The 63,229-nt window shown below is 46.1% G+C and overlaps 5 protein-coding genes and 1 long non-coding RNA gene across 8 annotated transcripts in view; 2 read left to right on the forward strand and 4 right to left on the reverse strand.

Moving 5' to 3' along the window:
* The window catches only part of LOC112894493 (protein O-linked-mannose beta-1,4-N-acetylglucosaminyltransferase 2-like), a 10,149-nt gene extending 7,770 nt beyond the window's left edge, over nucleotides 1-2,379 (reverse strand). Inside the window, exons 1-4 of the mRNA XM_025962228.1 lie at nucleotides 1,923-2,379; nucleotides 1,747-1,800; nucleotides 1,584-1,658; nucleotides 1,388-1,486 (exon numbers count right to left, since the gene is read on the reverse strand). Coding sequence (XP_025818013.1) covers nucleotides 1,388-1,486; nucleotides 1,584-1,658; nucleotides 1,747-1,800; nucleotides 1,923-2,064 — 370 coding nt within the window. The 5' untranslated portion in view covers nucleotides 2,065-2,379. The remainder of the gene's footprint in view (nucleotides 1-1,387; nucleotides 1,487-1,583; nucleotides 1,659-1,746; nucleotides 1,801-1,922) is intronic.
* A 5,529-nt stretch (nucleotides 2,380-7,908) lies between these two features.
* On the forward strand, nucleotides 7,909-9,593 carry LOC112894509 (probable BOI-related E3 ubiquitin-protein ligase 2). Of its 2 annotated transcripts, XM_025962261.1 has the most exons (3): nucleotides 7,909-8,112; nucleotides 8,267-8,705; nucleotides 8,829-9,593. In XM_025962261.1, the coding sequence occupies exons 1-3, from the start codon at nucleotides 8,054-8,056 to the stop codon at nucleotides 9,351-9,353; spliced, it is 1,023 nt and encodes a 340-aa protein (XP_025818046.1). In that variant the 5' UTR covers nucleotides 7,909-8,053; the 3' UTR covers nucleotides 9,354-9,593. The 2 variants fall into 2 exon arrangements, with proteins under 2 accessions (XP_025818046.1, XP_025818039.1); XM_025962254.1 differs by having other exon boundaries at nucleotides 7,948-8,705.
* Nucleotides 9,594-11,684: 2,091 nt separating this feature from the next.
* Nucleotides 11,685-19,886, forward strand: LOC112897332 (glutathione S-transferase T3-like). The gene is made up of 4 exons (XM_025965611.1): nucleotides 11,685-11,879; nucleotides 18,823-19,141; nucleotides 19,216-19,412; nucleotides 19,482-19,886. Exons 1-4 carry the CDS (start codon nucleotides 11,685-11,687, stop codon nucleotides 19,884-19,886), a joined length of 1,116 nt encoding a protein of 371 aa, XP_025821396.1.
* A 765-nt stretch (nucleotides 19,887-20,651) lies between these two features.
* Nucleotides 20,652-21,807, reverse strand: LOC112897342. The gene is made up of 4 exons (XM_025965622.1): nucleotides 21,575-21,807; nucleotides 21,201-21,482; nucleotides 21,027-21,081; nucleotides 20,652-20,903 (listed from the first exon to the last, which is right to left on the reverse strand). Exons 1-4 carry the CDS (start codon nucleotides 21,805-21,807, stop codon nucleotides 20,652-20,654), a joined length of 822 nt encoding a protein of 273 aa, XP_025821407.1.
* A 3,567-nt stretch (nucleotides 21,808-25,374) lies between these two features.
* On the reverse strand, nucleotides 25,375-28,417 carry LOC112894532. Of its 2 annotated transcripts, none has more exons than XR_003228994.1 (4): nucleotides 27,914-28,417; nucleotides 27,285-27,380; nucleotides 27,135-27,193; nucleotides 25,375-27,059 (listed from the first exon to the last, which is right to left on the reverse strand). It is a non-coding gene; the product is annotated as an uncharacterized LOC112894532 (long non-coding RNA). The 2 variants fall into 2 exon arrangements; XR_003228993.1 differs by having other exon boundaries at nucleotides 27,135-27,208.
* A 2,332-nt stretch (nucleotides 28,418-30,749) lies between these two features.
* On the reverse strand, nucleotides 30,750-32,484 carry LOC112894501 (WD repeat-containing protein LWD1). Its single transcript, XM_025962240.1, has one exon. The coding sequence runs from the start codon at nucleotides 32,376-32,378 to the stop codon at nucleotides 31,128-31,130; it is 1,251 nt and encodes a 416-aa protein (XP_025818025.1). The 5' UTR covers nucleotides 32,379-32,484; the 3' UTR covers nucleotides 30,750-31,127.
* Nucleotides 32,485-63,229: the final 30,745 nt, after the last annotated feature.

Raw genomic sequence — 63,229 nt, forward strand, 5'->3', positions numbered from 1 at the left:
ACGGCCGGAGTCGGTTCATACAGCGACCGATGGCGGAGCATCTGCAAGCCGTCAGGAGGATCATCCGCTACGTCGCGGGCACCCTCGACTACAGCCTGCACTACCCGAAGTGTCCCGACGCGGCACACTTCATCGGCTATAGCGACAGCGACCACGCCGGCGACATCGACACTAGCAAGAGCACAAGCGGGACGATGTTCTTCCTCGGCAAGTGTCTGGTCAAGCAACAGGTGGTGGCTCTGTCCAGCTGTGAGACAGAGTACATCACCGCTACTTCCGCTTCAACGCAGGCGATCTGGCTGGCTCGACTGCTTGGTGATCTCCTTGGTAGAGATGCCGAAGCAGTGGAGCTCCGGGTGGACAGCAAGTCCGCCCTAGCCCTGGCGAAGAACCCAGTCTTCCATGAGCGCAGCAAGCACATCAGGGTGAAGTATCACTTCATAAGGGGCTGCTTGGAGGATGGGAGCGTCAAGACCAACTACATCAGCACGCAGGACCAGCTCGCTGACTTCCTCACCAAATCTCTTGGGAGAGTCAAGTTTCAGGAGTTGCGGTCCAGGATTGGGATTATCAAGATCCCTTAGAAGACTTCACAAGACTTGGGCGTCGCACAAGACTTAGGGGGAGAATTGATAGAAGAAGGTTGGTGCCCATGTTAGAGCACCACTTTTCTATTTAAGTCTTTGCGTCATGCTATAGCATATTCACTATAATATCCTTGTATCGGCGTCTTAAAGTGTCTTAAGAGTCTAGTAGCATTTTCCCTAAAATATGTTGTTTGGAGTCTATATATGTATCAAGACTGCCCTTTGGGCTTCTTTGAGTGAAATGAAAAATCCATTTGGACCAACAAATGTAGCCAGAATAATGAAACCTATTTAGTTTTCACAAGTATTTTCCTCCTGCCTAAACGTAGCCCACCGGTACAAATAATGAGCTGCTAAATGTAAAAAACATCTACACCAAATGCTAATGCCCCTGTGGTCCATCTAAAGCATATCAATAGACTTTATCTTTATCTTTACCCCAGTGCAAGGAAGAGTTTTACCCCCCTTCAAGAGACCTCTTTACTATCTCTTGGTGTCGGATAGCACGGGTGAAGTTGGAACACTCTGTCTGTGATGTACTAGTTCCAAACTTATGGTACACACATCTACACAGCAGTATATCCACAGGCATAGAAACAAATAATGCAAAGAGAGATGTATCTACACTGTACTTGACTTAGCAGGTGACCCTGAGGGGAAGATTGATTTTCTCCACAGGTTCTACAGGTGAACCCAAACTCCAAACGACAACAACAAAAAAGAAGTATAGACAGTGTGACCTGCACTAGTAGCATCTCCAAACTACTTCATGATCAGATCAGGGATTCAGGGAGACATACCAGATCCTCCTGTGCTTTTCCCTCCTTGGTCCGGCACCGACGTTGATGTCCCTCCTTCGCTAACTGCAGGCGTGGTTTCCTGGAAAGCTTGATTGGGCTCTACATTTCGCCAACCCACAAGAATCAGAACTTCAAATTAGCTAATCCCCTCAGGTTGGGACATGGAGCAGTAGTGTGAGAAGTAACAATGCCACACCAGAAATTCCAGCATCGAGTTCTTGATCAGATATCGATGTTGCAAGGTCCTCCTTGTTGGGAGATCCTCCGGTGTCTGCATCTTGCAAACCAAATTATCAAATCCGACCAATCCGGTCTAGATTCCAAGACCCCCCACATAAATTCGATTTTTTTTCATTTACCTGTAGGTTCCGACGCATCGCGCACAGGCCGGAGGGTCTTGAACTGCGAGGAGGCTACGAGTCCCAATAAACATCTAGTAAGAACGCACATACACATTCGTTGATAGGGGAAGAAGAAAGCAACAGAAGAAAGATGCGCTAGCTGTCATTTAGCTCAGTAACCATGGAGAGCTCACCGTTTGGATCGTGCGCGAACAGGTTGGAGAAGACGACGACAGCGAGGACGGCCGCGACGAGGGCGGTAGCGAGCAGCGCGCCGAACCGGCGACGGCAGATGCGCTGCTTCACCATGCTCTTGGCGGCCTTGGGCAACCCCATGCCGCCAGTATTTTTCCTTCCTGGCCTCCTCGCTATGCTAGTCAACTTCTCGAGCTCTGTTCTGTTTCTGATTTTACTTCGAGATGCAACATACAGGAGCTGGCTGTGGGAACGAGATCCTCTGCTTTAAATTGCGTTAAGGCCCTCCCGCAGCCGTCCGAACGGAAACCAGCGCTCCAGATCGGCTGCTACAGTAAAGCAGGGGCGGAGGCAACCAGGGGACCAGGCACATCTGGTGGTCTTCTTTTCCCCCCTTCCCTCTTGCCCCTTTCTTCTACGATTGTTCCCCAAGACCAGCCAATGCTCCATGAGAAGTTAGAAAGGTCAAAAGTCAAAACAACATGCAAGTTGCAGCAATTCGAGTTTGGACCAGTTTGTTATCTTTTGGCATAGCATTATGTGATATCGATGCGTGAAAGTCTCTGAATCGACATCATCTTGATGATTCAGATTAAGAACACAGGCATCGGAGCAACTATCATGAAACAATATGATAGACCCCAATCGCAGGCTTGCTTTGATCACCATATAAGTTCATCGAGTTTATCTGCCAAGGTGACAAGAGTTGAGCTTTCGGTTGGGGTCCTGACTGCTGAAGTGTTGATAGTAGGTTGCTTAACAGATGCTGAGTTGGACTTTGGCTACATAACAAAATCCTGAAAAAAGTTCCGTTGCAGTTAGCATTAGATATGTGGAAAAAAAAGGAGCTGCTAAACACGACAGGAAATCATGCTATAGAAGAAGCGTACTACCTTGGACAAGGCCAGCACTGGAGGTTACTTGATGAAGATCGTTTGGACATGATTTTTCAAGTAAGCTTTCAGATAGAGACATTTAATCGAACAGGTTGTGTGCGTGAATATGTCGCATAGCATTGGGGCATTCAGTCGAACAGGATTCGTGCGTGCCAGCGTGCATATGACAGTACTGAGTTTCAGAGGTCAAAGGTTACGATGTGACATGCGCTTACCTTGCCATGGTTGCACATTTAGGTACCGCTGCTTGGTGCTACGTCGGCCTTGTCCTGGCCACCGGATGCCGCCGCTTCACCTTGTCCTGGCGCTGCCATTGCTCTCCGTTCCGCCCATTACCGGTTATGAGCGCTACCAGGAACGAGGAGAAGGCAGGGATGGACGAGGGGAGTGGCCGGTGTAGAGGAGAGCGCGCCATGGGGTCGAGGTCGACCACGTTCGCCGCGCGGAAGCTGGAAGTTGTGTGGAGGTGTAGCCATGCGCCGGCCATTGATCGTGGCGAGTCGCTCTCCCTCTCCTTGTTGGGCATCGTCGTGGCGAATTTAAAAAAAAAAAGGTTAAAAAAATAAATTTGAAAAAGGTGCCGAATTGGAAAATTTTCAAAAATAGATACCTTCCGTCTGATCAACGGGCGGGAGGCGTGGGGCCGAACACCTCCCGCCCATTCAACGGGCGGGAGGTGCCAAATCTTTTTCCAGGCCCCTCTCGAGGACCTCTTCGCGAATGCGAAAAGTTTTTTATTCGCGAAGAAGTCCCTGACGCGGCCGCGGGGGCATTCCGCCCGCCCAACGGGCGGGAGATGCGGGCCCCTGCAGTGCGGAGGGGCATCCCGCCTTCCCCTCCCCCTGTATAAGCCCCCACCTGCCCCCTAAATTCCTATTTTATTCAGCAAAAACTAGGAAAAAAAGAAAGGAAGGAGAGGAAGAGAGGAGAGGAAGCGGCGAAGATCTGTTCACGCGTCGGTTTGGAGGTATATTCTCGTTCTAGTCGTATAATTACTTGAAAATAACTATAATCTAGGAAATATTTTTTAGGGTAGTTATATTTTGAATAGTTTTTAGTATTTTTAATTATTTTTAGTATAATTTATATTCTGAATAGTTTAGAATCTGGAAAATATAATCTGAAAATCGCTGAAACTTAGGATCGTTGTGTATTAATATGTAGTATAACTAGTTTATTAATAATTGACAGATATATCTTCCGAGAAGGGTACTTTTAATATATATATTACGGAGAAGGAAATGTGATTTATGGGCCGAATGGGGTAGTACCTGGCAGCGGTGGTGGGGCAGCAGCTCACGATTTGCGCCCTCGTGTAGCAAAGGAGTTGTTGCACTTGGACGACCGCTGGCTTGACAGGTGATACTTTGTATTTTTTTACGGAATGAATGTATTGGTTGTATGACAATTGTAACCATAATGCAAAATATACAGGTTACGTGAGGCTGGTTTGCTGCCACTCGCACGTATGCTTCAGGCCGGCGACAGGATGTCATCTGGATCCCGTACACCGCTGCGGCTATCCAGACACGTGCGCCGTACCGGTTGTCCTCCCTGTGCACGCGTGACGAGGCGTACTGAATCACAAAGACGAACCTAATATTCGATATTGTCGTGGAGCCATACTGCGTCGAGCGAGTGATGAGGCACGATAGCACTTCCCTCTCCTCCCACGAGCATTCCAGGCCGTGCCGCGCAGCGTACACGAGTAAGTTTGTGATAACTCATTTTCTATTAATTATATAATCGTTATCATGAAATAATATTGTCTTCCAAATGTTTGCAACAGATATTCGCGCAGGGGATATCATGGCAACGAAGTAAACTGAGTTGTCAAGCTGCAGGAGTACGTAGGAGGGTGGCTAGACGCACCTGGCGATGTGTGGGACGAGCCGCAGCCACACACAGAGGCGTCTTACGGCGCATACCTCCGCTGGTACCTCACTCGCACGCGTCCGTACGTCACTCTTTCACGTCTTGATGATGCGAAGCATCAGCACGCGCCGACCATCTCGGACACGTATCCCTTGTACCGTGATCAGGCGCAGCATGGCGCGGTACGTCTTTCGCAACTTCAATTATTAAATCTTTATTAAAAAAATCGATAACAATATTACTCTGCTTCCCATTACTCATGCATATCGATCGGATCCACAGCGTGGAGATCGAAGCTACATCTCAGATCACGTTGTTTGACCGTGGAGTATGTGTAGCGGAGGCACAGTACAAAGAGAGCTTTCGTCGGATTCATGACAACTTGACGCGAGCGTTACATGCACTGACTTGTTGCAGCAGAGACGACGTGGGGGCCTCCAGTTCATCTCATGCGTCCGCCCACGTGTACACAGCTGGCCCATCGACCTCTGCAGCACCGCACGCAGCGTCCAGCGGTACTGCCGCCAGTTCGAGCTGTAAGTCCTTTATAATTGCAATTTCGATCAACTTTGATTTACACGACTAATTTTGTTTGTTTTTATAGTTATGCACTCGACTCAATGGGGCCTCCTCCTGCAAGAATGGAGCCTCAGACGTTTGGCGCCTGTGCTCCAGGAACGTCTCTCCCGTCAGGTTCGACGCCAGCTGCTCCGTATTCTCAGGGCTTTACTCAGCATGCGTGGTCGATGGGGGCTCCTGCACACGGGGGTATGTCCGGTGTGCCAGACTGGGACGGCGGCTCCATCAGTTTGTCGGAGTTGGAGGGCAGCGGCGCCGGACCAGACATCATTGGCCCCTCCCAGACATATGACGCTCCACCTCCACAGTCCCAGGATGACCCGTTCACGCCGGCGCCTCCTCCGCCTCGTCCTCACCGTGCTCCAGATGCACTCACGTACTCGGAGAGGCACATACGCCGACGGCCTAGGACTAGGGGGGAGGAACAAGAGAGCGCGAGGACCGGGACAGGCGGAGTAGATACTCCTAATTCAGTGGACTCTGTATATTTAAACTATTTTTTATATCATACTATTTTATTTTTAGTGGCTTGATGTATCGTACTATCGTAATATTTGGATTCTACATTGCAAAACGTTATCGCTTAACCATCTTCATACGAGTTTTAGATACCGTAATCTTCTTCATAAAATTGAACTAAAATTTTATATGTATATAAAAGAGTATGGCGAATAAATCTTGTATTTAAAAAAGTATGAATTTTAAATAGTTTGTAAAATATAAATTCGAATAAAAAATAAGAAATCCGCACTGTTGGGCACCTCCCGCATGTTGGGCGGGCGGGATGCCTTTGCCGCCGCGGGAGGGGCCTCTTCGCGAATAAAAAAAGTTTCTTATTCACGAAGAGGCCCTCGAGAGGGGCCTGGAAAAAGATTTGGCACCTCCCGTCCGTTGGATGGGCGGGATGTGTCCGGCCCCACGCCTCCCGACCGTTGATCGGGCGGGAGGTACCTATTTTTTTTGGAAATTTTCCAAATCGGCATCCCTTTTTTGAATTTAACTTTTTAACCCCTTTTTTAAAAAAATTCTCGTCATGGCCGTCTTGGGCAACGCCACTGCCATGGTGGTGCTCGGAGATGGGCCGTCTCGGAGGCCAGGCGTCGGAGGTACGCGGAAGGGCGAACCGCCGCTGGTGGGCTTGCGAATGCGCCATCACCGTTGGGGGCTCGGCAATGCGCCGCCGCCGCCACCGATGCCTGTAGAAACTGGTCGAGAAATTCGACCATGGATGGGCTTTTGTCTACTCGTTCTAACATTTCAGATGACACGTTAGTTTGAAAACCATATGTGATTTACTTAATGCGGATATTGACTTCGCATTAGCAATATGGGATCATATCACTGGTGCTCCTCGACCGAATGAAAAACCGATGATCATGCAATTTTTCATTATTTTCCAATGAACTTTTTTTGGGGTTGAGGCTACTACTAAGGAAATAGAATAGTATGGGAATATTTTTAGTTGAATATCTATATCTTTTATTGGATACAATAAGAATTCAAATGTTCTTAAATATGTATTCAAAATGGATAGTCAATTTGCAGTCATAATCTTCTAAACTTAATTGATAGTGGTTATCTATTTGCTTTATTGATGGTTTTAAAATAACAAAATCTGTATGTACGTAGGAATTAAAGTATGGGTATATAACAATATAACACCTGTCAACAAAGATAGTTCGTTGAAAATAAAATAATTTTGAATAAACATTTCAATAATTATATATAGCAACGTATAAATAAAAATATATATTTTTTAAAAAAGTAAATATTTCAATAGATATATCGACAAGTAAGTAAAGAAGGTTATATAAAAATAATTTTATATCAACACATAAATAAAATAAGAATTTACATCAATAAATATATTAGTTTCAAACTAACAAGAATAATATATCTATGGTATGGTTTGGGTAGGTGCTCTATTATGTATTATTGCAGATACAATCGGATATCCACACTTATTCTGGATACGTATCGAAATTTAGATAGAGAAAAATTATGAAAAATGAATTTGGATACATCTATTTTAGTATCCATTCTAAAACTGAATATGGATACGAATATCCCTACTCATTTTTTATGCATTTACAGATTCAGATCATTTAGATTTGTTTTATAACTTTCCACCGCGAAATGTTATTTCCCTCGAAAAGGAAGATGCAATGGTACAACCTGAGATTCACGCGGACGCCTAGTCCTGTGGTCCTGAATCCACGTCACTTCAGCATTACTGCACCCGAAACCGAAAGCACCAGGACCAAAGTCCCCGAGGTGCTGATAAAATTATTAAAGCTGGGAAAGAGAAACAAAGAGCGCGCCGCGGGGGGGGGGGGGGGGGGGGGGGGGGGGGCGCAAAGGCAAGGCATCGATCGGGCATCCGCATCCTGCCATGATCACCCAACCCATCCGTTGCCTGCTGCTTGCCTCTCCGTCGTCCACCGCCGCCGCCTCGCCGGAATGCGATGCCATTGGTCAAAGTAGGCAGCATTTGTCGCCTCTTGATCCGACGACGGAGTTACGAGTAGGCCCCACAGGACCACAGCTCACGCCGACGTGTCTCCTCTACTCTTCTTCCCCCGCCGTATAAAACCTCGCGGTGCCCCCGTGCTGGCGTGCTCCTCCCACCCCTCGCGTCGCGTACGTGATCCCGCCACGGCCGTGCCGTCGTCGTCGCCCTACAGCGACACCGCCCAACGGCATCCCTGCCCCACGCATCCTCCTCGTCGTGCCGTCCTCTATCTCGCGTAAGGCGTCTGGGGGTCTGGGCGGATCCGCGGATGGCCGTGCAGGCGCAGCACCTCGCCCACGCCTTCCACCATGACTCCCGTGCCATCAGGTTCGTCACCACCGCACACGCTCCTTGCCTTGCCTCCCCTCGCTCATGCGTCCTGCGCTCCCCGCCTTCCCCCACACGCTCCGGCTATTTATCCGTGTCTGATCTCCCGGCCGGTCAGCCGATCGATTCATCGCTCGCGCGTCGTGTCTCGCAGCAGGCCAGCGCTGAACGACGACACGACGGCCGCGGCGGCGTTCCTCCGCGAACCCGCCGCCGGCCACCTGTTACTACTACCCTCCGCGGCGCAGCGGCAGCAGGTCGGCGGCAACACTGTGTTCAGCGACCCGCGCAGCGAGCTCACCTGCAACAACAACCACCTTCCCGACAGCGTCTGCTTCGCGCCGAGGAAGCGCGCGCGGACCGGCGACGTGGTGGGCGACGGCCTGACCATGGAAGGCCACCGCGCGCTGCTGCCCGTGCCAGTGCCGCAGCTGCAGGAGTTCGCGCCCGCGGAGGACGTGCGGGGCAGGGTCCTCTGCTGCGCCGACGCGTCCACCAGCGGGCGCCTTCCCGGCTCCGCGCCGATCTCGCACAGCGTCCTGTCGTATCTCTACCGCCACAGCGTCGAGATCGACGCGTTCGTTCGCCTAGAGGTGCGTTGCGTTGCCTTGGTGGTTATCTCAGCGAGAATTCCGTTTGGTCGTGCCGTGAATTGCGCTCGACGATCGCGTCGTCTAATCCCGTTCTGACCAAGCTGGACTTCTGCGAGCGTGCAGAACGAGAGGCTGCGCTCGGGTCTGGAGGAGGCGCGGCGCCGGCACGCGCGCGCCGTGGTGTCGGCCTTGGAGCGCGCGGCGGCGCGGCGCCTGCGGGCGGCGGAGGCCGACCTGGAGCGCGCCCTGGCGCGCGGCGCGGAGCTCGGCGAGCGGCTCCGGCAGGTGGGCGCCGAGGGCCAGGCGTGGCGGGGCATCGCCAGCGGGCACGAGGCCGCCGCCGCGGGCCTGCGCGCCACGCTCGACCAGCTCCTCCTCCAGGCGCCGCGCCCGGGGGCCGAGGGCGAGGCCGAGGCCGAGGACGCGCGGTCGTGCTGCTTCGGGCCGGCGCAGGAGGGCGCCCAGGCCTCCGCAGGCGCCGGCGCCGGGAGCAGGGCGTCGTGCCGGTCGTGCGGCGCGGCGGACGCGTGCGTGCTGCTGCTGCCGTGCCGGCACCTGTGCCTGTGCGGCGGGTGCGAGGCGGCCGCGGAGGCGTGCCCCGTCTGCGCGGCCACCAAGAACGCCTCGCTCCACGTCCTCTTGTCGTGACCTCGTCGGCCCCCGCGGCAGCCCAACGTATAGATTCATCGGATCGATCGTTCATTCCAAGGTCGCGTCCTCGTGTTTTTTTCCTCCCTTTTTCTCTGTCTGTTTCGAGACTAGAACCTGATGATCAACCAGTGTTTTTTTATGGGTTGCCTGCCTCAGTTTGATGTTTTTTCGGTGTTGATGTTTGTATGGTATCAGTGGAGTTGTTGAAATGGTGAACAGATTCTATCGATTTGTATTTGCTCCGCCCGAGGCAATCCAATGCGATCGCCTGGTGCCCCCTGGCCTTTTGCGTTTGCATAACGTACGTACGGGCGTGCAGGTCACCCAACATCTTGTACACTATACTAATATACTATACATAGCGCAAGGGAGGAATGGAGGAATGCTGTCGACTCCGAAGATGGCCGGCAGTTAAACCTACTCTATCACGCGTTGTGATCAGATGTAGCTTAACACATAATCACTCAAAATTTATACTGGTTCAGGCAAGATGCCCTACGTCTAGGCAGGGTCAGTCGGTTGTACTGCCTGAGCCCACATGCTTGAGAGAGTTTGGGAAGTTACAAGCTTTCAAATGGAGAATGTGGTGAGTTCTGAGAAGTCTAGGGTCCCTGGTGTCCTAGACGGAAGGCTCTCCCTTTTATAGTCCAGAGGGATATTTTTTACAGGGGAACTAAGGGTGTAAGGATAAAAAGAGAGAACTCCCGACCCCGCCGGTCGAAATCGGCAGCTTTGTCATTCGGGTTTGGCCATCCCGTCAGTCGGAGTCTTCCGGTGACCACCGTTCAACTCCTGCGTCGTGGGGCAAGCGTCTTGTCCCTACGCGTCATGCTCCATCGGTCGGTGGTTGTGGGGCGTCGATAGGTACGGTAAGCCTGTCACGCCTCGTCCCTAGCGTCATGCCCGGTCACTCCGTCGTGACAGGGGCGTGCCGGCCGTATCATAATGATATTACCCCCCCCCCTCCCCCCGTTCCTTCGTGAGGACGGGACAGGTAGAATAGTGGTGGCCTGCTGCCACGGCAGAGGGGACTGTGACCCCGTGGAGGGAGTGGTTGGCCGTGTACTTTAAGTTGATCCCAGAGCTTATTCTTATCCTCTGCACCTACTCCCGGGACTCTCTGATAAACCGGACCTGGCCTCCCAGCCAGCCTGCTGATTGGGGAGGCAGGCACGTATAAGGCGGAGCCCGGTCGGAACCATGTTATGGATCTGATCTCTTATCGCCTCGTAGGTCGGGAACATGGATCAGGCTTGCCCCGACCGACTTATCGGTCGGGATAATGGGCCTGGGCCGTTCGGACGGAGCTGTCGTCTCTAAGGAAGAGCGCTCGTCCAGGCACGGCCTCAGTCTGGTCAGCGAGAAATGGATCCATTGGGGACCTCGAGTTTGTGGACCCGTCAAATGCACTTTTAGTCTCGCTACCTTAACAGCATCATCACTGGTAGTAAGTGACAAAGTACCGCAAACTGCTTGACAAGCTTTCGCAGTTTCGCTGGTATGATACCAGGTAGCACAACTAACCTACTTTCAGATAAGCCGCCTTTTTCCTTAGGAGGAGTGCCATTTGCAAAACACTCCAAACAGGGACCTGCTAGCCAAGCCAGAGAGCAATACCAGCAAATTGGCCCAATTGCCAGCGTCATAAAATTCACGCCACACGTACGTCAATTGCAGTTTCGCATAGAGAAAGGTATTTGGCCAGCATCTTTCTCCAGCTGCGGGCGCTGTCCTGCGGAATCGACGCGAGCCGTTTCAGTGATCTTGCAACCGGCAGATACCAGCAGTAAGTGTTTGGATCCAGAGACTAATATTTAATACGGGTTATATTGAATATTTGATATCATATAGATAGAGGTTACATATGAGTTAATAAAACTAATTGCATAAGCTGGTGCTAATTCACGAGACAAATCTATTAAGTCTAATTAATCTATTATTAGTAAATATTTATTGTAGCACAATATGATCAAATCATGAACTAATTAGATCTAATAGATTGACCTCGAGAATTATTCTCTATTTATACAATTGATTCTATAATTAGACTATATTTAATAATTTTAGTTGTAATTAGACTATATTAAACAATTTTAGTTAGTTTTAATATATTTAATGTGATGGATCTAAAATTTAGCCCATAAAACTAGACATGCAGTCCGTATAGGATCGTCGCTGCGAGAGCAGAGGAGAGGTAGACCCTGGAGCGAGACAAGAGGCAACAACTACGTGCATCGACAGGAAAACGTGCGTGTAACTCGTAGCAGCTGCCACTGCCAGAACGGACGGGCAAAATCCGCACTGGGCCGCAGCAGGTGGCAGGTGCCCATGCCGGGTGGTGACCGATGGACCAGGGTAGTAATGAGCTGCCGGACTGGGACGGACACGGACGCCTGCGAGATCCGCCGCTGCGTGCTGTTGGAGATCACGCAAATAAATGGCTCCGGGCAGGACGCCGGTGCAGATGCTGTGCTGTCCCCCACCTATGCATCTGACGACGGCGACCTCCGTTCCTTCTCTTCAGTTTACTCGTCTCGAGTGTCTCCGCTTCATGCATGCCAATGCCACGCCCGTTTTACTTTTACCCTTATGGACGTATGGTAAAGTTACTCCGTTACTGTCACTGTGACACGGGCTGAAAGCAATGAACAGACAGAAACACTCATCGTGCAGTAAATCCGAGGAGGGACCGAGTGGCCTACTCGATCTGCTCTAGCCTAGTCAGTGAGACTGAGACGGACAGCGTCCTTTCCTTCTCTCGACGTCGCGCTGCGTGTTTTCAGTAACAGCGCTGCCGATATCTCCGCTGCCTGCCTGCGCCCATCCCTGCCTGCACCGATCCAATGCAATGATGCCGCGAGCCCTAGGCGCAGTGGCGGTGCCGGCGGAGACGGGCATACGACGGAGGATATCGAAGGTGCGCGCGCAAACGTCTCGCCGCGGGCCATGCTCTATCGGCCAGGCGGGCAGCTCGCCGTCCGGCGTTCGCCGTTAGTTGCTGCAAGCCTGCGACGCGTGCTCTCCCGGCCTCCACTTTTGCTTGCCTTTTCCGATCGCTGGCAGGCGGTGCGCCATCTCCCGTCGTAGCTTAGCGGGACGACTGAGATCGGAGAACATAATTGCCGGGGTTAGTGCTCGGTGTCAGCCTTCTTTCATTCTGATTAGAAACACCACCACCAAGCTCTACTCCAACTCAAGTTGCTTTGGCAAAAGCTATGCCATGCTGATGGAACTGTATGTCCTTTGATCAGCACTGGCGAGTAGTGGATCTCGATCATCGACCTTTCACGCGGAACTCAAGTACTGAAATTCATCCTTTTCTTCTTCTCGAGACATCCAACTGTACTCTAAGATGTTTCCGGTGGTGTAGAAGCCTTGCAGCAGACATGCGTGAGCATGTCACTGCCCACTGCCTCTGGATGTGAAGGATGGCCCTGGTCCCTTCCCTGGCGCTACAGATGGCCAAACGGGTTGGGTCTAATGGACCTTACAGGACACCACGCTAAAAATACTACACAAATATGATCCAACACGTGCACATAGTGCCAGTGTCAGCACGACACGTCTCTAGTGTCGTATGTGGGCTGAAAACCTAGCATGAAGTGTCGGCACGACACGACACGACTAATAGGCTGGCACGGTTTAGCACGGACCCGGTCCACAACCACTCATATATATACTTCCCACCTCTCTCAAACCCTAATCTCTCTCCTTCCTTTTCCACCGGCTTAGCTGCCACCCTTCTCCTCCCTCGATCCCTCCCGTGCGGCCTCTCCTCTCTCTCTCTAACTCTCTCGCTCCTGTTAGTCTCGTGCGTCCGGCCTCCCCTCCCCATTGTCCATGCGACGCGCGCCGCCGCCCCCTCCCCTCGCCGAGCGCCGCCGCCGCCCCTCCTCTCAGCGCTCGCCGCGTCGCACGCCGTCGTTCTCCCTGCATCACGCGCCGTCGCCCCCGCACTGGCTTCCCTGCTCGCTTGTCGCGCACCGTCTCCGCCACCCTCCATGTGTCTACATCGCCGCCGCCGCCTGACGTCAAGCTCGGGCCAGCACGGAGCCGCCGGGCCAACCATGCCGTTGTGCCTGGCCCGGCGAGATGACATGCAGTGCCGGCACGACACGAATGAGTACGCCACCGTGCCTAGTCGTACGGTGCCGGATCGTGCCGTGCCAATAGCATGCTAGTGCCGTGCCGTGTCTTATGGCCATTTGGCCATCTATAACTGGCGCTAGAAGCAGGATTATACCGGCACAGAATCTCACGAGAAAAGTTTCCCACGCGACCACGCCCTGACTACCGTTTTACTCCAGTTAGTGTGTACGTGGGCCTCACCAGTTGGTCCATTGATCCATCCAGCGGGCAAGGATGTCTCCGTATGTCTGTGTGGGTCAGTTCCTAGTGTCACCTCAGCAGCTAGTAGCAGTCTAAAATTGTGCAATTGTGCGTGTGGTCGGTTCATGAAAAAACTTCAAGGCTCTTTGGATAGCGTTTCACTGAATTTTCATTAAACCTTGGATTGATACATGTTAGACAAATTTTTAGCAAATTAAAATACACATAACCAAAATAGTTCTACTTCTACACTCATATTTTTTTTTTCATAATTGCATCCCTGCGTGATACTTCCATGCAATGTGACAATTCAAGTGGACAGAAGAAGTAAATAAATAAGGAAAACATGTATTTTTCATCCCTCAAGTATTATAAAAATATGACATACATCTCTCATGTTTCTTTTGGTGCAAATCAACCACTCAACTAACAAAATCGGTGTATTTATCATCCCTACCTTTGTTTAAAATGATTTAGTGTCATATAATATTAGTTTAGGTTATGTAATTATCTTACTAATCATTACTTAACCATATCTAATGTTGAATCAATCACTATAATATTTCGGTGTGAATCGATTCCGTTATCTTTTTACCGATAAAATTTTTATAGGGTACCCAATTTAGAGGATTTACAGAAATTTTTTTATTTTATATCTTCAACTCAGCATATTACATCGCTAAGCAGGGATTAATTAGATGATAGCGTGATATAAACCACCATTAGATGGCACTAAACCATTGTTACTAAGATGGGGATGATAAATATACCTTTTTAGTTAGTTAATGGTTTGATCTGCACGAAATGAAACATGAGGGATGAATGTCACACTTTTGTAATACTTGAGGGATGAAAAATAACTTTTTCCAGTAAATAAATTATCCATGATACAATTCTTTACACAAAGGTAATTGTATGTCAAGGGGAAAGCGGAAAGTGTCATATTGCTCGTTGAAGCACGCCTCCAGTGAATCAAATAGACCGAATAATTGCAGGAATCAAATGGAATAGAAAGGAGGGAGCCTACAGGTCATTCTTGTTGCACCATGATCACTCTAAAGAAGAGAAAGAAGAAATATCTCCCATGGTGGGGGGTGGAGACAGTATAGCAGAGGGAACCAAAAAAAGAGAGGAGAAAACAAGGTGGTGTCCAACATGACAAGGCAATGCAACGTGCCTCATCAAATTGCAGAAGTATCTTTTTCTCTCCCATGACCCATCTCTTTCCAAGCTCTAACCTAGATCTCTTCATCCACTGGCGTGCAAGCCAAGATGTCATCTATATGCAAACGCATGATGCATGTACATGTGTGCCTGCCGAGGGATGCATGCAATGGGAGCCGCTGATGAAGTTGCAACAAAGCAACGCAACCGCTTTGGATGCATGGATGCAACAAGAAAAGGAGGAGAGGCAGCCCAGTTGTGCCCCCACATGAGGTGGCATATTCCCCGTCTGAAAGCACGGGTGTTTGTTCGTGGCCTTTATTTAGGTCATGCTGTTCTCTGACCAATGCAGGGCCTGGAGGCAAAGGAAAAGGGCGCTTTTGTAGTACCCCCATGCATGCATGATGGGCGGTGACTCTCCAACCAAAACAAACAAACAAATCCTGATCTGGTGCGTGCAGCGCAGGCCATGGGCGAGGAAAGAGAGCGCGAAAGGTGAGCCGAGGAGATCTCATCTTTTCCAAGGTTGTTCATGCCCCACTTGAACGTGTCCTGGGCCTGATCATGAGGGCAAAGAGACGATGCCCGTGTTGTCAGTTGTCAGCTTGGCACCCCCATCGATAATCATCGATCCACACACAAGGACACGCACACCTCCATCTTTATTTGCACGTCGCTCTAGTTAGTAGTAGCTATTTTAGCTGTGGCCTGGGAATCTATGCGTCCATCTGCCAATAATCCTTGGAGAGAGACCACCCATCTCATGATGAAGGATCACACTCAGGGTGACACCTTTGCTTGGCATTGTGGTGGTGGACTGGTGGTGGTGCCTGGATCCGCTTGGAACTGAATTCCTTGCCTCTTTCTTGCAGCTGAATACTGTCTCCAGCAAGGAAGTTGCAGTACATAGCGTGGTTGTGGTGGTGTTGTCCATTCCAACCGCCCAGAGAGCCCCAGACCACCTCAAAGGTAGTCGTCAGTGCATGTGCATGCACCTAGGATGTAGTGTATCAAAAGCAAGCTACGGAATGGAAGAATGGAATGGACTGGATTGGGTTTGGGTTTGGGTTCGGGTTCGGGTGCCTAGCTTGTCCTAGGAGGGCTCAGCTCATCACAGCAGGCCACTACGGCAGGCTGGCCTAACTTGTTCCTGCTCGCTGGTGGGGTGGTGTTGGTAGCAATCTACACTAGCATCAACGGGGTGGAGTGGAGTGGTGTGGCTGCCATTGCTGCTGCTGGCCACCTTCCAAAAGGTGATGGCCTGGTGGCCAAAGGGAAAGGAAAAGATGTGCTAGCTCCTAGCGGCGAGCAGCATGTGTCCACTGGTGGAACGTGGATCGATGACCTTGTGTGTGTAGACCGAGTCCCACACCGAAGACCGCAGCATCGATGCTAGTGCCGCTACTTTCCGTGCTGTTACTCGATACTGTGGCCACATTTGCCACGATCGATGATACTGTTCCTGACACATCCTGTTTGTTGCGTCCTACGACAAGCTTGGCACTGATGAGCTACGACGATCTCGGTCCACGGTTGGTAGTCGTAAGTAGTGTAGTTGTATGGGACGTAGCTGTAGCTAGTGTTGTTTTTAGTAGATAGTGTCGTTAAGATTTTCTTGACCGGTTTTCCCAATAAGTCGGCTGAGTTTTCTTCTTAGTATTAGTATATGCCGGACCCAATAATGTCGTTAAGATACTCTGGTTTTTTTATACTCTAGTAACACTACTACAGAAACAGGATTCAATCCTAATTTAGACCGGTTATTAACACCAAACGAGATTAAAGGGTAATTTTTAGTTCCGGTTGGTGTTAATAATTAGGACTAAAAGAGATCTGGCGTCTAAAAAAGAATAGATCCAAGACTAATAGAAATATTAGGTCTGGGTCTAAACTCTACCAATACAAATGCGGAGGATGGATGTGTTTCTATAGCAGTATAACTCTCGTGTTAACATTTGTACCCGGCGCAGCTATAGAATACGGTGAAACTGAAACGTGCGAGATGGAGGCAACAAATGCGCATTCATCCGCTGCCGGCAGATGTTGTCCCTCTGCATCTATCATTATTCATTCGACCATCAGATGATCTCCATGCACCTCATTAACTGCACCACCAAGCGACCTGTGCTGGAGTGGAGCATATGCAGGTACTACTGTGCCGTGCAACCGCCGCATATACGTACATGTACATACAGGTACGCGCACGCGTACGTCTTACTAGCAATTAGACTAGAGTATGCACAGGATGTGTTCTAAAACTTTGGGCAAAAAAATTATGTACTCAGTATATAACATGTATATATATCAAAAAATAAAATATAAGAACATCTTTAAAAGAATTCTTAAATCCCAGTCTCTAACTCTCTATATCCTTATGCAGAGGGTCATCCTAAATATTACTTCTCCCTATATTCTTGTAGAGACAGTTCCATATACCGGATATCCTATTGTTTGAACCTTGGCATATTAGAAAACATGATCCATGAATTTAAAGGATGAAGGTCTAAGATCCGGTTCTAAAATGGTAAGTATTTGGCATAGGGTGTGGATTTTGTTCTCGGATCTGAGAAGGGAGAGAGATGATTTAGGATGTTGCTACCTTGAGGGATTAGTTTTAGAGAACTGTTGGAGGGAGGTTTTCCACTAGAAATTCTAAATTCGTAATTATAGCCTTTAGCGTGTCTCTTAGAGAGATGATCTAATATCACAAAACATGCTCCCGATCTTATATTGCCTATTGGGCTCAAATAGCCCACTTCTCCTCCTGTAGGCCCAGCCGCGACGGTCCAGTCGCGATCCTCAACCGGCATCAATCCTAGGTTCCCAGCTTCATCCATCCCGATTCCACTTTTCCCTTCCCGCGTGGCCACGTCCTTCCCGCTGCCGGCCGGCGGCAGCGAACACTATTAGCGCGGCAGACGACGGCTGTCTGCGACGAGATGCGAGCGGCCTGCGGCTCTGAGGACTGTGCAGCGCACAGCGGCCGTTAAAAAGATTTTTTTTGTTCTTTGAAAATGTTGAATACCCAAATCCTAGCCCGCCCCGGAGTACGCAGCCACGTCTCCTGCCGTCGGAGCCGGCCGGGCCGGTGGCGAAGGCCTGACCGCCGATCGATTGGTGGTAGCGGCCCAGGCGCAAGAGAGGAGAAAACGGCCTAGTGCTACTTTGGGCTGTCTCAGGCTCCCACGAGAGACGGGCCTGATCTAACAGAAACTGAGCAGCAGAATTTTTTGTGGCAACTTTTGCGTGGGCCATGAGGAACGTACCCGCGGCCCGTTCGTTTGGCTGCTAGTCGGGCCACACCAGTTTTCCATTTCTGCTTTGCACATTCTTCATGCTCTTGCTCGTTGGACGCGTCCAGGGTTTTCAGCAAGGTCGGCTAAGACTAACTCCAATCCAGGAGCCAAAAGGCGAGGCAAATGCATATTGCCTTCCATCGCGCACTGTAGCAGCAGGCATCCAACTCCAACCGAGCATGCATACGGGTCATGCAAAATGACTCCGAGGAGAGAGATAGTGCAAAATGCAGGCTCCCTACGGCGATGCAAATTACTCCTGTACAACGGTCAGTGCACCGGAGAGTTTTCCCGGGAGAGAGAAGAGAGTCCTCCGCCGTCGCGTTTTGGATCTAGGACTCCTCTCGCGGCGGAAGAGCAGGCAGGCGACGAAGGCTGCGGCAGAGGCATCCACCCGGTGTGCAAGGTGAACTCGTCGACCGTCCCCAACCTCGATTTGTTGTACTGTTGTTGTTCGGCCGCATAGATCGATTCGATTCTGACACATCCCAGCGGGATTCGGTATGGTTCGAGGTTAATCGGGTGGGAATTGGTGTTTTCTGATGCCGGCGGTCGTCCATGGCAGCAGTGCCGTAGATCTACCGCACCGCTGGTTGGGAATGGCCGGATCCGTGTAGCGAAGAAGGGGATGAGCAGTTCATCTAGCTTAACTTGTTTCCCTCCCCTTGCGGTTGCAGATGAGCCGCCCCGAGCAGACCCTTGAGTTCGCCATTGATTGCATGCTTCCGGCCAGCACGGATCTGAGGAGCCTTGCTGAGGGCCTCCCAGTGGACGTGGGCAACGAACCGGTGTGTGGCCAGAACTTTATGACGAGTTCATCTGTGATGCCACCTCCAGAGGGAAATGATGAGGACGTCAAGGAGATAGATGGTGAGCAGTTTGCTGATGGCACTGCCAACAAGAAAGGAAATTCACATCATGGAAAGTCATTCTTACCACAAGAGGATAGGGTTATAGTGTCCGGGTGGCTGAACATTTCTAAAGATGCAAGCACAGGTTTGATTTACATGTCTTTGCACTCATGATCCTAGATGGTTGCTAAGGTGAAAAAAAATTGTTTTTCATTGCAGGTGCATCCCAGACCGCAAATGCCTTCTATGCTCGGTTGCATCGCTATTTCCTTGAGAATTGGGACATGCAAAGCCAGAGGAGCCAGGTCTCCATTCAAAATCGATGGACTGCCATTCGAAAGGCAGTTAGCAAGTTCCAAGGGATCATGTCTGCTATTCAGAGAAGGAATGAGAGTGGCAAGACCGATCAGGATAAGGTAATTTCTGATTGATTTACATGTTCATTATCAGAACTGTGAACCAACCCTTTGTTTTCCTGGGTTCAGATTAATAATGATGCTATCAGAGCTTATGAGGAGAAAAAGTCATGGCAGTTCGCACATTGTTGGGAGATTTTGAGGAGTGAACCAAAATGGAATGACTACTTACTGGCGTGTAGCAAGCCAAAGCAAGTCAACGACAAACAGCCAGCTGCACCACCAGCCACCCCTGCTAATGCAACTATGCCTACTGCACCGATTGAAAGGCCTGCAGGACGGGATAGTGTGAAGAGACGCTGTTCAACCGTGGAGGACTCAGCATCTAGTGTTGCTGTGGAAATGTTACAAAAAATTCATGCCAGAGGACAGCAGATGGACAAGCAGGAAGCAAAGCAGAACGAGGAGCTGGTAGCTATTGAACGGGCCAAGTTTGACCTGCAACAGCGAGCAGTGCTCGCGAAGATTGAATAGGGTGACAAAAAGCTTCAGCTGCAAAGGGAGATCATGGAAACAAATCGGTTCCAGACGGAAGCCCAAATAATGTTCACTGATCTAAATGCCTTGCACCCTTCTATTCGTTACTGGATGGTCAAGAAGCAGAGGGATATTTTGATAAGGGAAGGTATAAACCCGGATGAGGTAGAGTCCTCATCTGCTGGTACTCAGAACGACCGCCCCTCGGGAAACAATTAGGGTGCTGCTGTTGTTTGGTTCCCATGTACTTTGCCGTTTTAAGCATTTCCTTTTATTACCATGTACTTTGAATTCAACCTGTTAGTTTGAGATGAACGTTTCTTTGTGTCATGTATTTCTGAACCGTGTATTATGAGATGAACCTGGTACTGTGATTGCACTATGATCCTGATATTTGTATGACACTATTTGTATGATTCCCAATGTTCATAATATTTAATTTCAAAATGCCCACGTTGCACATAATGGCAATATTCATCCGGACATAATATTAGGTTCACATTGTTCCTGAATTCAGGGACGTTCTACCAGCCGCTATGCTGGACCATAGTACCATACAAAAGGTGAAACTCGACTTTAAACAAAAGCTAGTGCACTTTCAAACAGAAGCCATCACCTAGACGGCAAAGTAGAAAAGCAATCACCTACTTGGCTTTCAAGCACAAGCCATCAGCTACTCGGCTTCCAAACAAAAGCCCGGCTTTCAAACAATTACTGACGTGCCCGGCGTGCATATGTCCCTTGTTCATTCCCTTTCAACATCTAATGATGTTCGATGAGATCCTGCTGGAGGCGCTGGGATGTAGGCTTGTCCTGGATCTTGTGGTATGCAGCCATCAAAGCATTGATCTCGGCAATGTTCCTCTCTCTTGGAATTGGCTGATCAGTGGGCTCACGAAACTCGTTCTCATCCAGGACCATGTCCCGCTCGGACTTGATGATCATATTGTGAAGAATGATACAAGCCCGCATAATTGTGTTCATGTCATGCGGTCTCCACAATCTACTAGCTTGCTGTATGATACGAAACCTAGACCGAAGGACACTGAAACAACGCTCAACATCCTTTCTGGCAGATTCTTGGGCATCGGCAAAGGTACTGTCTTTTGGATTCATAGGCTCACTCTTTGTTTTCACCAGCGTCGCCCACTCAGGATATATCTTGTCAGCTAGGTAGTATGCCATGTCATACCTGTTGCCATTGACAAAGAATTCAACTTGAGGCTCCCCACTCCCAATGCATGCAATCGATACTTCCGATCATCCCGGGAAAAACCTCTAGCTTTATTCTCCATTAAAATCCTATTCAACTTGGCCTGATTAGGTGGTCGCAGATAGTCTTCCTCAAACACGGAAATGACAGTGCTTGCAAACTCCTTGACGCACTCCAAAACGGTGCTCTCGGCCATGGCATAACCATCATCAAGTGCGTCGGCTATACTTCCATACGCAAGCATCCGCATGGCCACAACGCACTTATGCTTTCCATGGAATCCCATACATCCTAAACCATTGGCTTTCTGATGAAAATACTCACTCTTCTCAGCAAGTCTCTCAAAGATCATGTCGAACAAGCTTATTTTCATCCTAAAACTGCATGACATCGAGGAAATCTAATTAGCATGACTTTGTTCACATGTTGGACTACAATTTTGTGGACAATAGGTGCATCTAGCTAACATTACCGGCGGCGGAATGTGGCGTCATCGAACAAAGGCTCCGGCGCGAAGTAACGCCTCACAAGCTCCGCCCAGGCACCATCCCTGTCTCTCCGAATTACACGGTGCATGGGGACAGAACCACCCCATCTAGGAGCAACCACACGTCGTGTCATCGCCAGTACAGCTGCATGAGTAGCTTCAGCTTCAAGGCATACCCTCCTCTTGTGCGAAATTGAAAGTAATCTGAACGCCGACATGGTGGGGGATTGGGGGGAGATCCTAGCTGTACAGACACCATGCAAATCAACTAGTGCAAAAACGGACTTGACGTCGGCAAAGGAGCGACGAGGGAATACCTTGCTTGCCACATCGCTCGAGTGGGGAAGTGCGGGACGGGGGGGGGGGGGGTGCAAGTGCGCCGCCGGCCGCAGGTCGCAATCGCCGGCGTCGTGGTGCCCTACACGCGCCGCGAAACAAAAAGACTCGGGCTGGTGGAGGGAAACATCAGCTTGTTGGCGCCAAAAGTTTTTGGCTGGGCCAGCAAGGCAATTTGGCTGTGCGCATTGGAAACCAGCCCATGCAAACTGGGCCGCCAAAATGCCTCAGCTATGCATCTGGCCCATTGCCTCACAGGTATGCATAGCGCGGATTGGAGTTAGTCTAAGGTTGAAAAATGGCGAAGATTTATCTACTACCCTGGCATCAAAATTTTGAGTTGACAGCATCAAGTAGCGCCATTGGATTTACAAAACGAACTCCGAGTCTAATTCCAGTTCCAGGGAGGGGGAGGGAGGGGAGGCGGGGAGAGAACGTGTCTGATGCTACGGGATAAACAGATGCTACCGTGCTCCCGTGCCATCTGGGCCGTTGCAGCATAAACAAATGGACAGGATGCAAAGCGCTGCATGCCCCTGTCATTTTACACGTAACCCCTCTACACTTCCTAATTCCTAGTGAATTTTGCATTTTACCCCCAAGTTATTGGCACTTTCACTTCAGATCCTTCCCTTCCAGATCCTTCCCCTCTACCCAGGAGACCTCGAGGCTGCCATGGCCGCCGGCGCCGCCGCCATGGCGAAAAGTGCTTCTCGGGCGCTCTGGCCTCGCGATGCTCTACATCAACGTCTTACCTTCTCGCTCCTCCATTGATGTAGATGGTTTCTCTCGCCCCCTACACCCCCCTCCCAAGTCCCAACCACAAACACTCTAGCTTTAGGGTTTGCTGCAGCGGTGGTGGCACAGCCTTGCACCGCGAGAGGATGTACAAGAAGACGGCCGTGTTGCAGCGAAATTGCATCCATTTCCTATGGTTAGTACCGTGTACCGGCCAATTTGCAATTTACACTATGTGTTCTGTTCTCTACAGAAATCATTTTAAGGGTCACATAATTTTGTCTGTACAGCTTCAATTCCATTTGTGTTGTGCAACATGATTGCGAATTCCTATGCTGCAGACTTCTAAGGAAACTTCTTCTTCATATTGCCATTTCTCTCAATCTGGTAGTGAACTCTCATGCAACACATTTCTAATAACATTTAATTTGCTATAAAAAAGTAAGAAAAGAACTCTCATGCAATTCATCTTGAGATATCATACTATGCACGTATAAATAGGTTCCTCCATATAATTCATAGCATTTGAATGACGGATCTCTAGATTGAGATACAGACATTTTGTGTTTGTCTTGCTCAGTGATCCCTGCCAGGCAGAGGGTCTTTGTGCTTTCACCTCTGCCACATGTATGTGTTTTCTTCTTATTTATAAAGCAGCATTACCAGATCGTTTTAAATGAAAAAAGTTCAGATATAAACATGATCCTAACATGGAGGGTGCATGGGATATTTGCTAACTGATTTTTATGTTCTCATCAGAATGGGAAAGGAGAAGTACAAAGGCATCTTAATTAGCAAGTATGTTACTAACAATTATAATACCAACTTGTTGGAGCAATGAAGCATTATTTTATTTTTTATTTGGAAGATTGTACACTTTTACAATGTTTTTCCTGACCATGGTATCTAACGCCGCATTAAACTTGCACTTGTTCTTATAATGTCATCGCCATAGTTAAAATGCAGACATGGTAAGGAAATAACAAAACGCTCAGTCTGATGGTGCTGAATACCAGTGTAAGATCACAAGAAACTTTGAAAAAAATGAGTTGCATGTGGCACTGCCTGCGCCTGAAGCCAAGAACATCAAAATGAAGCATCCATCAATGAATGCCTACCAGCAAAAGGAAGAGAAGTGTGCTATTATGATTAATAGTGTAGATATATGTTTTGTGTTGTTTGGAAAGAGAAGCTGTAAAAATGTAGCTAAATGATACTCTGTTTTACTTGTGATTCTTGTGAATGTATATTTCTTTCCTTAAAATTCTTATGGACAAACTTCAACCATAATTAAAAATCTGATCATGCTCCAAATATATGGTTATTTTCAAGTTCTATTTCGACATGTCGCTACTGTAACTTTTGCTTCTTTGTGTGTTTCAGTGGATCACTCAAAGCAGAAAGTTGTCATTATATCACTGTGTTTTCTTTCAACTTTGCAAAAGATCATCTCTGAACCTCTATATATTTTCACAGAATCGAATATTGAATTATCATACTCTAAGAATGAACTATTCTTTTGGTTCTAGCATCTGAACAATGAGTTGTTTTTTTCTTATGTGCTAAGTTCTGAACAGAACAGTGATTTTCTGAACTTCTGTAGTGCACTGCAAACGATTCAGTCAAGCAATCTTGTTGTAGTTCACCTGTCAATGTTGCATCTTCAGATACTGGAATTTTTGTGAAGCAGTGATACAATTTGTAATTCCATGCGAAAAAAGAGGAAATAATTATGGTTGCACAGTACTTATTGAATTGAGCATGCATAAGCCACATTAGAAACCAAGTTGAATGACTTATGCAGTATTTATATACAAGACGGATCAAATTTGTTCAGATTGAATGCACACATATATGCTGCTACATATTAGAATTGCAGGCATCTACTACACAAGGGTTCCAGTCTTCACAAATTACATGAACACAGATTCATAACTGTCCGATCATCATCTTGTGCGTCCTCGGGCAGGCTATGCAGTGGCGATGCTGCCGTACAGGGAAGTTCGATGCTCAATGGAGACCACAAAATTTAATTGTAGAATGAAATTGATTATTAAATAATTCCAAAACGAATCGTCATTTTGACTGGTACTAAATGTAGATTGGTCTGCTTGAGACTGAAGGCTCATGGCAAATAATTAGATAGCAACTTGTTAAAAAAATCAAGTGGAAAATGCATGATGATCGTGCACACATTTGCTTTGTTTAGCTCAATGTTGTTGCTTGGAGCTAGTTATCCTGCAGACATATATATGTGCACATTAGTTTCTATACCCTGGGTTGTTTTGCACGTAAACACAATAATAACCAGCTTATGGCTTGTACCTCCTTTTGCTTTTGCTTTCTTCTGAAGCCCTCTTAAACCTTTTTCCATTTCCTTTGGTGTGCGCTACTTCAGGGGGATGGATGTCAATGGTTGTTGGAAATGGCATTCCAACAAAAGACTCAAAACTCTGAAACTTTACTTGTCTCACTAGATGGTTCCATTTTTAGCACATGATCAACAGCTTCAGCCACAGCTTTATGCAAATACTTCATTTTCTCCTCTGAATGTTTAGCAGCAAGCATACCCGTGTTGAAGTTAGAGTTTGTCTCAGAGTACATGATCTTGATGGCAGGTGGAAGGGATGTACATGATCCTTCAATCACATTACCTTTAGCATCGAGCACCCGCTTACGTGTAGCCATCTTAGTCCACCTATCCAGCACATAGTTAATAGGTATTTCATTGTACAGTTCTGCCTTGAGGACAACAATGGTGTGAGAACAAAGAATGCCGATAGACTCAAACAACTTGCAAGAGCAGTTTACAACCTTGGAACATATGTTGTAGCGAACTTCCCTTATCCTGCCTCTACTATCCCTAATTCGGGTGATCTTTTCCTCTCCAACCTGTTCCAGACCTTGCACCACACAATTATCCCTCGCAGAGACCACCTCTTGCTGAAAGATCTCAAATATGGTATGTGTGTAGACCTCCCTAGCATGCTTCTCGATGCTCCAAGATGTCTTGAGTACAGGTGATGTATGAATCGTGGTGTTGTCATAATGTCATCGTATAGCTCCTTTTCCCGTTGTTCCTCCAATGCAGCTTCAAATCTGATCCAGGATTCAAGCAAAGCGAGTCGTCGGTTTACAAAGCGACCAAAGAATGCATTCTCGCTTTCAGATCTAGAGGTAGTTCGTAGGATACCACCTAGTGAGTATCCTACAAAGTATGCTGGAATCCAAGATTCTCGCAGAGCATACTTATCATTCAACCAGACATTGTTTCCAAGTCCATAATCAGCAATTATTGATGCCCAGCTTAACTCAAACTCATCAGGTGTCTCTGAACACCATACACATATCCCAAATCTTTTCATGAACTCTTCATCCTTGGTGAAGTCACGACCAAGCTTTTCTGGGAGTTTGTTAAGGATGTGCCACATGCAAAGTCTGTGTATGGTGTTTGGGAAGACATCTTTGATTGCATGCTAAGTTCCTCATCAGTTACGATCAGTTCAGGTGCAACCCCTCCCATTGCTTTCAGAAAGGTTCTGAATAGCCATTTGTACGACTCTTTCTTCTCATTTGGTAAAAAGGCAGCACCGAATGTGATACATGTGATGATTGACTCCAGTGAATGGCGTAAAAACTAGGTCATATCGGTTGGTTCGGTAAGTAGAATCGAAGGACATGACATCGCCAAACAACTTATAGTTCCTTATGCAAGTGCTATCAGCCCAGAAAATGTGTGTTAGCCTCAACCTGTCGTCTAACTAACTGGTACTCAAAAAAGAATGATGAATTGATCCTTTGCTTCTCTTTCATGATATCAATTAAAATCTGGGCATCCGAAGCACTAATGACTTTTCTGCAACCACGTTCATAGTTTCGAACATCCTTCTTTGTGCAACCTAGGTTTGCAGGCCCACCTTTCTCTGCACGAGCATCCGAAATGCTGCAGAAGTGCAATTGACGCTTTATGACATGTGAATAGTGCACACTTCACTGCGCTAGTCACTTCTCTATTTGATTTGATTAAATGCCTCATCCTTGGGGAGACCAAATCATGGGTGTGGTAGGAGATGAACTTGGCGACCACATACTTGCCATCATCTCTCCTCTTGAATCCAATCATAGCCTCACAGCCACACCGAGTTATCTTGACCTTCGTTTTAGGCTTCTCATCTTCACCACTTTCCTGCTCCTTCCTCCAACCTTCCTTTGAACAAACAAATCGCTTCCAGATGGCTGTGCCATCTGTCCTTTTGTGTTGCGTCCATTTGCGAACCCCAAATCCCATATGCTTAGCATATGCTCTGTAGAAATCTTCTCCTTGCTCCCAGCTATCAAACACCATACCAATTGTGGGCTGTAAGCCATCCTTGCAATTAGGCTCATAGATCGAACCCTGAAAAATAGAAATAAGATTTAATAGTGTATAATATATGAAGACTCTAATAAAAAACTCTTAAACAATACTTACATAGAATGGTAAGCTTATTGTTCTTTCTGGTGTTCTATAGCTATCTCCGTTACCCTCATCTGAACATATTTCAACTTATAGAAAAAGTCAAGGTCAAAGGACTGGTATGGTTAATAAACATGGACTATAAGAAATAGAGTACAGATTTACCATAGCATATCTATGAGTGTCATCTTCGCCTTCAAGTGGAATTGGTGTAGTTGAGCCAGAGCTATGCAAGACCCTTGCCATGGATTCAATGGCACCCTGTTAACATATATTTTAATTCCAGCACAAGAAATAGAAAACCAAGTAAGATCATAGTAGCAAAACAATGTACATAAAAAGATGCTCATTGAGAACAAATTCTCCTCCTGGAACTAGTAAAATCACCAATTGGTCATTGGGGTGGTGGTGTTAAAGATTTCGTGATTGCTAATAACAATGTAAAACAAAAATCATGATTGGTTAGGAATATGCAAGGTTTAATCATCTTCAAATCTGGGGAGAATGATCTGTAGAATAAGTTGGACAGCAACCTGCAAGCATTTGCGTATCTATTGTATGAAGCTAGGGTGGTCCAAGTCCGATGGGGCAACTTTTTTGAATATCACACATGTTTCTAAAAGAGATATGAAATTTATCCATCTTTCTTCATATTTCAACAACTCTGAAATCCAATGGTAAAATCACACACATTCACACGATAATTTACGAACTTGATACAATCCTACAACTCTGTCATGGCTGCGAATGTGCAACCCACAAAAAAACAAGTCACAAATTACTGCAATCAGTACCTTGCAATGTTGCCTGATCCTTGCTGCCCCTCGGCTTGCTGCTGTGTTGCTAGAGCTGGGCGTTCAGCCGCTGGCTTCGACTTCAGTACTCCAGCACGTTGAGCCACCAGCCGAGGACGCCGCAGCGCTTCATGTGGCAAGGCGGCCGACCACCGTTGGATGTATTCCGCGCCCGCGCGGCCACGCCTCCCTACCAGCGCCAAGACAGCTCGCTCCTCCCTCCCAAGCTAGCTCGCCCCGTCGACCGCCGCCAATCTCCGTTGCCAGTCCGGCAGGCGCCGGCCACTGCAGCGTCGTGCGTTGGCTCTGCGATGGCGTCACAGCAGCAGCAATTCCTCTCGGAGCCGCAAGCTGAGAACAAATGGATTTGGTTTTGAACTGTACGTAGCTTGTTGAGGGGGCTTCCATTTGGTCGGTTGGGGAACAAATCGATCGGGGAAGAAGACAGTAATAAAAGGTCGGACTAAAGTGCACTGCAATTTTTATTGAGGGGGCTGCGTACATAATAGTCCTCACTTATTCTTTCACCGCCATCTTGTCCATCGGTTGCCGATCCATCAGCTCCAGACGTGAGGGAGGAAGGGAGCGAGCGAGAGCGCGCGCGCTATCCTCTGCTTTCTAAAAAAAAAAACAGGATGCCTATGGCCGTTGTCTGTTGATTGATCTATCATCAGAAGGAAAAGACCATTCTGATTCTACCACTAAATGTACAAAGTACGAGGGTATGTAAAGGTAGAATCAGATACAAAGCGATTCATGAAAAAAGAAACAACGTAAGAGGAGACTGGGAATACTATGTGAATTTCACGAAAGGAATTATGCAAATCATCTTTTACTAAGTATCTGTCTTCCGAGGATACCATCCCATCATAGCAGCTTGAGTCATGATTAGCGAGTCAACCACAAAGGATATCATCCCATCATAGTTCTGGAACAATTTCAAACCCAAAATAGGATCTGGAAGCAAACAAAGGTCGCAAATGAAGAAACTTTTGAGTTGCAGGTACGCAACCGTGGAGTTGGCAAACAGAAACAATGAACGCAATGAGGGGACCATGCTTCAGCACAGAATAGAGCTGTTGTCTGGAGAGACACAAATCCTAGAGAGAAAAATCCCATGAGAAAGCCACTGATGTGGCCATGATTTGACAAGATCCCAACAATTTAGCTTACCACTTCAGCACATCTCGTATGCATGCCTTCCCATTAAGACATCAAGTCCAGTGACAAACACACATTTGACAGATTGTGCAAAGGAAACCCGAATGCAGACACTAAAGGTAAACTAAGATAACAACTATACTGTGTATTTACATGCACATCGACCTAACCACGCCATTATTCTAATATTTTTACCGACAAAAATCACATTCCTTGGTTGAAGCAACAAAACCTTGTTATAGCAAATCGAACCTCATAAATAAGCACATCAACAAACAAAAAAACAGATTCTGTGGAGAGAGATCTGAAAATACAACAAAAAATAAAACAGAATATAAAAGACTTCATCCACTGAAATATTTTTCTTTTTTGTTTTTCCAGAATATACTCTAATCTAGGTTGCATCTTCTTTTGTTTTCAGAACATCCCTCTATTAAAAGTAGATAGCTCTAGCTGTTGGATGATCCAAGCCAAAAGGAACAGCCTTATTCTGATTCTCCACCAAATGTACAAAGTACGAGGGTATATAAAGTCAAGTAGAACCAGATACAAAGGTATTCTGGTGGCTGATGTATACCAGTACAAGATCAATCACCCCAAAAGCCTACTCAAAAAGGAAACCATAGAAAAGGGGACTGGATAAGTTATGCGAACTTCACAAGAAGAATGACACAAATAAGCTTTTACTGACCTATCTGGCTCTGAAGGATAGCAGTCGAAATTAAAAAATTCCTGGAATAGCTCAGTCACACAAAGGTTCATACAGTTTTGAAACTTCGAAACTGAGAAAGGATCAATCAAACAGAAACCAAAGACTGCAAATGAAGAAACTTTATAGTTGCAGCTATGCAACTGTGGGGTTGGTAAATAGAAAATATTAAGACAATGAAAGGACAACGCTTCAGCTCATAACAAAGAGATATGCCCATGTCGAAACTATGGAAGAATTTTTGACAAGAGCCCAGTGTCATGTCATGCAACAAGGTAAGGTCGCCGATTGCTCACATCTCATATGCATGCAGTAACACTCATTTGACAAATTCAGCAAAGAACGCACAAAGCAGACACTAAAGGTAAACTAAGGTAACACCTAGAATGAAACTCGTAACATGCATATTCTTCGGAAACAAAAAAATATTAATCCTTTGTTGCAGCAAAAAGAACTGTTATATTAACTCAGCAGAAGCTATGAGCTAAATATTGCATGGAAGGTTAAAATCAAATGTGCCCCACACCAGCATTTTGGACTAAAATATCAAAGAGAATTGTTCTGTAAGATGCAAATTAATTCAAAAGGAGATATATATATATATATATATAGCATATCTAGCTACAGGTTTGCAAGTATGATCATTAAGGCAACCAGCACAGAAATCCATAAAATTGAAAATAATATACAACACATAACCCAGATTATAGCTTCTAGTGTATACAAGATGGTAGCAAATTCCGACAGGCAACGTAAAGAGCTATTGCACGAAGAGGAACACTCTAGCACGAAGAAGAACTTAGCTACAGTGCCAAATTCCAATTATTGCCAAGACAAATTCAAGCGCAGCTACTTACTCTAAATAACTAAAAACAATCTGGTTCAATCACCAGATATAACCCACCATGAATATCATTGGCGGGATCACACAAAACACATATCAGCTCAAAATCCACAAAACTGAAATAACAGCAACACACATAAGAATGCTTATCGGTTATGGCCTTAATGGGCACATATGACCATTGCAAGTTCAACGAGCAAGTTAAGTTGTGAATCTACACGCTACTGAGCAGATGCAGAACATGCTAGCACAAAGCGAAAGCTAACTTAAATTCCCATTATCATCAACACTATTACCATAGCAGCTACTTTAATCTACAAACCAAGTTTGCCAATTCCAGCTTCTAACTAGCAAATCTTCTGTTCTATCACTAGAAACAACCCACCATTGAATATCAGTTGTGCACAGCATAGATTATCCTCCTCCCATGGCCTAACCTCACCATCCAAGTTTGCCATTTGTTTTTAACTCTTCTCAGTGAACCAGGTGGAATTAGGCAATCAGACCCTGAGAATCTGAAGTTTATTGGCAAATGCAATAGCAACCCAGTCAGGCTGGGTCGCCGACCACTGCAGCTGCTCAATCTCTGCTCCTGCCGTATATGCCAAAATGGGATCCAGGCCACCCTCTGCTGCTGCAGCTGCAGCAGCATTACCATTTCCATTGTTGCCGCCGTTGCTCCCAGTGCCCATGGATGATAGGTCCCATATCAGCGCCTGCATGTCATCCCCAGCTGTGCAGATGTGGCATGAAGAGTGAGGCGCCCAAGCGATGGCATTGACAGGCGCATGGTGACGATGCAGCTCTACCACAGGCAGTGTCGGGTAGCGGATATCAAGCACTACGACCTTGGGGCTATCCATGATGATGGTGGCCATGTACCTTGGGTCCTGCTTGTTCCAGCCCAACCTGACGAGCGGTGTTGGCGATGCAGCCCCGCCATCTCCAGCACCAGAATTGGAGCCGCCGCCGCCACCGCCTGAACCAGACTCGTAGATGATTGTGGAATGCTCCTTGTCACGGAGGTCAAAGACACGGACAGAGCCATCAGCGGAGACGGAGGCAAAGACACCAGCGCCACCCCAGGCGATGTCGTAGACCTCCTTGTCGTGGGCGATGAGCTGGGTGTCGACGGCCTCGCGCTCGACGTCCCAGATGGTGCAGGTGGTGTCGATGGAGGAGGTGCCGATGCGGCGCGGGTCGGCGTCGTTCCAGTCGAAGGAGGTGAGCGGGCCGCAGTAGTCGCTGTTGCGATTGCCGTTGAGCTCGCAGCGGAGCTCGACGCCCGGCTGCGGGGCGCCGTTGCAGCGGACGGAGCCGGAGTTGTTGGCGGAGGGGGCGTCGCCGTCGGCGTCGTCGGCGGAGGGGATGCGCCAGATGCGGAGGTGGTCGGCGGAGGTGGCGAGCAGGTCGGGGCGGAGCGCGTGCGGGTCCGGGATGAACATGGTCTTGGTGGGCGGGTACTGGTGGTCGAAGGCGAGGACGGGGGCGATGTCGCCCGAGGCCTCGTCGAGCTGGACGACCTCGACGCGGTTGGGGACCTGCTCGAGGAGGCTGGCCATGGCGAGGCGGTACTTCTTGTCGCGGCGCACGCTCCAGTTCATGGCGTAGATGTGCCAGCCGGCCTCGTAGGTGTAGATCTCCGACCGCTTGGCCTCCCCGCCGCCGCCGCCGGCGCCCCCGCCGCGGCTGCCCCCGCCGTTGCCCTGCTCCTGATCCGCCCACGCGTCGCCGTCACCGCCCCCGCCCATGGCCCCGCCGCCTTCGCCGCCGCCGCCGCCGCCGCCGCCGCCACGGGAGGAAGGGAATTGAGGTGGATAGGGCAAGCGCGGTGGATTTGGGGGGGGGGGGGGGGGGGGTGGGGTTCAGTTTAGGGAAGGAGAGAGTCGAGTCGCTGACTGGTGGAGAAGGGGATTGATTGCTGTGTGCTGAGAGGAGGGCAAGCGACTTGCTCTACTGTGCGGCTGGGTTGGGCCTTTGCGCGCGTTCGGTGGAGTGAGTGAGGACTGAGGACATGGCCCAATTGGTTCGTGAGCTGTTGGGCTTTTCACTTTGAACCCACTTGGAATTTGAAGGCGGCGGCCCTGACCTGCGGTGGTGCCAGACGGAGAGGCGTCGCCGCCGGACGCGGATGAGGCCACCGACCACCACATCGGCGACAAAGGGAGGTCTGGTTAGCGAGGCGGCGGACCACATGCTGTTTCGAAAAAAAGAACACGCAGCGGCAGATGCTTCACGTAGAGAGAAGATGATCTCTCGATCGGGATCGTGACTTTGTCGACCAGCAATCTTTGAGTTGAGGAATTCAGGTGTCTGAAGAATAACAGTCCTCTAAGTTATCTTACGAACAAAAAAACAATGGCAGTTCATCAACGGTTTCATCTGAATGGGACAATGCCGCTCCCCTTGGCCGCCGGTGAGATAGCACCGCGATTGTGACTATGTGAGCGAGTACACGAGAATCTCAAGGTAATCGAGGAGGAAGAGTGTTCCTTCTTGTTCCTCTTGGACCTCTTCGCGTTCATAGATGTAAAGTTCAGAACTCAAGTTTACACTTTACAGGTCCGAGCATAGCAGGACTCACAATCCTGTTGACAACTAAAATTGGCACAATTCAGATTTACTGGACAATCTGGACAAACCGGTCAGATCTGTTATGTAAACCGATCAGACCGGTCAGAATGACATTGTCAAAATGCATATTTGACTTCACCATTGCGTAGCTCTCATTGAGACGATAGAAATTCATATATAGAACATCCGATTTGGAGTTCGGAAGAGAGAGTTATGACTTCGGGAAGACTTGACCCATATCGGACTGGCAAGACCAGTTTGGTGGACCGGTCAGAGATGTACAATCCAAGTTATGAGTTGTATTTTGATACGGGATTTGTATGAGTTTCGACTGCTAATAGGACAAGACCTCCCCTCCCTATAAATAATAAATATAAAAGGGTCATTACCGATTAAGAGACGTCCAATCGAACCAAACACTATGCATTTACCTTTTTACTCCTAAACCCTAATTTCTCTTCCAACCTCTCGTGATGTCCATCTACTTATCTCCACGACCATAGATAGCATCCTAGGCTTCCTAGTCGACCTAGGGCACGTCGGCGACGTCCACGCCCTGACGGGGTCCCTCCCAGGCGAAGAACGACCAACGCAAATACATCAAATGTTTCTAATAATTATTTTGCAAGTGCCATGAACTCTCATGTTGATGTTGCTAGTCATAATAATGGTACACATATTGCATCAGCTAGTAATTATTCAGATAATTTTAATTATGCTTATTATAATTCTAAAAATTATATGCAAGAGCCTATGGCACATGATATGCATACTTTGGAATTTAATGGTACTAGCAACATACAACATGCACCCTTTTATTCTCGTATATCGGCTGCGGAACAAGTTCATATGCCGATGAGTCAATGTCAAGGCCAAACTAACATAGTGAGTTCGGCCAAGTTTTATGGAACATCACATACTACTGGTTCTAATAATGTTCAGCAAGCTGTTCCATCTTTTTATTCATCGATACCAAATTCACATTACGTAGTTTCACCACAAGACATGTCGTTAAATGAGAAATTTGACCATGCTGATTTTAGCAGTCCGACAAATTATTCTCAACCATTAGAGGAACTCCAAGAGATTCTCTATATCTTTCCTTATTCTTAGAAATATAGATTTTGATGGAAAAATACCCTCCAACCGCTTCTCTAAGTGGTTATCCAAATGTAGCCATCCTCCATTCCGTATTTCTCAGTAGCCAAATATAGATAACAAAAATAACTTTCTAGAGTGTACACGAGATATAGAAAAGCTGCTGGAGAGGGAAAATATATATAAAATAATTTTTATGCAGAAGGCTCTCCAATTGATAATTTACAGAGTGAAATTTAGAAAGACTCTTTCAAATGCTCTTATCCGCTGCACAACATATTACTAGAGTGGAGATTGCATCTGTCAATTAAGAATCATATGCAAATGTTAATAATCATATTCCGGCTTCAAATATTTCAAATAACTACAGCCCAATCAATAAAAATTCAGCAAGCACACATACGCCTCCATGGATCCTCATGTGTTTCATCCCATGCATCATCACATGATTTCGGTACTATACAATCCCCGTTACCGAAAGTTCATGCTTGTGATTTTGCACAAAATGCTGCACCAAATAGTGTTTCTGTCGGTGTTTTTACCGCCAGCCTATTTAGGGATACCCTAAGGTAGGAGATTATTTGGTGAGGGATCACCGGATCTAGAACTTGCAAAAGCGAGGACACAGGATACAGATTTAGACAGGTTCAGACCGTCAGAGTAGTAATACCCTATGTCCTATTTGAGGTATTGTATATTGCGTCCTGCGCTTGAGTTTGAGTTGCCTGTTGGCTGTTCTGTCGATCTAGGTACTCCTGCCTTCCTTTGCATACTCTAGGGTGCAGGATGCTAGTCGGTTATAAGGTAGGAGTCCTAGTAGGTGATGTAGCACTGGTCCGATCTTCCGATAGATATGGTAAATTCGATTGGTGGAGTCACGACGTTGGCGATCCGGGCTTCTAACAAGTCACGATTCGAACCCCTATAACTGTTACACCACTGCTCTGTTGGTTATCAACCAAGCATAACTTGATTGGCCTCGCCAAGAAGGCTAATCCTGCAAGCGAATCGAAGAACACAAGCAAGAAAGTATAAACACGCAATCTAAAATTGCAGATGTGTATGAAGCAAAGACAAGTATGGGTTTCAAGCTCTGATCCCAAAAAGACTAATCACCACAGTGGTGAAAAACAAGAACAGAGGCCCGGATTCACAGCAAAAGTACTCGACATCACAGTTACAATGAAGATGTCTATTTCTCAATGGAAAACTAGAACTAAACAAAATCCAAACACTAATGTGGCGGCTGCTACTGAGTTTATACCAAAGGTGGGACGTCCTAGGGTTGAGGGCGACAAGGTGGAGGCGTCCTCAACTTAGGCTTAAGGCCCGACACGATACAAGGCCGACTTGACCTAAAATAGGTGATGCAGCACCTTGTCGTGGTCACACAGAATGATCCACAAATCTTCTGGAGCTCGAACCAGAATCAAAAGAAGCTTTCATTGTCTTCTTTCCAACGCATCAAAGAACATCTCATTTCGACATCGTATAAAGGAGATATCGGTGTTTCCGTTCAGGGTGATTGGCTGAGTCCGAACCGGACATGAAGACCAAGTTGTTGATGACTTGTAACCTGTAGAAAATCAAATGTCGGGTGTATCTAGCATGGTGATGTCCTCTTCATCCTCCCCTTGTTGAATTGGAGTCATCCTCGACTCCATCCCACCATCAAACTCCTACAAAAGGTTAGTGACAGCAGCATAGAATTTGCTAGACATAGGAGTAGGATCGTGTGAAAACGAAATATGTTTGCAAAGTATGGTACTGCATGGTGCTGCATCAACATAATTTTCAGCACTAAGAGATGTCTTAGCAAGTAAAGAACCTTCTTTCAACTTAATCTCTTGGGATGTAGCAACAGGTGGGTCTAAAGCATGATCATTCTTAGAAATTTCAGCAAGCTCTTTGTTATATTTCACAATTTCAGCAGGCGTTAAAGGAAGTAAAATAATTTTCTTAGCCTTATGCATTAAAGTATATGTATTAGTTCTACCATGGTGTAAAGCATCAGTATCATATTCCCATGAACGACCTAATAAAAGCGAACATCCCATGAACGACCTAATAAAAGCGAACATGCTTGTATAGATACAACATCAAAATCAGCATAATCATGATATGAACCAATGAAAAAGTGTATTCTTGCTGATCGAGTTACCTTTGTCTTACCACTATTGTTAAACCATTCGAGGTGATAAGGTTTAGGATGAGCACGTGTGGTCAAGACAAGCTTCTTAACCAAATCCAAACTAATCAAGTTGTTAAAGTACTATCAATTATTGTATGAACACGACAATCCTTGACAATGAGGAACATGTTGAACAAATTATGATGTTGTGGCTTCTCCGGCTCGTGCTCAAGCTGTGTACTCAACACACGCTGCCACAGTGGTGAAAAATAAGAACGAGGGCCCTGATTCGCAGTAAGTCACGGTTACAATGAAGATGTTTGTTTCTCAATGGAAAACTAGAACTAAATAAAAACTCAAACCCTAATGTGGTGGCTGCTACTGAGTTTATACCGAAGGGGGGATGTCCTAGGGTTGAAGGCGACCAGGTGGGGGCGTCCTCAACCTGGGCTTAAGGCCCGACACGATATAAGGCCGACTTGGACCAAAATAGGTGATGCAACACCTTATCATGGTCACACAGAATGATCCACGAATCTTCTGAAGCTCGGACTAGAACTAAAAGAAAGATTTCATTGTCTTCTTCCAACGCATCAAAGAACGCCTTGTTTCAACATCGTATGAAGGAGATATCGGCGTTTCCGTTCAGGGTGATCGGCTGAGCCCGACCCGGACGTGAAGACCAAGTTGGTGACAATTTGTAACTCGTAGAATACCAAATCTCAGGTGTATCCAGCATGGTGATGTCCTCATCAGTAGGTTTACAGGATACAGTCTTAGTAGGATTATAGAGAAATCCTAGTAGGAGTGCGACTTCTTCTTCTTCATCGGTAGCTTCCTTGCAGGTACCTGGGGATCTATCCGTGATAATCCCCCGAGCTCTTCATAGCCGAGTAGTGCAGGCTTCTGAGTACTTTTGGAGTCATCTTCGAGTTCTTCTGAACTTTGTCTAGAATGTGTCTTCCCGATTACTTTCTTGGCTACTTCGAGGCTGCAAGGTGCTCTTCCCCGAGTAGATTTCATATCTTCAAAAAATTATCTTCTGTATAGGGTGCGATTAAAATCGCACTTCATATGGAGTAGCCCCCGAGCCTTAGGTTGAATCAAAGAATCAGGCTGAGGGTCCAATTAGTCTTGAATCTTCTTTCCTTTATCTTCCAAATAGATTTGAAAAATAAGTCGTTGATGACACGTATCCTGCAGCCCTGATCCTTGAATCCGAATACCAAATTTAGAAAAAGGATCCAAAAGAATGTGGCATGCGTTGTAGAATTTTGTAGAATCTGAATTGATGGTTAGATTACCACTCAAAACAGATCTTATCTCAAAGGACCCTTAGGCTCCCGCTGGTTTTTTAACCATGCAGTAACCTAGGGTTACCTTTTCCGCCTTCAGTCTTCACATGAATCAGCATCCGAGTAGTTTTGCAGCGTCTAGCCCCCGAGCTTACAGGCTAGGCGAGCCGTAGAAGCCACGTCGAGTAGTTATTAGTGCCCAGCCTCCGAGCCTCGGAGCTAGCGGAGCCATTAGAGATGTGCCGAGCAAACTGGAGAGTTGTTGCCGAAGCTCGATTCGAAACAAGACGATGCAAGCATTATGTAGCATAATGCGAAGATACCTAAATTTATTCGGTGTAAAAGTAAATTTGTTGTGTCAAACTCTTTTTTAGGCCATGTAAATCTCCTGAGTAGTCCACCTGTTACGTTTAAGCACCTAATCTTGTTTTAACCGTTGCTCATCATGTGTATGAGACCTTTGTCCCGTGTACGTGTAGAGGTGTTAGGCATGATAGAAGAGCCAAGGTTTCACGGATTAAGGCATATGCTATCCGAGTAGATTAGCGACCGTTAAGAGAAGACAACGAATATAGGAATGAGTAGTCATAGTTGCGACAAAGAGAATGCTCGTTGGCATGAAGTAGTCGGCGAGAGCGCATGGTGCAGCGCGCATGTCCGAGGGTGTAGCCGTTGTGAGCCCAACGCAACTCGATGTACCAAGTGTGTGGGCTGTTAGTCAGCAAACCCTAGAAGTAGTCGACCATGGTGTAGCCCCCAGGGTAATTCCTGTCGAGAGGCGTACCCAAAATAGTAGCCGATCCTGTGAAGAACAAGTCAAAAAAGGTATAAGTGACTTAGCTTGATTCGTGGACGATTGTCAATGAGGCTGTGGCGGTTGTTGATGAAGCTAACTAGCCAGAATATGTCCTCAACTAGTTGTCAATGATGTCAGGCCTGTCCTCGACTAACTTCTAGTCATGACGAGTAGTTGAAGTAGTCGCCGGCGTGTCAGCGGTGCGGCACGAGCTGAGTAGTCGAGGTTGATGTAGAAGTTCGCTCAAAGATCTGATCTCGAACTCGACGAACTGATCCACCTCGTGGAGTGGATAATCTTGATGAAGATGTCCTCTAGGCTCGCCCAATGATCTTGATGATTTGCCCCATGATGGGTGCCAATTGTTGGTGTTTTTACTGCCAGCCTACCTAGGTAAAAGTGAGGACACAAGGCACAAATTTAGATAGGTGGCTGCCAGAGTAGCGTAATAGCCTACATCCTATTTGAGGTATTATATATTGCACCTTACACATGGGTGTTGAGTTGCCTGTTGGCTGCTCTACCGATCTAGGTACCTCTGCACTCCTTTATATACTCTAGGGGCAAGATACTAGTCGGTTACAACGTAGGAGTCTTAGTAGGATTACAGACTAGAGTCCTAGTAGGATTATAGACGAATCCTAGTAAGAGTCTGACTTCTTCTTCTTCGCGGGTAGCTATCCCTAACAGTTTCTACTGTACTGCTACAAACTTCCTGTGATGCTCACAACTTCAGCTGAGCATTCACGAGCACACCTAACTATTTAGGATCTCAAAGCTCCAAGAGTAACAAACTTGAATCCACCGGCTTGATGAAGACTAAGTGCTCAACAGGATGGAATGGCAGCTCACTAGCATGGATTACTTATCTTGCAACACTCTCACTTGAATCTCTCAAAGGAATCTATCAAGAAATGAAGAGAGGGAGTGAAAGAGCTCTTGAAAAGCTTATGAGGCTATTCAGCTTGAAAAATGGGCAAGAGAGAGCTGGTTAAAGGGGTACGGGGGGTATTTGTACCCTCACTCACAAAAACTAGCAGTTGGCGAAAGGGTACCCGGATACTCCAGGTATATGTCCGGATACTCCGGAGATTGTTCCCGGACATTCTGGGTAGAGACCCGGAGACTCCACCGTTGGTGAAAAGGTACCCGGATACTCCGGGTATATGTTCAGATACTCCGGACATTGTTCCCGGATATTCTGGACAGGAACCCGCAGACTCCAGTTCTGACAGAGACACTCTCAAAATTTCATTTTGAGGTGGTTTTTGTGGCTCACAAGTATTTGTATGGGTTCTCTTGAGCACCAGTTCTAAGTCAAAACCTGCAGATCAAAGTCCCTCTTGATAGTACAGGGTTCTTATACTCAAAAACAAAACAAAAGTCTACTCTTCGAGTAAATTTCAACCACCACTTTTTCATTTCCTTTTGAAGGGTCGTACTTCATCATTTATTTTGCTTGTTCAACTTTAGCACCTACACACATGCTAGATAACAAGATTAAATGTACATGAATGGGGTTACGCTTCTCATCATTAGAGCCAAGTCCAAGAAGTCTCGAGAAAGTCATGTAGTCCACTCCATACTTGACTCCCTTTGTTGTCCAAAAGAAAGCAACTTTCCTTGCATCATAGTAGAGAGAGAAGTGGAATTGAGCAAGGATCTTCTCATTCCAATCATAACGGAAGCCCATGATGTCATAGAGACCAAATTTCTTGCACTTTGCAATTGCTTGATTGAAGAAGGGATCATTCGGTCTCTCAAAATACTCCCAATCCACATATTTGCAAGGAACAATAGGGGCCTTTCCCTTGCGCATGATGACTGAGGGCCTTTCCCTTCACATTCTCATACTTGTACACCTCCTCCTTGCGAGCATTTGAGAGAGCCATAGCTTGCTTGTAGTAGTTCCTTCCCATTTGAATAGTAAATCCTTGCACAATTTGAGGGCGAGCAAGCTTGGGGCAAATGGGATACTGACGTTGATCTTTTGGAAAAACCACTTGCAGGCGAGGAGGGGTGCGTGGATCAATGTCCCATGCAATGCCCCTGCTGGATGGATTAGCCTTGGACGGAGGATTTGGCATGCTTGCCATCATGTAGGGGATTTGATGTGGTGGAGCTGCTTGTGAACTGCTGCCTGCGGGTTCTTTGCCAGGATGATGACGGGCCGCAGTTCTCTTGGAGGAGGATGAGGAGGAGAAACTTCTTCCTGTTGAATTTGCGGATCATGGCAGCACTTTTGTCGACACTGACCAGATGGTTCTCCTACACCAGCTCTCCCCATTGCCTAGACAAGATGATTAGGAACGAGTTGAGGCAGCCTTGGAATGAAACGAGAAGTTCAGATGCAATCAGGTCTGGAGACTCTAGGTATATGTCCGGATACTCTGGAACAGAGGTTTGGAGTATTCGGGGATATGTCCAGAGTATCCGGACGTGGATCATCCAAACCCTAGGTTCCGAAATTTAGAGATTTGACCATGAAAATCAAATGAAATTTGAACCAAGAGTTGCTAGACAGTGGTAGAGAAAGTTCCCTAAAGATTATCCATTTTCTTCAACCACATTGAGAGATCGAGCGATTTGAAGTTTGAATACCTTGTGAGAAGTTGAACGCGCGGGAAACTTCAAATCCAAAGCCTCCCCAAAGTTTCTGGAGGGGAGATTGTTCTTCCTTCAAAGATTTGCAAGAGTTGTGTGTTGGGAAGGTGAAAATCGCCCCTAGGGCGAGAGAGAGAGAGGGGGAGGGAGGAAAAAGGCGGCGGCGTCGGTGAAAAAATGAGTGAAAGAACGGTTCTAACTGACCCCGCGGTAAATATACTCAATATTTACCGACCGGAGTATCCGGACAAAAGTCTGGAGTATCCAGCCGATCCGGAGTATCCGGCTCCCCCTGGAACTGAGTAGAAAGAGCATGAAGGATCTTGATAAGGTTTGATTCCGAGGATAAGGACTAGTGACATGAGGAAATTACTTCACTTGAGATCAGCCAGCAATCAAGCACAAGAACAATGATCTCAAGCAAGTAATATTAAAATCCAATCTTTTACAAAAGCAAAAATTTCACTCATTTATTTTGAACCATTTTTGTTTTTGCAATAACATCTAGTATAAGAGCACTCAAATATGCACAAGAGTTCAAGCTAGGTTACGAGAATCCAAGATGTTTAGTTCACTTCACAAAGCATAAAATCTTGACTCATCTAGAGGCTTAATGAAGATATCGGCAAGTTGGTTGTCGGTGCTTACATGTCGTAAAGCAATATCTCCCTTAGCCTCATGATCCCGTAGAAATTGATGTCGAATATATATGTGCTTTGTTCTGGAGTGTTGTACCGGTCGTTTGCTAGCTTTATTGCGCTCTCATTATCACACAAGAGAGGAATTGCATCAAAATGACAACCAAAGTCACTCAACATTTGTCTCATCCACAAGAGTTGTGCACAACAAGCATCGGCGGCGATGTATTCGGCCTCCGCCGTGGATAAGGCAACCGAGTTTTGCTTCTTAGAGCTCCAAGCTACTAGGGACCGCCCAAGAATTTGACAAGTCCCTGTAGTGCTCTTTCAGTCTACTTTGCAACCGGCATAATCCGAATCGGAATAGCCAAGTAAGTCAAAAGCTGAGCCCTTAGGATACCATCAGCCAAGATTAGGAGTGAAAACCAAATATTTTAGGATTCTTTTAACCACCATCATGAAGCGATATACCTTTTGATCCACGGTCTTGCCATCTTCATTTAGATCAAGATGTCCTTGAGTTGACATGGGAGTTTTGATAAGCTTGGCATTTTCCATGTCAAACTTCTTGAGCATATCTTTGATGTGCTTGATTTGACTAATGAATGTGCCATCCTTGAGTTGTTTGATTTCAAATCCAAGGAAGAAGGTCAACTCGCCCATCATGGATATCTCAAATCTCTTTCTCACGCTCCTACTAAAATCCTCACACCAAGACTTGTTAGTAGAACCAAATATAATGTCATCGACATATATTTGGCAAATAAAAATATCTTTATCAACTTTGCGAGTGAAGAGAGTAGGATTGGCTTTGCCTATTTCAAAACCTTAAGAGAAAATTCTTAAGGCATTCATACCATACTCTTGGAGCTTGCTTTAACCCATAGAGCGCCTTATGGAGCTTGTAGACATGGTTTGGAAATTTGGGATCTTCAATGCCCGGTGGTTGCTCATCATACACCAATTCGGAGATTGGTCCATTAAGAAAAACACTCTTCACATCCATTTGATGTAGCTTAAAATCATGGTGAGTAGCATAGCCAAGCAAGATACCAATTGATTCAAGCCTAGCTATGGGAGCGTATGTCTCACCAAAATCCAAACCTTCAATTTGCATGAACCCTTGAGCAACCAATCTTGCCTTGTTTCTTGTTACCACGCCATGTTCATCTTGTTTATTTCGAAAGACCCACTTGGTTCCGATCATGTTGTGCTTGGGTCTTTCAACTAAGGACCAGACTTCATTCCTTGTGAAGTTGTTCAGTTCTTCTTGCATAGCCATCACCCGATACGGATCCTCCAAAGCTTCATCTAACTTGAGAGGTTCCAAAGAGGAAACAAACAAGTAATATTCAAAAAATTAGCGAAACGAGAACAAGTCGTTATCCCTTTACTGATACTTCCAAGAATATTATCCACAGGATGATCCTTTTGAATGATTTGATGAACTCTTGGATGAGGATTTGGGGCTTGATGTTGAATGGGTTCAACTTCTTTCTCTGCTTGAGGTTGATCTTGATGTGAAGTTGAGGGTTCATCAGCAGTGGCCCGGATAGTCCGGTCCCCTGTCCGGATATGAGATTCGGAGTCTCTAGACATATGTCTGGAGTATCCGGGATGCGCGGCGGAGGTTGTTGTGGATGGCCCGTGAAACATCAACTCATCATCATCATCTTGATCAACTTGTTCTTGAGAATTTATTTCACCAGTGGCTAGCTTTTTGATTGCTTTGCTGGATGGTTCTTCCATGCCTACAACAATATCAACTTGCTCCCCTTGAGAGCCATTAGATTCATCAAATGTCACATCACATGTAACTTCAACACAACCAGAGGTTTTGTAAATACACGATAGCCATGAGCATTTGAGGCATAACCAAGAAAAAACCTTCATCAACTTTAGAAGCAAACTTAGTTTTTGGGCTTCTTGTTAAGAATGAAGCACTTACTTCCAAAAACTCTAAAGTAAGACACGTAAGGCTTTTTACCAAGTAGAAGCTTGTATGCCGTCTTGTTCAAGATCTCATGTAGGTACAGGCGGTTGATGGCATGATATGTCGTGTTGATTGCATCCGCCCAAAAATGATCTGGGATCTTGTATTCATTAAGCATTGTCCTTGCAGCTTCAATGAGAGTTCTATTTTTTCTCTCAACAATTCCATTTTGTTGAGATGTGTATAGAACGGAGAACTCATGACCAATTCCCTCTTCATCGAGAAATTCTTTCATGTTGATGTTCTTGAATTCGGTGCCATTGTCACTTCTTACTCTTTTGATCTTGGTCTCAAATTCATTTTGAGCTCTTTTTGCAAACTTCTTGAACGTATCTTGCACTACTTTTTATCATGCAAAAAGAATAACTAAGTGAAACGAGAATAATCATCAACAATGACAAAGTCATATTTGTTACCACCAATGCTTATGTAAGCCATCGGGCCAAATATATCCATGTGTATTAGTTCAAATGGCTTGACGGTGGTGACGATGCTCTTTGATGGATGAGAAACTCCAACTTGCTTTCCGGCTTGGCACGCACTATAAACACGATCTTTCTCAAAAGAAACATAGGTTAGTCCTAGGATGTGATCCTCTTTTAGAAGCTTGTTGAGATTTTTTATCCCAACATGGGCTAGTCTGTGATGCCATAACCAACCCAAGCTAGACTTTGCCACCAAACATGTGTCAAGTTGAGCCTTCTCTTGTGAAAAATCCACTAGATAGAGGTTTCCCTTGAGTACACCCTTGAAAGTAATGGAGTCATCGCTTCTCCTAATGACGGTCACACCCTCCTTAGTAAACAAACAATTGAAGCCCGAGTCACAAAGTTGTGAAATGAACAACAAATTGTAACCAAGTGACTCAACCAAAAGAACTTTTGAGAGAGAAAATTTTAAGTTTAGAACGATGTTATCAGTGCCAAGTACTTTCCCTTTTCATTTCCTGCAAATGTTATACAATAGTCCCCATTTGATGGTTTTAATGTGTTGAACATATTTCCTTCTCCGGTCATGGGATTTGTACATCCACTATCGATCATCCATGTTGACCCACCAGAGAAGTATCCCTACAAAATAAGATCACTCTTTCCTTTTAGGTACCCAACAATACTTGGTCCTAGAGTGTTAGTTATAAGCACTTTGGGCACCCACACATGGCTCTTCGCCCTAGTGTTCCATGTGCGGTGACCCACAAACTTTGCAACCACTTTATCACGGTGGTTCCTTGTTAGCACGTAATCTGCATAAAAGGATACATGAGAGGATAATTCTTGTGTCTTGAAGTTGATTTTGCTTAAGGCTTGGAACTTGTCTTGCCTTGATGAGGATGCAAAAATTTTGGCACCTTCATCACATGTAGTGCCTCCCTTGACAAACTTGACATAACTTGTTCCTTGGGTCTTACCATTTCCCTTACGGATGGGAGTAGTGATGTTCACTAGACCTCCATTTGTTCCCAATGTGGCCGTCTTGTTGTTTTTGACAAATGGGATAGTTTGAGGAGAACCTTTCTCGTTCCTCCCAAGTCTCTTGCCTTTCTCAAATCCATACTTGTTCATGTATTTTAAACCAAACCCTTTGGTATGTCTCTCAAACTCACCTACCCTTGATGAGGAATTTGCCTTGGGGACTTGCTTATGAAGAGGTGCTTCTTCTTGAATTAGTTGAGTGAGTCTAGTAATCTCTTTCTTCATAGCTTTCATTTCAGCATAGTAAGTAGCACAAGTTTGAATATCAATGTTGAAACACCGTGCACAACCATTGCTTATTGATGGACTAGAAGAATTCAATGTCTCACTAGGTTTAGAGGAGCTTTCCAAAAGAGTGTAAAATTGAACTTCAAGTGTCGTGTGAATGGTTTGCAAGCTTGTTAAGCTTTCTTGAAGTTTCTCATTATCACTCTTCAAGTTGGCATTAGTACCTTTGACCAAGGAAAATTTATTAGTCAAATCATTCACTTTTCTTTTTTCACTAGTGAGTGACTCTTCTACCTCAAGAAGTATGTCATCCTTGGTTTTGAGTGAATCCACAAGCTTGTTGTTTTCCTTCCTTTCATTGGTAAGGTTCTTTTCAAAAGCTTCGGATTTTTCTCTCTCAAGCCTAAACAATTCTTCTTATGATTCAAGAGTCTCATCTAGTTCATCTGGTTTCATTATTAGTTTTATTATTCTAGTTGCAGCTCCTTTTCCATATTGCTTAACAAGGTTAGCAATTTCATTTCCATCATCTAGTTCATCGTCGGAAGAGTTTGGAGATGTTACCTTTATGTTCTTTGTCATGAAGAACATGATTGGGCTTTGATCTTCGTCATCGGTAAGATCTTCAAATAAGCTTGTACAATGAGACGAAGATGTCTTGAATGCCATGGTTGCAACATCTTCATTGTCGGAGTTGCTCTCTTCATTTGAATCCTATTCTTGGCCAAGGTGAGCTTCACCGGATTGCTTCTTGTACCTTCGCTTTTCTTTCTTGGATGAGCCCTCCTTGGTGTCCTTATTCTTCTTTTAATATTTCGGACAATCCGCAATGAAATGCCCAACTTTATTGCAACCAAAACAAGGCTTATTTGATCTTCTTCTTGGTTCATACTTGTTGTTGTTTTTGCCATAGCTTTGGAAGTTGCTCTTCCTTAGAACCCTTCTAAAGTTCTTGATGAAGAAAGCCATTTGCTCATCATCAAACTCATCATCTTCATTATCACTAGAGTCATCATTCTTTGAGAATTGGGTAGCCTTTTCTTTGCCCTTTGATTTTGCTTGAAGAGCCAACCCATTGTTCTTTGCTACTTGCTCTTGGAGATCGGTCAAATCTTGATTGATCTTGACCCTCTTCAATTGATCATGGTGAGCTTCTATTCTTCCAAAAATATTCTCGGTGGTGAAGTGTTTGAAACCCCTTTCAGCTCTTATCAAGCTAGGTAGTGTGACATCCCTGGCCATATAGATGGTCAAGAGTTTGTCCACAATCTCACGATCACCCCACTTGTTACCACCAAGTGATTTGATTTGATTTGTGATCTTCTTCATATGGTTGTACATTTCCTTCACTTACAATAAGTTCCTCCAAGAGGAAAGATGATTACAAACTTCCCGTGATGCTCACAACTTCAGTTGAGCATTCATGAGCATGCCTAGCCGTCAAGTAGCTCAAAACTCCAAGAGTAACAAACTTGAATCCACTAGCTTGACAAAGACAAAGGGTGTATTTGGTTGGCCTTTTGCAACTGCTTTTGCTTTTGCAAAAGCCAAAAGCCAACCAAAAGGCTTAAACGCCCTAGGTGCTTTTGCCCAAAAGCAGCTTTCATCCTAGTACAAATGCAAAAGCACCTCCGCCTGCTTTTAGTGGCTTTTGAGGTAAAAAATTACCCACCTGCCACTGGTTATGGAGAAAAACGGTTCGTTCCATTGATTTGCCATCCCCATTCGCTCGGAGCCCGCCTCCCTCCCTACGCCCCCCCCCCCGGCCGGTGGCCTACCGCCCCGCGCCTGCAGCCCCCCCCCCACCCCGCGCGTCGGTGGCTTGTCGCCCCCCGGGCGGCAGCCTGCGTGTGACACTCAGGTAATTAGCATGGTTACACCCTAAAGTTTTGATATGTTTTTATGTGTAAAGTTTAGCAAAGGTGTGCTTCATATGTGCAATGTTAAAGAAAAAGTGGTATTTATGTAATTAAAGTTAACTAGAGGTCCTTTTATGCAAAATGGGTGGAAACAGAGGGAAAAGTTTAAAAGTATGAGGGTTGTTTTGCAAAAGATAGTATCTTTGGTTAAATTGCAAAAATATGAAAAATTACCCTTGGGTATATATGTAAAAGTAATTTTATCCATAGGACTTACATAAAATGTGAAAATATTACTAAGTCTATAGTATCTTCAAAACTGTTGCTCAACTACAGATGAACCTTAAAGAGAAGTTGTAGAGTTTGAAAAACTATGCACTTTTACTTTTTGGACCATCTCCATTTGGGCACTAGTTTAAAAGTTGCAAGCTCTTTACAGTGAGGTCCCTGCTTTTCTCTGATATTGCAAAAAGTCCTCGGTTTCGTTCTTTCCCCCTTCTTCCTCCTGGCGCCTCTGCTCTATGCTCTGCCTTCTGGTTCCTCCTGCCGCCGGCGCAGTACCCCGTTCCTGGCCGCCGCCGGCCACCTCCTGCTCTCCCCCGCCCACGCGTCACTTCCCTGCCCACCCACCGCTCTATTTTCCCCCTGTTGGCGCCTTGCCCGCGCGCCACGGCGCCTGCGCGTTGCCAGCGCCGCCCGCCGGCGTCTCTGCCGCCGCCGCACTTCTATGGTTCACCCCCCCCCCCCTCGTAGCGACGCAAAATCAAAGTTCAGCTCGTCCTAGCTCCCCTCCTTCATTCAATTGCCTATAAAAGGGCGCCCCGGACCTCCTCGCGCGCGCACAGAACCTCGCCGCCTCCTCCATTAGCGCCGCCGAGCTTCGGGTCACCGTGGAGCTCTCCCCTCCGCCCACTCCCTCCCCAAACCAACGGCACCACTAGCTTCCTCGTCCTCCACTGCCCCTCCCCAGCCCGGCCTTTCCCCCCACCCGAGCGCCGGAGCTCCACGGCCGCCGCTCACCTCCGGCCGCCGGTTCGGCCTCCCGTGGGCAGCTCATCTCCGGCCACCTCGAGCCCCTCCAAGACCACCAATAGATAGCTTAAGGTTCCCTCATGCTCTCCATCCCCTTGCCCCTCGCCGCCGTCGACCCCATGGCCGGAATTTTGGCCGGACCCGAGCCCCCCACCGCCGGCCATGGCTGTTGGACTTGATTGCAACGATTGAAGTTTTTCTAGGGGGTTATCTGCTAAACGTAGGGACTAGTTTGTAAAGGAGTGGTTGTTATTTCATGTGTGTGCATGTTCTGTCTTGTAAAATTCATAGCAATTCATAGAAAATTTCAAAAATGGCAAAACTAGTTTTGTTAGAAACTAGATTTCAAACTCTATAACTTCTATTAATGGAGTTTAGTTTGAAACAAAATACTTTTACCTCTATTTTAAACCTAAGATTAAGGGGTAGTTTATGCTCAACCTTGATATTTCATGCTTTGTTGCTTATGAAGTTTGGCATGAATGTTCTATAAGCTCTAGGTAACTTTGTGCAAAGTTTCAAACTCAAATTTGATTTAAACTTAACTTCTTTTAATTTGAACTTTCAAATTTGAAATATTAACTAAACCTATTGTATAACCTTTTCTAATTGAGATCTATTGTCATTCTCTAATGTGATATTATTTGATGCTTAATGTATAATCAAATTTCCAAAACCTATGATCTTTTATTTAAAAGTTTTGAATTTAAATTTTGGTTCATTTTAAATTTAATTTAAATATTTTAGTACTTGTTTGCAACAAACTCAGCAATGTTTTTAAGATTTTTTTTAAATAGTGTTCCAAACCTAAGCTCTCTTTATTTTATGAATTCTTGTGTGTTAATTGGATAAGTTATAGCATTTGAAATGTAAAATCTTAAATTTAAATTTTACCTTACTTAATTTATTGCATCTCATATAGAATCAACGACGCTCGACGACGGGGACTACGAGTTGGTCTTAGGACAAGACCAAGGCTATTCAGAAGACCCAGTGCAAGTCGTCGAGGGACTAACTGAAGCTCCGAACCCGAGTTCGGAAGCCTCTGACACTCCTGCCCCCAACCCCACTCAAGAAGGCAAGCCCCAGTGCATATCCCAGTATTTCAATCTATTACAATCCCATTATTATATTATATTATATATCTTGCATTACATGTAGGAGTTGAAATGAAACCCTAGTTGCATAAGATCTTAGGAATCCAATGTATTGTACCCGAGTCCTTATCGCTTAGATGCTCTGCTAAATAGGGCCGGTAAAAGTCGGGTGATTTCCTGTCACTCGCGCGATATAGGAGTTGCTTGTTTACAATTCTGCAACCACTATAAGGATGACGGACGGGGTCATATGCTGTATCATGACCTGAGGATTACCCTGTCTGTTTTAATAAAAGTCTTAAGGCCGAAATGTGTGGTAGTGGTGGCTAAGCTTTTGAAAGTACTAGCTACATGCCGCGAAATATGGTAAGCGGTAAGCCTAGTACCGGAATGGCCCGGCAAATGGACTTGTCTCCACCACTCGACTTTTATTTTATGTTTACACGCACCGACGTGTGGGAGTACGTTCTGCATGGCAGACAGGAATACGGGTTTTGTAGTCGCGCTACAGACGTATGTCCTGCACGAGTGATGTGCGTACGGTCCTGCAGTCGCCTGTGGTGGCCCTGATCCATAACCCGGAATATGAGGGAAACGGTTGCTTGGAACGCCCTGTTGGTATTCCGAGCGTGTGAGTTAGGTTTACCTTGCAAGGTTAAATTCGATTCGGATCGTCCGCCTCTCACGAGGATTGAGACTGCTTATCCCTTCTGCCACATCGAGTAAAAAGTATAATTGATGATGGAATAATCTTGATGGGTGATAAATTATATCTTGCTTGTTTAGTATAGGTGCTTACCTAGAATGGCTAATCAAGCTAGAATCTGAAAGCTAAAACTTGAAAATAGTTTATACTCTTTGTTGCTTTTCTGCTGAAAATAAACCCAGAACCTTTACAATGCCTTCATGAGTCTAGTTACGGGCTAAAGTATACCCAATCTCGGGTAAGCCTTGCTGAGTACTAGAATACTCAGCCTTCCCAATATCTGTTTCAGGTATGACCTACGAGAATCCCACGGACAACCTTGCGTGGCCAACGTCCGTTCCTTTTGGCTGGTCCGTGGAATGGGACCCGTCCCCGGCCGGCAGTGACCCTCCGGAGTGACACCAGGCCCTGGGCTAAGTTTGGTGTCCGTCCTCGCGACGTGTGTAGTCACGTAAAACTTTTTCCTTCCGCTGTGAGTTTGGACAAGCTGTTATGCTTGTCAGTTTAAACACCGTTTGTATAAATTTTACTCATCTTTGAACTCGGTTTGTAATAATGTATGTATGGCTGTAACTTAAAAGTTGATGAGCTACTCTGTGATGTGAACTCGCCTTCGTGCGAGGTAAACCTGCTTCGGTCCTGTTGAACCGTGGTTGTATCGGGCGGAGACCCGACAGACCAAAGGATTGTTCCGTTTGAAGTGCGTTAAGCTTATTGCAGTTGTACGGCGATCAATAGCGCACTTGAGCCGGAATAATTCAGGCGGTTCTGCCACACTGCGCCCCCCCCCCCCCGGGCACCGGTAGAAGAATTTTCTGGTGAGGTTCGGTTTTTTATTCGGAGCTAGCACGCCCCGATGCCGCGCCGCCCCGGCCACCCCGATGCCGCGCCACTGCACCCGCCCCGACGTGAGTCTTCCACACAAATCCGTGATTAGGAGTTTCATAGTATTCTTATGGCCAATCTTATCAGTTGTCTAAGTCTAAAATTAAGAGTTTACATATAATATCATATTTGAGCACCTACATTTTATCTATATCATATTTGAACAAGCATTTGAGCACGTACATTTTAATCATGCTGCATGCAAATTGATTGGAAAATTTTTGTTTGGCTCAAGAATGGGTGACAAGGCAGATTGGGCTGATTTTTTTCTGAGACACTTGTATGATGTATGCAAAGAAGAGATAGAATCTAGGAATAGGTCGTTGGGAATTTTTACTACTACCGGTTGGAAGAATCTTATCCTAAAATTTGTAGAAAAATCTGGTGATAAACGTACCAAAAAACAATTGAAGGACAAGATAGATGCTTTCAAAAAGGATTACACATTTTTTATGGAGTTCAAGAATTTTGCAACTGGCCTTGGATGGGATGAGGGTAAACAAACTATGGACTGCTCGGATTAATGGTGGAATGAACACCTTGCTGTAAGTGGAATAATCTGACTTTAGTATTTTTCTACTAATATTTGATATATACTGTGCCTTACTGATTTTATTTTTTATTTAATTTCAGAGGTGCAACAATAAGAGAAATCAATCAAATGCCCTCATTTGAAGTTCCGAAAATAAGACCCAAAGTTTCTTGATGATATGCATTATATGTTTGGCAAGGCACATGTTAGTGGGTCTTCCGCGTCATGTCCTGAAGATATATCGTCTGATGATGAAAGTGATGAGGATGAGGATGAGGATGAGGATATGGTACCAAAACTTGTAGAGAATGCTGAGAAGACAAGAAACACAGGAAAAAGGAAATGGAAGGGGGCATCTACTGGTGCTGAGGAGAAGGATGAGAAGAGCCCTTTCTTTCATCTGTATAAGAGCACTTGTCAGAAGATAGAAACTGCTGCAAAGAAGATCTCCACAAGTGTTGAAGCATCATCCACTCCTCCAATCAACCATGTTCCTACCATAGCAATGACTATGAAGATGGTGAAAGAATGTGGGGTGAAAGAAGGAACTGCTCTAATGTATACAACCACCTCACTTATTGTGAAGCTAGATTTTAGGGAGGTTCTTAGCTCTCTAGAAACACTTGAGGGAAGGCTCGATTTGATCAAGAGGGGGTATGATGGACGCCGGTGATTTCTTGTTTTCATATTTTAATATTTTCATGTTCTGAACCATTTGGCATGTAAAATACTAGCTTTCATTATTATTTTATTATTATATTGTGTTGAACAAAAATGTTGTTGTTCTTCTGTAGATGGATGCAAAATTAGCAGATGTCGCCAAAGAAGTGGCGTATTTTGAAGAGCATACCAAGTTTCTCACCTCTTACTCAGAAGTATATAATTATAGCTTGTTTTGCTTTGCATAATTTTATTCGTGATAGCAATTTGCATGATAAGGAGTTTGAGAGATGTGATGCTGATGAGCAGTACTTGGTACCATCTATAAGTGGCACGGCACAAACACAAGAAGATGGGAGTGAAGATGTAGAGATTGAGGATACCATGAATACCATTCGTGACAAGATCGCTGATGATTTGGTTAGTGCGAGAGAAGGATAGTTATGTTGACATATATTATAATTTTATGAACCATTTACCTTGTGTAATTGCTACAGTTCCATTTATGTGGACCATATGGATGAAAAACTTAGAAAATTTAATGTTTTTCTTTTCAAAAGATACATTTACATGCGAAATAGTGAACATATTAAGTTTGTACGAGTATTTTGGTATATAGACAGTCCTACAAACCTTCAGGGGTATTACAGGTATTTCACCCACAGCATATAGTTTCCCACAGCTCACAGCTGCTCTAACCAAACGGTCTTCTGCTTTTCCCACAACAGCTTTTCCACAACCCACAGCTCACAGCAGCTTTTCCAAAAGCCACAGCCCAACCAAACACACCCTAAGTGCTCAAGAGGACGGAATGGCAGCTCACTAGCACGGATTACTTTTCTTGCAACACTCTCACTTGAATCCCTCAAAGGAATCTCTCAAGAAATAAAGAGAGGGAGTGAGAGAGCTCTTGAAAAGCTTACGAGGCTGTTTAGCTCGAAAAATGGGCAAGAGAGAGCTGGCTGAAGGGGTATGGGATGTTTTTATACCCTCAGTCATAAAAACTAGTCGTTAGCGAAAGGGTACCCGGATACTCCGGGTATATGTCCGGATACTCCGGACATTGTTCCCGGACATTCCGGACAGAGACTCGGAGACTCCATCGTTGGTGAAAAGGTACCCGGATGTTCCGGGTATATGTCTGGATACTTCGGACATTGTTCCCTGACATTCCGGACAGGAACCCGGGGACTCCGGTTTTGGCAGATACACTCTCAAAATATCATTTTGAAGTGGTTTTTTTGGCTCACATATGGATTCTCTTGATTACTAATTCTAAGTCAAAACCTGCAGATCAAAGTCCCTCTTAATAGTACGGGGTTGTTATACTCAAAAACAAAACAAAAGTCTACTCTTCGAGTAAATTTCAACCACCATTTTTTCATTTACTTTTGAGGGGTCGTACTTCATCATAACTTTTGCTTGTTCAACTTTAGCACCTGCACACATGCTAGATAATGAGATTAGATGTACATGTGTTTTGTCATCTAAACACCAAAACCCACTTAGGGGCCTAGATATCTTTCAAAGGTCTTGTTCAAGTAATGGAATTCCCATCCATTGATGATATATTCAAAGAAATGAGACTTGCAAATAAAAAGCCGATTGCTTCATCGGTTGATTGTGGGGGAAAGAACAATTCAGATATGCATAATAATTTGGTTATGATGAGAACTGAATCAAATAAAGATTGTTCCAAATTTGTTGTGCCACAAGAGGCAAGTCTAGCCATACAAAAACATGCCAGATCCAATAAAACAGCTATGCTTGATTTTTCAGAATCTAAAGGACCCATATCTGAATGAGCCTTATCAAAAGCAATAGTGAGCAGCAACTTATGACTGAGTGGAGTTCGATCAGCGATAGACATCAAGGTACTGAAGACCATAACTTCAGGAGCAATGAGAGAGCATTGAAGAGCCGACATTCGGTGTATTCCAATCACGCTGGAACAACCGGTCAGACTGGGTCGGGTAGATCGGTCAGACCGGTTCCTATAGAAAGTGCTGCAAGTGGTCATCGGGAGGAAAGGCATGACATCATCCACATCAAAGTTCCGCGCATCTCTAGCATATTTGACAAGGTACGCTTTGCAAGTAATTTACCTAATTCCCAATCAGATCCTATTTTTTTAGTGGATGCATCAACTAGTGATATAATTATGAGTAATCCTAAAAGATTGACCGAGGAAGCTAATTTACTTGCTAGCTATGGAATAATTTAGATGGTATCGGCCGATGCATTGTGAAAATTAGAAAGCCTGATAATAGTAATATTTTGGCATTTAAATTTTCTCCATCATCATTGCCAAAAATTTTCTCTACATGGTTTACTTATGGTCATTCTGAATTAAAAGCAAAAAAACAAAATCGAAAAGCATTGTGAACTCCAATGATGATATAGTGATAAGATCTAAAGCATCAGGTATGAGAAGCACAAGGAAATGTATAGCCGAATGGATCGATGAGAAAATCTGAACCGTTCATTTGCTTGGCCTTAAAACCTTCTCCACAAAAGCATCGGTTAGAGAAAATAAAGTGCACTTTTGATTTGGCTTTGTGTAATGAGTTATTTGATATCTTGCTTAATTTTATTAAGCTATTTGATCACAAAGTCATTCCATCACCTCTTGAATTAAAAGAGAAAAAGTATTGTAAGTGTCATAATTCCTTTGATCGTACAATACTGGCAATCGTAACATGTTTCGCAAAATTATACAATCAGCCATTAATACTGGATGATTGAGATTTGCTCAAACACAAGAGGATGACCAGTTGGTTCCAATTGGCCTAGATGATAAAAAATTACTAAATTGGCCAGCAATGGCCAGTTCATGTAACGATGAAAATATTGGTGAAGAGGAGGATTCTAACTCCTTGAGTGATGATAAACGTCCATGAGTTGCAAAGCGATGATATTCATGAGGACGATGAGCCTATTAAAATCATAGAAGTTACTAGGGGGGCAAGCAACTTCTTCCCTGTCAGACCAAGAACCTGTCGCTCCTACTGTACTGAGGAAACAGGTCAGACCGATTTGCCAATCAGGTCTGACCGGTTTTGCCATTCAGGTCAGACCGGTCTCACAAACCGGTCAGACTAGTCCTGGTCTGAAGAATCCGAAAATATCAAAATCTGTACATCTTGAGATGAATGAAGATAGAGACCGTTATAAGCACAAGGGCAAGAAGCCGAAGCTCAGTTTTGATGAACTTCTGGCTAAATATCTAAAAGAGAATGAGGCCAAATGTGCTAATCAGTCAAATGATGTTAAATCATCAAGGGTGCCTCCTAAACGTAATTCCGGGAATTGGAATTGGCAAGGGGGAAAGTTTCTTTCAGCATCATCATATTCTCCTTTGGGACCATCAATGTCAGTTCCATATGCTCCACATCGCACTAGTTTCATCCTTATTCATCATGGGGGTGGAATGATCTATGGGCACATACTCCTTCATATTTTAGACCATATCATGTAGAGTATGCAGCATCCAAAGAACCATCATGTGCAAGGCAGCCATATATTGAAAATGACCGTTTTGAGCACAAGGATCGGTCTAAATTTCAAAACAAGAAAAAGGTTGTCAAACAAGTTTATCAAGTGAAAAGAGATGGTCGCAAAAATACAAGTTCAGATCTGATTACAATTCATGAAAAGCCTATTAATGTGTTGAAGACTTCAGCTATTCATAGCAAAGGAAAAGAGAATTCAGCTGTTGATATTCCAAATACTAAATCTGAACAAAAAGGTTAAAGGATCCAAAAATCAAGAAGAAAGTTCTGCTATCCAAAACTAAAGTACAACCGAGATGTTTATTCAGTTCATCAAGTTGGCAAAGGAGAAATTTGCAGAAACTTAGTGCCCAAGAGCTGAAAGAAAGGAACGTGGCGTGTGTTCCTAAAGGAAGCATGCAAGTACAAAGAAAGGATGGTATTCAAGCAAAAGGTGCAATGGAGGTGATAAAGAAGAGAAAAACTAAGAGACAATTTCCAACTCCGAGGTTCGCTCCAAATCACCAAAATTATCAGTCATCATATCATCCATATACTTTACAAATGCCACCTATGCTTCAATCTTGGGGTTCATCTTTAGATATGTTTGGTCACCCTCCATACCCTTATTTTTATTCTTGGATGCCATACGGGTCTCTATATCATAGAGGGTGGTCACCAAATTGTGATGAAAGTTGATTGATTCTATTAACCTTCAAAAGCCGAATATCTAGGTTCTAGAGAGGAATTCGATGCTTGTATTCATTTTCTTCTATTAGATTTATTTCAGCTATACATATCTTGTTGGTTGACCAAATCTGGCCAATATTGTATTATCTTGCTTAGCAACACATACAGTCCATGAATGCTTGATATTCATTCTAAAGCACTTGCTCCCTGATATAAGGCTGATTGGGACCATATTGATGACTTTAATGCTAGGGGAGGGCCAAAATATTGGCAAGATGAGTAATTTGAAGGTGTGAGAGTGATTTTTAATGATATTTCAAATATTCATACCCAAGGTGGTATATACTCAGGCTCGTATCTCACTGAAGATGCAGGAATGCAGGCGACAAAGTGAAACCGTTATCTTGAGCCATATCAAGATATATGGTCCATCGGATTCCATTTTCATTAGGAACAAGACATGAATGTGAGCAGGTGTTTCTCATTGCTTCAATGCAGTTTTGGTTTTGAGAAATATTTCTTGATACGCAAGCTTTATCAAGAAACAGGGGGGCATATGTTGACAACTGAAATTGGCACAATTCAGGTTTGCTGGACAATCTGGGCAAACCGATCAGAATGACATTGTCAAAATGCAAATTTGACTTCACCATTGCATAGCTCTCGTCGAGACGATCGAAATCCATATATAAAGCATCCGATTTGGAGTTCGGATGAGAGAGTTATGACTTCGGGAAGACTTGACCCAGATCGGACCGGTCAGACTAGTCCTAGCTGTACATTCCGAGTAGGAGTTGTAATTTAACATAAGATTTGTATGAGTTTCGACTTCTAATGGGGCAAGACTTCCCCTCCCTATAAATAATAAATATAAAGGTCCACCTCCATTCATGTTTTGACTTCGTTCGTCATCAAAGAGAGATTTATGATCCATAAAAACTCTTATCTGACTCAATCTCTATAGGTATGCCCGGCCGAACTGCCCAATGACTGGATTATGGAAGAACATGTGAGAAAAAGTGGGAAACCTAACCACTCTTAAATATGTTAAATACACGGAATCGATCAAAAACTAATTTTGAAAAAGAGGGATGGTAGAAGTCCTTGCGAGGTAGAGCGGGCGGGCTCTGAACGACCTTGGTTTTTTAAGAAAAAACGACAGTTGTGGATCCAAGATGATTCCCTTTTTGCAGTTCAAAAAAGCATTCTAGCGTGATTTCACATTCTCTGGCGGCAAGCCAACTGGAAGGTTCACAAATGGGATGACAATTGTTGATATCCTTGGTACTGTCAAGTGCGGATTTCAACTTTGGATTATTAATAATTTTTTCTATATTTTTTTCCTCAAGTTCTTGTTTGGCTTATTTGCTTAAGCTGTAAAGAAAAGAGCAAAGCAATTCCAACCCTCGTGTCGATCTGGTTCCTGGCACAGAAAACTCTACTTCTTGAGTAGGGGGAAAAGGACACCTATCACGCGGTCATGCCTTGAACGCAGTAAAGAAATTAATAAGTTTTGAGTAATAGCTACGCGGCCTTCGCCACCTATTCCTGAATTAAGGGAACGCGAGAAAGATTTCTCTATGTCAATTCAAAACAAAACAAACGTAGCTCCGACCATGTCAACTATGATGCTCTCGCTGTTGCCAGTCCTTTCACCAGTGAATGCTGTCATGCGCTACTTCCTGAACCTCCGTGTCTAGGTCCTGCCTCTAAAGGATGACACTAGACAAACTACTTTTCATGTGATTTTTCACCAACCATCACTTCTTCTTTGTATCTGCCGAAGACGTAAGTAGCCCAACGACAAGCTTGTGTGGAGGATAACACGCAGAGGTCTTTTGGCGAAACTGGGGGCTCTTTGTCTAAAGGAGGCAGTTCAAGTACATTCATTGATTTGTCTTTCACAGTTAAAACCACTTGCCATATCCAAAAGAAAAATTCGGCTAAAATAGCTGTGGCTGGGGGAGGCATGACAGCAAGCACAGACTGGCATCAAGGAGGCGAATGACCAAAGCATCGGTTGCTTCCACGTCGCTCATCATCTAGGGAATAACTAATAGAAATAAATAAGTGTTTCCGCTTATGAAAGGAAAGCTCAACCCCACCCCAGGCAGAGTTTGTGAGCCGTATAATAGGCGACCATTTTGCACGCGGTTCGGGGGGCACTTGAATAAGCCGCCGGCACCCGGCTGCGTCTTTACCCCTATCCAATTTTTGAGTTTTTCCTGTCATATGGCCCACTCTGAACTTGACTACCCCTATCCAATAGATGGCTTGGCCTATGGCTTTGTTGACCAGTGCAAAGGCCCAACAACTGTTCTGAGAGTCGCTGGAGATGGCTCGGTTTTATTGGATTTAATCAATGAGGAATAATCTAATCTCTCTGTCACACCGGCTACTGGTTTAGCTTCTACGTTGAGGAGATCCGGTCAAGTAAGAAAATAGACCATAAGCCATCCTTTATCTTGTAGCCTGTCTAAGAAAGGAACAATAAATAGCTCCAATCGAACCAAATACTGTACATTCACCCTTTTACTTCTAAACCCTAGTTTCTCAACCAACCTCCCATGATGTTCATCTACTGATCTCCACGACCATAGATGGCGTCCTAGGCTTGCTAGTCGACCTAGGGCACATCACCGATGTCCACACCCTAATGGGGTCCCTCCCGGGTGAGAGCTTCAACGACCTTTGCTAGTTTGCTCGTAAACTAGGCGTTCTTCATCATGTAAGTGTGTTGGTTATCCTTTGCCGGTTTGCATGTAAATCTAGCCATCCTCCATCACGTAAGTGTCGCCATATTCCTCCTTGAGCGACCGATTCCGGCGAAGTCCGAGGGGATCGGTCTGACCGGTCCTTGAAACCGGTAGGACCAGTTATCGCAGACCCATAGCTTTCCCATCATTTTGCGATCCGCACGTTCTAGCGCGTTCGGTGTGTTGACCGGATTTCGCGTCAACAAATCATCTACCGTTTTCCCCTTTGGAAGGCGTCTTCTGTGCTTGTGCGCCACCGTCTGGACCACCGTTGGCGACAGACAATAAGAAGAACACGATGAGCACGACAACTTATGGGAATCGCCTGCTGCACTGCTAATCGAGATGCCCTATATCATCTAGTTTTGAGCTGCAAGGATGCCCTTTTCTTTTCATTATGCTCTTTCTGCACCCTCCCAGTGCTGGTGCTTCCTGAAGGTTCCTGGGCTCTGGCCACAGCAAGGGACATGGACTAGTGCCGGTTGATTCGTTTGTTGCGTGCGCACTATGTTTGCAGTTGCATATGGACTGTGGGCTGTCAGTAATGTACATGGAGGATGTTGACTGTTGTCATCTGGGTCCTAAGTGAATTGGGAGATGCTGCTGTGATATCAGTAGGAAATCTCCAGTTTTCTCAGTAGAGAAAGAATGGGGCCAGGTTCTTCAGGAACGCGTCGGCAAGAAACTGCGACGAAGCCTACTGCGCAATGCACATGCGAATCTTCTCCTAGCAAAGATGGGCATGCACAAGAGCCGAAGAGCTCATCCGGTTCGATTGGAGAGTGTATTCCGTGACTCTCAGCTAGGTGCCTTTGGTAGATCGGGCATCAAACTGAAAAGCAAACTTTTTTTTTGAAAAACAAAAAGCAAACTGTTCGCCGCAAACAACTGCAACGGACATCAAGTAATTTCAAAGCTCCCATTCCAGATGCAAACAAGAAGCATCTCGGCTCGAGATATCAGGACACTTCATTTCCACTAGCAAAAGATGTTAATATACTAAATCTGAACAGCAGGAGGGGTTGGTTGCACATGTAATCGGTGCGCTCTAGCTAGTTACAGAAGCTGAACTGCAGGAGGGGCCGCAGACTTGCAGAGCGAGAGAGGGAGCGGCTAGTACGGCTTGAGGTAGTCGAAGAGATGGTCCCGGAAGGACGCCGCGTCCGCCGCCGTCGGCGACCCGGCGGGGGACTTGTAGTTGTAGGCGGCGGCTGGCTGGTGCTGGTCCCGCGGGCTCTGCTGACCCTCGGCCGCACTACTCGCCGGCAGCTTCAGTTTCCCCTTGTCGGTCTCTATCTGCAGCGCCCTCATCGGCCGCCGGCGCCGCTGCTGGGGCTGCTGGTTCTGCCGCCTCTGCTCCCGGCGTTTGTTCACGTACTCCTCGTGGATGAACGTCTCGATCATCTTCGCTCGCTGGCTAAGCTGCTCTGCTTCCTACCAGCAGGCAATTAACACCTGCACCAACTACACTACGCTTCACTAAGCTAACTAGCCACTTGCAGCTACACAACAACGGACTCGTTGTACTACAAGCTCCCAGGATCTGGAGGATGTTAACAGGGAGGAGCACTACAACTGATGAACTGAAAAACACTGGTAGGAAGAATGGTGCTTGTATTTGTGCCGAGCTAAGAGCTTAGCGCCCGCATCTTTATAGGCCACAGAGTCAAGTCAGTTATTCGTGTGCCTGGACACTTGTCCAGCGCACACAGGCCAGCAGCTGCTACTTGCCGTGGGACGTGATAGGGCCCAGCCACCAGTGTGACAGAAAATAAAATGCCCGCTTAGGCACTTTACACGTACATGTATTATGTATATATAAAAACAAAGTGCCTGTCATACTGATATTACTGACATGTGATCCATCATTGGTCCTATTGTTTGTCTGAAACTGGAATCCGATCCCTGCTTCCACTCGACCTTATCCACTAGCGCGAGCGAGACAACGCCCTCGGCTCTTGCCTCCGTGCATCTCGTTTCAGGACTTGACTAATGCATGAAGTCTGAAGATGCTGGCCATATGGGTGAATGCACTGACGCGTCGAGCTCGAGCACACTGACACTGGAGTATAGAAAACCACCCAGGCGTGCAGCGTGCTGCTCGAGGGGACAGTGAGCGGGGGGACGGTGCCTATGCCGGGCCAGGTGGCCTCCTTGCATTGCGTGCGTCCCCTCCATGGTGCCGCGGTATCTGAGAATCTGACTGACGGAATAAAAACTACCGGGAGAGGCGACAGGCTTTCGGCTGAGACCGCACTGAAAACTGTGGCGAATCGCAGCGGCATCCCAGTGATCTGTTGACTGCTGGCGCGTGCACGGCGCGCTGGAGCAGCGAGCCAGAATGGAAGGGAAACGGCGTAGCATCTGGAGGGGCAAGGGAGCAAGCTGGTATCTGCGCACATGCGAACGGATCAGGGTTTGAATCGGCCTCCGGATAAGGAACACTGGCCAAAAATGGCGGTTCTGCTCGGGTGCTTGTTGGTGGTCAAGTTCTACGGTAAGAGAATTCAGGTGGGAACGAACTGGTAGGCACCCACACCTGCACGACCGTTTGGAGTCACGTTAAGGACGGATAAAAATGAGATGGCCCCGTCCAGTTGTCGGCACGCAGGGTGGTGCAAGGAAGAAGAAGATGGCACGTGCGTCTGGATCTGGTCTTTGCCATTTGAGCCCACGCGAGCCCATCCACCGAGCCATGCGACAACGGTAAGAAAAAGAGAGAAAAATGTTTCATCCAGGCACTAGCGAAGCCGATGTTCCTCACCTCCAGTGATGCAACAACTTACGGAGCCGGGTGGCGGGCTGGCGGCTCGCAGAGATACGCGTTTGGGCCTTCAGGACGGGCGCCCCCCAATGTTGAGGGTGGATCAGAAGTAGCCCGTTGGGCAAACGGGCTCGTGGCGCCGACGGCCCGCGCCTCTCGTGCGCCTCCTTTGAAGCCGTGCCCTGAAATTTGTTATGCTCGGCGCTCGGCTCTCGACGCACATGCAGGTTCCCATCAAGGACTCAGATGGAAGAAGACTGCACGTCGGTTCGCCGGCGCCAGCCGCAGGCACCACCTCACCTCATCCAAAAATTCCGCCGCCGGGTACCGGCAGCGTCACCTGCTCAGCCGGCCCCTTGCCACATCAGGTTAGGTAGTTACGCCGGACCCAGGTCAGAACTGCAAAGATCATATCGTTCGTCACATCACACAGCTTGTCGATGTCGAGGCCGACGAGACAAGAAGCTGGAGCAAGGGGCAAGGGCAGGTCCGCGTCCATCTCACTGCCAGCAGCAGCTAGCAATGACAATGATCTCCCCCTCCCGCTCTCACCGTAACCACCACCTCCGCATGAATACATGATCATGATGGAGAGTTGGAGACCCAGAGCCCGCGGTGGTTGGGGTTGGGCGGCCGGCGACGAGGAGCGCTCCATTTCTAGTCTGCAGTAGTGCAGTCGGCCGAACCACGCCGAGATACAGTTGCGACTCCATTTGGAGTTTTGGACGTTGCAGGAGCGGGTTTCTACTCACCACGATGGATCTGGAACTCTGAATCTACCTTTGTCAGATACACGCTTGCGCCGTGCACTATTGCCGGATCTCAGAGACGGCCCCAGTGGATTTCCATCTCCCCGTGGTGGAGAACATGGGTAATGTCGAAACGCTGTCTATCACCACTGATAATTAAATACAGTAAGGAACAAAGAGGTCCGGTCCTAATCGCGATCCTAATCCCTATCTAATCCGTCTCGTTCAAGCTGGGTCGGAGCGGGGAATTTGGGGGAGAATTGACGCGGCAACCAACGACAGCAATCAGATACATCGTCGCTTCCGCCTTAAAGGCTTTAGCAACTACTTTTCCACCTCGCAAGAAATCTAGAACATCATCTCTCTCGACAATTCCAAGCTGCCACAGATGAAGATCTTATCAACCGCACCAGCTCGCTCCAACCAAAAGAAACTGATGACTGAATGGAAGTGGCAAAGAAAGGTAAGTTGCTTGCTCAGACTGGAGGCACGGTTCAGAAAAATCGACCTGCTAACCCACATCCATCAGTGGGTCATCATCCTGCCCGATCG

Source organism: Panicum hallii, chromosome 1 (assembly GCF_002211085.1).
Source record: "Panicum hallii strain FIL2 chromosome 1, PHallii_v3.1, whole genome shotgun sequence".
Lineage (NCBI taxonomy): Eukaryota > Viridiplantae > Streptophyta > Magnoliopsida > Poales > Poaceae > Panicum > Panicum hallii.

Coding starts and splice junctions, on each gene's coding strand:
- LOC112894509 (XM_025962254.1), top strand. CDS start 8,094: ATGACTCCCGTGCCATCAGGTTCGTCACCACCGCACACGCTCCTTGCC. Junction 8,706..8,828: donor ACGCGTTCGTTCGCCTAGAG/GTGCGTTGCGTT, acceptor GCGAGCGTGCAG/AACGAGAGGCTGCGCTCGGG.
- LOC112894501 (XM_025962240.1), bottom strand. CDS start 32,378: ATGGGCGGGGGCGGTGACGGCGACGCGTGGGCGGATCAGGAGCAGGGC.
- LOC112897342 (XM_025965622.1), bottom strand. CDS start 21,807: ATGTCGGCGTTCAGATTACTTTCAATTTCGCACAAGAGGAGGGTATGC. Junction 21,082..21,200: donor CGACCACCTAATCAGGCCAA/GTTGAATAGGAT, acceptor CAATGGCAACAG/GTATGACATGGCATACTACC. Junction 20,904..21,026: donor ATCCTGAGTGGGCGACGCTG/GTGAAAACAAAG, acceptor CGTATCATACAG/CAAGCTAGTAGATTGTGGAG.
- LOC112897332 (XM_025965611.1), top strand. CDS start 11,685: ATGCCGGGTGGTGACCGATGGACCAGGGTAGTAATGAGCTGCCGGACT. Junction 11,880..18,822: donor ACCTCCGTTCCTTCTCTTCA/GTTTACTCGTCT, acceptor TTGCGGTTGCAG/ATGAGCCGCCCCGAGCAGAC. Junction 19,413..19,481: donor GCAAGACCGATCAGGATAAG/GTAATTTCTGAT, acceptor TCCTGGGTTCAG/ATTAATAATGATGCTATCAG.